This window comes from Apodemus sylvaticus, chromosome 22 (assembly GCF_947179515.1).
Source record: "Apodemus sylvaticus chromosome 22, mApoSyl1.1, whole genome shotgun sequence".
Classification (NCBI taxonomy): domain Eukaryota; kingdom Metazoa; phylum Chordata; class Mammalia; order Rodentia; family Muridae; genus Apodemus; species Apodemus sylvaticus.
Window position 1 is genome coordinate 34,223,669 of NC_067493.1, and position 69,883 is coordinate 34,293,551.

General features: G+C 51.7%; 2 protein-coding genes and 1 non-coding gene across 11 annotated transcripts; 1 reads left to right on the forward strand and 2 right to left on the reverse strand.

Moving 5' to 3' along the window:
* Positions 1–2,263: 2,263 nt before the first annotated feature.
* Positions 2,264–52,324, reverse strand: Mlxipl (MLX interacting protein like). 9 transcript variants are annotated; one of them, XM_052168441.1, is made up of 18 exons: positions 52,215–52,324; positions 51,621–51,917; positions 35,606–35,859; positions 28,685–28,791; positions 20,312–20,394; positions 20,041–20,130; positions 19,706–19,750; positions 18,342–18,543; positions 18,159–18,239; positions 12,905–13,089; positions 8,160–8,706; positions 7,865–7,932; positions 7,633–7,789; positions 7,382–7,497; positions 6,912–7,279; positions 6,429–6,552; positions 5,599–5,728; positions 2,264–4,807 (listed from the first exon to the last, which is right to left on the reverse strand). In XM_052168441.1, exons 3-18 carry the CDS (start codon positions 35,740–35,742, stop codon positions 4,689–4,691), a joined length of 2,559 nt encoding a protein of 852 aa, XP_052024401.1. In that variant the 5' UTR covers positions 35,743–35,859; positions 51,621–51,917; positions 52,215–52,324; the 3' UTR covers positions 2,264–4,688. The 9 variants fall into 9 exon arrangements, with proteins under 9 accessions (XP_052024401.1, XP_052024402.1, XP_052024400.1 ...); XM_052168442.1 differs by lacking the exon at positions 35,606–35,859 and having other exon boundaries at positions 28,696–28,791; XM_052168440.1 differs by lacking the exons at positions 51,621–51,917; positions 52,215–52,324 and having other exon boundaries at positions 6,912–7,039; positions 7,160–7,279; positions 7,633–7,786; positions 35,606–36,477.
* Positions 52,325–60,227: 7,903 nt separating this feature from the next.
* Positions 60,228–60,363, reverse strand: LOC127673448 (small nucleolar RNA SNORA70). Its single transcript, XR_007975178.1, has one exon. It is a non-coding gene; the product is annotated as a small nucleolar RNA SNORA70 (small nucleolar RNA).
* A 3,368-nt stretch (positions 60,364–63,731) lies between these two features.
* Vps37d (VPS37D subunit of ESCRT-I) lies at positions 63,732–69,019 on the forward strand. The gene is made up of 4 exons (XM_052167942.1): positions 63,732–64,361; positions 65,811–65,982; positions 67,965–68,047; positions 68,471–69,019. The coding sequence occupies exons 1-4, from the start codon at positions 64,224–64,226 to the stop codon at positions 68,849–68,851; spliced, it is 774 nt and encodes a 257-aa protein (XP_052023902.1). The 5' UTR covers positions 63,732–64,223; the 3' UTR covers positions 68,852–69,019.
* The last annotated feature ends 864 nt before the right edge of the window (positions 69,020–69,883 follow it).

Here is a 69,883-nt window from a genome sequence, read left to right on the forward strand (position 1 = left end):
AAAGCCTCTCTCAACAAGGGTTCTTCAGATGGAATCACTTTTAAAATTGTTATGTCTAAATATCATCTCTGGGGGCTGGAGAGATGGCTCAGTGGTTAAGAGCACTGACTGCTCTTCTGAAGGTCCTGAGTTCAAATCCCAGCAACTACATGGTGGCTCCCAACCACCTGTAATGAGATCTGACGCCCTCTTTTGGGGTGTCTGAAGACAGCTACAGTGTACTTACGTATAATAATAGATAAATATATCACCTCTGGGATTCTGACTTAAGTGGTCCAGGCTGACTGTTCCGGATGGGGAGATTTTTTTCCTCAACTGCTCTAATTGTGTCTGACATTCACCCAAGCTTGAGAAGCTGCCAGAAGTTGTTATGTGAGGCTAACTCCAAGTTAGGTAAAGGAGATGTTCTATTGACCAGGGGCGGGCTTGGGCAGGTGCAAGATTAGTCGATCAGTTTCAGGGACGGGTGGTTCTGGCAGCTGGGAAAGAGAGGGGACTTAGAGAAATCTAGTTCGTCCAAGTGTCTTGGTGCTGGCTTCTGATCTGGGGATTGTAGGGAAGGAGATCTTTTATCTCAGGATGAAAGATCAAGAAAATAGAAATGGTGAATTCTGTATTGTTACTATCGAGGGAGCTGTGCAGCATCCTGGGGGAGCAGGTGAGGTAGTGCCAGGAGGATACACGCCTGGCTCACTCTGGAAAGAAGGGGAGGCAGGTACAGAGGAGGGACCCCGCAGCAAGCCAGAAACTGGTACCACGGCAAGTGGAGACCTTGGCGGATGAAGACAACTCACGAAAGAGACAGCAGAACAGGGAGGAAGAAGGACAGGGCTGGCCAAGGATGCTGGAACCTCGGGGAGAGCACTTTGAGGACCTAGGGAGAGCAAGACGTGTGCCTGGGAGTACCTGGGTTTTGCAAGGGGAGGGTGTGGTTGCATACAAAGTCAGTAGGCACAGAATGAGTGCAGGGTGCAGTTAGTGAAGGAGCCAGGAAGGAGCTTCGAGTAGGAGGTGGAGGGAGCAGGAGGAGCAGAGGTAGAGAAAGCCACGTTGTACACAGGAGCGGAACCAGCAATGAAGACCCAGGGCCAAGAAGGTCATTTTTGTTTGCTTGCTTTTTCCGTGTGTGTGTGTGTGTGTGTGTGTGTGTGTGTGTGTGTTCTTGTGCGCTGATGAGGCACTGGATTCCCTGGGGCTGGCTGGAGTTATAGGTGGCTGTGAACTCCCTGATCAGGGAGCTGGGAACTGAGCCTGGTCCTTTGAACAAGCATCAAGCACTTTGAGCTGCCAAGCTGCTTCTCCATCCCATGGTTGGCTTGTGGAGATTGGGCCTCATGTAGCCCACGCTGGCATCCAGCTCACTTTTCAGCTAAGGATGATACTGAACTCTCTCGATCCTCCTGCCTCCACCTCCCAAACACCGGACTAACGCATATCAGCGGTCTAGTTGATATGGTCCTGCGAATGGAACTCAGGGCTTCAGCTGTGCCAGGCCAGTCCTCTACCGTCTGAGCTACGTCCTCAACCCCTTGCCTTTTCCTTGTCTTGTTTTTGTTTCTCAAGACAGGGTTTCTCTGTGTAGCTCTGACTGTCCTGGAACGCACTCTGTAGATGAGGCTGGCCATGAACTCACAGAGATCCTCCTTCCTCTGCCTGCCTAGTGCTGGGATTGCAGAGTTGTTTTTATTATGGTATTATTATCATTAGCATTATTATGGCCCTTGTGTCAGGTCCCCAAGGAGACCAGCAGGTGGCATTAGATCCTCTGGAGCGGGTGAAACATTGGATCCTTTGGAAGAGCAGGAAACACACTTAAGCCATCTCTCCAGAACCTTCCTGCCTTTTCCCTCAGGATATCCCAGGGTAGCCTTGAACTCACTATGTATCCCAAGCTGCCTCCAACTCATGTCCTCCTGCTTCAGCCTCCTGCTAGATTACACCTGTGTTTCCATCAAGGCCAGCAAGGGGTTATTTTATGAAGGAGCCTCTGGAAGGAGATGGGTAGGGGAAATCAGGGTGTAAACCAGCATGGCGGTCTATGCCTTTCCTCTCAGCACTCAGGAGGCAGAGGTAAGTGGATCTCTGTGAGTTCGAGGCCAGCCTGGTCTACAGAGAAAGCTCCAAGGCAGTCAATGCTATACATACATAGGGAGATCCTTGGTGGTGGACAACATGCAGACCCAGGCATTACTATTTAATGCTCAGCAGAAAAGAGATGTATTAATTTTTTACTTCTGTGATAAAATGCCACAATCAAAGCAACTTATTTTAAAAAAAAGTTTATTTTGGTTTACATTTCCAGAGAGACGAGTCCATCGAGGCAGGAAGGCATGATTGCAGGGGTAACAACAGGAAGGTGAGAATCACATCCTCAAACACAAGCAGGAAGCAGAGAGAGGGGGCGGGAGAAAACGGTGTTTGATATTTCCTGCACACACTCGTCAGCATTCACCCTTCTTGGACCACTGAGTCAGGCCGTGACATCCTTCTGAGCCTCACGAGGGAATGGCTTTGCGATTCCCATGAGGACATGGCACTGGGGTTCTGAAAAATGTCTCTGGCCATGTCAACCACATATACCTACTCTGCACCTCACTCTAGACACGGTCGAAAGGGGAGGAAGAAAGGAGGAGGAGCTTATGGGGAAGCCTGTCATTCCTGGTGGATCCAGACCTTCCAGTGTGTCTGCTTTAATGCCACCCAAACTCACTCAGTGGTGCCCGAGGCGAACATTGGTGGCACTGAGCTTTAGTTTTGCATTGGAACCTTCTGGCAGGGAGTGTGTTTTCTAGTTTCCACCCTGACCCCCACTCCAGGGTAAAAATTCTTGAAACACCATTTTAAAAAATGTGCTCATTGACTTATTAGCAGCTGTGTGCTGAACCTGGGGCCTCAGTGCCTTTAATCCCAGCTCTAAGGAGGCAGAGGCAGATGGATCGCTGTGAGTTTGAAGCCAGTCTTTTCTACAGAGCGAGTTCCGGGACATCTAGGGCTACACGGTGAAACCCTGTCTTGAGGAGGGAAAAATACATATATAATACATACATCATACATACATACATACATACATCATACATACATACATACATACATACATACATATCTACAAGCATGGGGTTGGGAGATGGTCCAGTCATTAAAGAGCTGACTTACATCCAAACTCTAAAAGCCAGGAGTGGTAACCCCATGGTTGGGGTGGTGAAGACAAGAAGAGCGCAAGGGCTTATTGGCCGGCCAGCCCAGCCAAACTGCTGAGTTCTAGGTTCAATAGCGGAGCCTGTCTGAAGGAATAAGGCAGAGGCTCAGCCAGTAAGGGCACTTGCTGCCAAAGGTGACAATCTGAGTGAATTGATAACCATCACTTACACGGCAGAAGGAGAGAACGGTTTCCTAAAAAGTCATCCTCTGACCGCCACATGTATGACATTTGCATCTGTGCATACACATATAAATAAGTGCAATTTTAAATATTTTTAACAGAGGCAGGAGGATCTGGTTGTTTAAAACAAACCTGGTCTACATAGCAAGTTCTAGGACAGCCAAGACTACAGAGACTCTGCCCCCAACTATAATATATATAAGTGTGTGTGTGTGTGTGTGTGTAGACTGGGTATTACTATATGCAGAACTCTATATGCAGAACTCTATTTGCAGAACAGGCTGGTCTCACTCATAAAGACCTGCCTCTGCCTCCCAAGTACTGGGATTAAAGGTGCGCATCACCATGCCCAGTCCTATATTCTGAAATATATTCTGAAGCATTTTAAAATTAAGGCAGGGGCTGGGCAGTGGTGGCGCACACCTGTAATCCCAGCACTTGGGAGGCAGAATCAGACAGATTTCTGAGTTCGAGGTCAGCCTGGTCTACAGAGTGAGTTCCAGGACAGCCAGGGCTATACAGAGAAACCCTGTCTCGAAAAAAAAAATTAAGGCAGGGAGCAGCGAGGAGGTACCCTGTCAGTCACCAACCTCCACATAATCACGGGCGAGCTTAACTGCACACAAGCAAATTGAAAAGGTAATTTGTGACCCACAGGGTCCTCTATCACGTCACCTTTCACTGCTGCCAGCTCTGAGTCCCACAGTGAAACACACTGCCAGTCACACCAACCCCAACCCTTGCAGACAGATTTGCTTTTATTGATCAAGAACTTTTTTTTTTTTTTTTTTTTATAAAATCCACATACGCGCGCTCGCGCACACACACATCTACATTCATGCAAGATGCCTGCCGTGCTCTGGCTATGCCTTGCCCTGACCTCTCCTGGCAGCAGACCTCAGTGGCATTACCCAGGAAGCCACCCCATGTCACTAGTGCAGGGGCAAAGAGAGGAGATCTCCTGCTCTGTCTCCCTGCTCAGGAACTAAGGGTGGCACCCTTTATCCAAAGCAGGAAGTCTTGAGGAAACAGACTGACATCTCTCATCATAGCTCCTGCTTAGGTCCCCAGTGCTGCCGCTGCTAATGCATTTGGGGTCCTCTGTAATTAAAGGGAGATCCAAAGACGGGGTGTGAGTCACCAGGGATCACAGTATTAGCAAAGTGAAGGATGGAGCCAGGTTCGTCTCCACCCCCAAGGAGGTGGAGCGGAACACTGGGAACCTGCCAGATCTGCAGGGAGCCGGCGGCCAGGATCCAGAGAGGCGTGGCCACAAGTTGTTCCTGGAGCTTGGAAACCTTCACCAGGGCTACAAAGGTCTGCCCAGGGTACCCTCTGTGACTGCCCGTGTGGCTTGCTCAGGCACGAGGCTCGGGTCGGTCAGGATGCTGGTGGAAGTGCTGAGCTGGCGAAGGGAATTCAGGACAGCTGGGAAGAGAGCAAGACACTGTGGTGGTTTGAATACGCTTGGCCCAGGGAGTGGCGCTGGACGCTGCCATGCTTCCTGCCTCGATAAAGGACTGAACTCTGAGCCTGTAAGCTAGCCCCAGTTAAATGTCCTTGTAAGACTTAACTTGGTCGCGGTGCCTGCTCACAGCAGTCGGAATCCTAACTAAAGATGTTTATGGTGAGGGAGGAAGTCAAGAACACAGAGTAAATACTAGGTAGCTAAATGGGTGGCCCTTCCCTGGGACCCTTTCCTTTAGGTGATTTAGAGTCTAAAAGACTGGATGGAACGTGGTAGAATAACCTCAAATCCTAAGCTGTATTCAAGACAGACTAAACTTGGAGACCAAACACGCTGGGTTTGAACTCTCTGTTCAGGAAACCCACAAGTATGTGTGCATGCACATGTGTACATGTGTATCACCAGAGATTGAACTCAGGGTCTTATATATGATGTAAATACTCTTCTGATAAGCCACGCCCCCAGCCCCTCCCTGAGGGATTCTAGGCAGGAGCTCTGCCACTGAGCCAAGCCCCCAGCCCCTCCCTGGGGGATTCTAGGCAGGGGATCTACCACTGAGCTACACCCCCAGCTCCTCACTGAGGGATTCTAGGCAGGGGCTCTACCACTGAGCCACGCCCCCAGCCCCTCTCTGGGGGATTCTAGGCAGGGGCTCTACCACTGAGTTACACCCCCAGCTCCTCACTGAGGGATTCTGGGCAGGGGCTCTACAAAGCCTCACAATTTAGCGGTAGGAAGGCGTCTCACATACTTGGCCGGAGAGCAGGCAGGGAACAGTACTGTTCCAGCCAGGCCAGTGAGGTCTGGCGGAGGCTGTGCAAGCTTGCGGTAGACACCATCCCATTGAAGGACTCAAATAAAGGTCGGATGAGGATGCTGAACTGGATTTGTTGTCAAGGAGCACAGCAGTGGTCCAGACAGCATCCCACCACTTCACACAGAACTACAACACCTGACCCAAGCCAGGGCCAAGAAATGCCTGTGGCTGTCGAACCATCCGCCCTGCGGGGAGCCGCTCCACCTCTCGGTCCCACCAAGGGCATTCACTCATCGGTCTCTCAGCCCCTCCTCGAGTCTCTCCAGGGCCCTCATTCTGTATTAGTGGGTCCCGAATCTCTAGGCTCAATCAAGGACTTGAATACTGGTCAGATGGCACAGGCCTGTAATCCCAGCCATCAAGAGGCCGAGGCAGAAGGATCATGAGTTCAAGGCTAGCCAGGACAACTTAGTGAGAATTTGTCTCAAAATAAAAAGTTAAAATTGGACTGGGACAGAGGTTACGTTCCATCTCTAGTATGGGAAAACAAATACAACTTGACCCTGAATCGAGGGAAGAGAAGATGCCCTGCCTTCTCTAGGCCTCAAAGGACTTAGCCATTAGATCCTTCCAGACTGCCTTCAGGGTCATCCCCAACCTCCTCCCCCTACTCTTGCTCCTGCTCAGCTCCTAGTCCCAGTTGCAATCCCGGGGCCTGGCAGTAGAGGGCAGAACCAAAACCCATTCCCTGGGGCTCTACAGCTCAGCATGGGGTCTGAGACCCAGCCCGACTGTCCTCAGGCCATCGGTCCAAAGAAGGATACTACCCAGAACTTCCAGTTGTGCAGCGTGCGGGTCCGGACATAGTCATCAAACATGTCCCGCATCTGGTCAAAGCGCTGGTGTGTGATGGGCACCCCGGTGGCCGGTAGCTGCTGCTGGCACAAGCTAGAAACGCGAAGAGTCGCCGTTTAGGGAACGCAGACACATCTCCTTTATCCCAGCCCCTGAGTGCTTTTGCTGTTGTTTGGCTTTCTTTTAAGGTACTGGGGATGAAATCCAGTTCTTGCATATGCTATGTAAGCACCCTGGGACAGATCACATCTGGAGCTCCTCAGTGGAGGATCTGGGGCAGTCTCCCTCTCTGAGCCACGCCCCCAAGCCCTTACCAGCCTATTTAGGAAAGCACTCCCTGGCTGAGCCACGCCCCCAGGCCGGCACCGACAGGCAGGTGTGGGCCCTCGGAGCCACACCTCTAAGCCCTCGCTCGCTACTGGTTTTCTAGGCTGGGCTTCACCCCAGCTTACTTGATAGCAGCATTGAGCTCCTCTATTTCATCCCGCAGCTGCTGCGCCTCCTCTTGCATGGCCGCGCGCTCCTGCTGCAGCATCAGGATGTACTCCGCCGTCTTCTGAAGCGTGGTCGCTTTGCTCACCTGCGAGCGCCACCAATGTGGGCCTCTGTGCTGGCAGGCCCTGGGATCTGGTGTTGGGTGTTGGTCCAAGGAGGGGCTCCACGACTCTAAGGGAGTGTGCATTTCTGGCCGGGGGCTCACCTTGAGGCTGGGCTGGGCACTGAGCGTGCTGACGAGTCCGTGCAGGGTGTCGAATCCTAGCTTAATATTGAAACGCCTCTTCTGCTCCGCGGAGATGTGTGTGATGCGTCGGTTCTCCATCTTAGAAAGCAGAAAGTGGGGTGAGTCTAAGTAGGAGGGCGGGGGCGGGGGGGGGAGGACTGGGAGCCAGTTGCATCTTGGGGGTCAGGGGACTACACGTACCTTGTTGTTGTCTACACGACCCCGGCTTAGGATAGTTTGAGGGGGAGACAGGTGGACACTCAGTGGCCCCGGGGGTTGTATGGAGTTGAGATCCCCTGATAGTCGCCGCTCACTGCCTGTGGCAGGGACAGACCCACAGACAGACGGACACACAAGGGAGAAAGTCCCCTTGCCTTGACCCCACTCACAGCCCCCTTCATCCTTCCCCCCACTCCATCCCTAAGCCCACAATCCCTCTAGCCCCTATTTACCGCTGGATGCTGGAGGTGAGAGTCGCTCTGCTTTGGGGACAACCAGGGACCTGGGAGGAGCCAAGGTAGCTGGACCTGGAGGTGGCCGGGGTGGTGTAGGGACCGGGATTGGGGGGAAAAAGGCACGGGCACGGGGCAGTTCAGAGACTGTGTCCTGCTGGAATGGAGACAGGCAGAGAGCTGGAGTAAAGACACTAGACTGACCCCTACCTCCCAGTGCCCATCATCTTACCGGGGACTCCGGAGGCCGGAGGAGGGTGCTGGCCACGGCAGGAGGCTCCAGTGCTTGCTCAGGCTTGGCTGGGTACAGGCAGGACTGTAAGGGCCACTAGACTGGCCCAGTCAAGTCCATCACCAACTAAAACCCCATCTTGTTCCCAGCAGCCCACACGCCTCTATCAGACATAGCTCACATCCCTAATATCACTCCACCTTCTCTGTCCCCCAAGACGCCCCGCCCCTGAAGACCCAGCCCTCCGCCCCTCAGGCCTCCCCCCTCTTTCCAGAGTCGCCCCCTCCCATCTCACCTGCCCTGAGCAGCTGTGTAAGGCATGGGTTGTTGTCTCTGGCAGTGGCAGTGGCAGAGGGGCTGGTGGTGGCAGAGGCCAAGGTGGGTGGGCTGGCTTTTCGTCCCCCAAGGGATGGGGACGAGGGCTTGCCTCTGCGCTGCATACCCTGAGGCGCGGTGAAGTGAGGCCCAAAGGCGGGTTCCAGGTACCCATGGGGCAGATGGTCTACGGGGAAAGGGCCAGGGCCAGGGCCAGGATGTGGGGTGGGGTCAAAGGTTGTGGGTGCAGGAAGTGTAGACACTCCTGGAGCAGGAGGGACTGAGGTGAAGGGGAATCTGGCAGAGAAGAGAGGCTCTTCTGGCAACAAAGGGGGAGGTGGAGCCATTGTGGGGAAGGGGGAGGGGGTGCAGGGCTCTAAGCCATGCACCTTGACAGGGGTGGGGTAGGGAAGGAGGGGCGTCGGCACCGGGGCAGGTGGGATCTTGGTCTTAGGGTCTTCGGGAAGAAGGAACTCAGAGCTCAGAAAGGTACTGGGATCCAAGGGTCCAGAGCAGCTGTTCCGAGCCTAGGGGAGGGACAGGGGATATAGGATGATACTCAGGAAGCGGTGTGTGAGAGTGTGTGTGTGTGTGTGTGTGTGTGTGTGTGTGTGTGCGCGTGCGCGCACCTCCTTGCAACCACCAGGAAGCCTCTATCCTGGCTATGTATGGGGCTTGGTATGGAGGAGAACTGATCCATATACACGCACACACACGCACACACATGCATACACATATGCATACACGCACATACATGCATACACATATGCATACATGCACACATTAAAAGTTACAACCTCGATGTACAGCTATAGCCAACATAATCCTTATGCACAAGTTAGGCACAGCACAAAGCAGCAGATTTACAGATGGTCAGGGATCCACCCACACACCAAATAATCTGTCCAATACAGCTACTAATATAGTCTTCATTTATCTATCCATCTATCCATCCATCAATCTATCCACTAATTATCCACCATCTATCCTTCCACTTATGTATTCTTCATCCATCAAAATACTAACTCATTCACCAATCCTACCATTCATTCATTCTTTATCCATCCACCCATCCAACTGTCCATCCATCTGTCCATCCATCAATTCATCTGTCTCTCCATCCATCCATCCATCCATCCATCCACTCACCCACCCACCTTACCCATTAACCTATGTTATCCATCCATCCATTCATCTATCCATCCATCTGTCCGTCTGTCCATCATTCTGTCCATCCAGCCATCCAGCCATCTACCCACCCACCCATCCATCTATCCACCCATCCATCCACCTGTCCATCCATTCATCTACCCATCCATCCACTCACCCACCCACCTTACCCATTAACCTATGTATTATCTATCCATCCATCCATCCATCCATCCATCTACCCACCCACCCAGCCACCCATCCATCCATCCATCCACCCACCCATCCACCCACCCAGCCACCCACCCACCCATCCACCCACCCACCCACCCACCCAGCCACCCACCCACCCACCCAGCCAGCCAGCCAGCCACCCACCCAGCCAGCCACCCATCCATCCATTCATCCGTCCATCCACACCTGTCCATCCAGCCATCCGTCCATCCACACCTGTCCATCCAGCCATCCGTCCATCCACACCTGTCCATCCATCTTTTGCATCCATTTACCAACTTATTCTCTCATCTATGAACTCACCCAACTCTCTACTCCAACTCCAGCTGGGATGGGTAATCAGGACTGTCAACTTGATAAGACCTGTCTAGGAGCTGGGTGAAATACACTGGTGTTTCTTTGAGGGCATTTCCAGAGGGGATAGACTAAGAGGGTGGAGCATGCTGGTTAAATTCCACTGTCCAAGTGATTCAGTTAAGAAATGGGAAGGGCAGCCGGGCGATGGTGGCGCACGCCTGTAATCCCAGCACTCTGGGAGGCAGAGGCAGGCAGATTTCCGAGTTCAAGGCCAGCCTGGTCTACAGAGTGAGTTCCAGGACAGCCAGGGCTATACAGAGAAACCCTGTCTCAGGAAAAAAAAAAAAAAAACCCAAAAAACAAAAAACAAAACAAAACAAAAAAAGAAATGGGAAGGGCATTAGTGAGACACACCTCTTGGGTGTGTCCCTGGTGATGTTTCCAGAGAGGGTTAATTGGGAAGACTCACCCTGGGTGTGGGCAGAACTATTCCATGGGGGTGGGACCCCACACTGAATAAAAAGTGGGCCACCATGATGGCTCAGAAACTTAAAGCTCTTGACGCCAAGCTTGATGGATTAAGTTTGATCACAGGAACTCACATGGGGGGAAGGAGAGAAGCACGTCCTAAAGGTTATTCTCCAACCTCCACATGGGTGTGCCCCCCACGTGAATACACACAAAATAATTTTTTTAAAAATGTTAAGTATGGGGGCTGGTAAGGTGTCTCAGTGGGTGGAACACTTACACCAAGCCTTGACTTGAGTTCAGTGTCTGGGGCCCACATGGTGTAATGGTGCAAGGACCTCCACACACATGCCATGCCATGTATGCGCCTCTACATCATTCTTGTACATGCACGCGCGCGCGCGCACACACACACACACACACACACACACACACACACTTATTGGTCATAGTCATCATCATCATTATCAAATGAAAATAAGTAAGCCGGGGCAGTGGTGGCACACAGCTGTAATCCCAGCACTCTGGGAGGCAGAGGCAGGCAAATTTCTGAATTCGAGGCCAGCCTGGTCTACAGAGTGAGTTCCAGGACAGCCAGGGCTACACAGAGAAACCCTGTCTCAAAAGAACCAAAATCCAAATAAAAAAACCAAAACCAAAACCAAAAACAAAAACAAAAATCAAATGAAAATAAGCAAGCAAGTGAAAATAAGCAAGCAAGCCAGGTGCCAGCAATCTCCCCTCTGCTCCCTGCCTCGTGGTACTGCTCTCGTTCCTTCTCCACTGTATCCCTCAGAGCATCATCCAAAAGAAACCTCTCCATAAGTTGCTTAAGCCAAGCATCTTGTCATAGCAAGGGGAGAAGTAACTAATATGGGGGGGGGCACGCCATGATGGTCAGCTCATAGTCTGGGGGTCCAAATGGAATAATCAAGGGGGGAGGGTGGAAGCCATCTAGTAAAGGCACTCCCCGACCCCCACCCTCTCCATCTTTCCTTCCTAGCTCTGTTACAACTCCTCCCCCAGGACAGACTAGAACCTCTGAAGCCATGAGCAGAGTAACTCCTTCCCTGGGGTTGTTTTATTCTGGGTGTAGCCCAGTGATGAGAGACTGGCTACTGCTCCAGCTGACAGGCCATTTATCAAGCAATCCCACCATCTGAGCTCTCCATTCTCTCATCCACCCATCCACGCTCCATCCGTCTATCTGTCTACCAACATTCAACCAACCACGAATGTGACAAGTTGCTCATCCACCCACAAAACCACGCATCACTGGGCCATCCGCCCACGAGTTCATGCATCAGTTCTAAACAGCCATTCACAAAGCCACGCTCGCCAGGCCATCCACCCGCTAGTTCATCAGTTCTAAACCAGCCCACGCTACTTAACAGTTACCCACAGACGCAAACTACAGTGATCCTTCCATTTACTGCTGCACAAGTCTCTCTGTATTCCCAGTCACTCACGCACTGGGCAACCATTATTGAACGACACTGTGTGCGGAAACAACTAGGAATAGAGTCCATAACGGTGACTAAGACAACCAGTCTTAGAAGCTGTCCAGTGGTGGAGAGAGACGTCTCAAGATCAACAACAAAAGCATAGCAGGAGGGAAAGGCACTGTGGTGGTGAGGTTTACCTGTCACCATGACAACCTAGAACAGAGTTCTCATAGGTCTCAGTGAGGAAGTACTAACACTGGGTTGGCAAATAGGCGTGCCTATTGGGGATTGTCTTAATTGTCAGAAGTCAGGTGATATGGAAAGACACAGCCCACTGTGGGTGGCCCCATTCCCTCGGTAGAGGATGGCTTAAGAGTCGGGACGGGAGCTGAAGGTAAGGGAGCGAGTGGATGAGTAGTCCTCTCTCTCTGCTCCTGACTGTCGATGTGGTGTGGTGACCGCTGAGGCTCCCGCCTTGACTTCCCCACAAAGACAGGCTGTAACCTGGGGTGGCAAGCCAACATAAACCCCTTCCTTTCTCCCCCTAAGTTGCCTTTTCCTCGCGGTATTTTAGTACAACGACAGAAATGAAACTAGAACAGACACTTAACAGGGGCAGGGAAATGACTTCTGAATCAGGCCCAGGAGTTAGTGAAACAAGATGCCAACTCACAGTTGTCTAAACACACACCCATCCTGTCTGCATGCACACACTCCTGTCCCTTCCCATCTGCCTTACCCTTTCCCTAGCTTGCCATTCACTAAGACTCAGAACACTAGGCAGGTACGGGTGGTGTACACCTTTCATGGCTGCACTCAGGAGGCAGAGGCAGGCTGATCTCTGTGAATCCAAGGCCATCCAGGGCCCTGAGATCCTGTCTCAGAAACAAAACAGAACTAAAAAACGTTCCTCTGGATTGTGCCCTATTCTGTGAGTCTTCTGCCATCTGCCACCCCCTAACCTCCTCTCTCATTCGGTTCATGTAATTTTGCTTTGTAGGGTTTTCTTTCTCTGCTACCTCAAATCTCCTGGGTTTGCCCAGTAAACGTCTTTCTACCTCCTGACCCCAGGCAGAGGCAGAGCCGGCTCTCACATGCTCTGGGCAGGCTGGGCAGAGCAGGATAACCTCACCTGTAGGCGTGTATTCCCCGAGAGAGGGGTCATCCCTGACGAGGAGGAAGAGGAGGCTGGAGGCGGCATCTCTGGCGCCAGGATCCCACCGCTGAAGAGCGAGTCAGCCATGGGGCCAAAGCTGGGGGGCTCCAAGAAGTTTGAAGATGTGGGCGTCTGAGGGGGGCGGTAATTAGTGAAGAAATCTGTAATTGGGACACAGAGGGTAGCAAACGACATTAAGAACTCAGAATGGAGGGGGCTCTGGAGAGATGGCTCAGCGGTTCAGAACACTGACTGCTCTCCTGAAGGTCCTGAGTTCAAATCCCAGCAACCACACGGTTGGCTCACAACCATCCTTAATGAGATTTGACGCCCTCTTCCGGAGCGTCTGAAGACAGCTACAGTGTACTTAGATATAGTAATAAATAAATCTTTTCCAGACACAGTCCCCACATGGGAGAGGTCAGATAAGGACCAGGAGAGGTAGAAGGCTTCTACAAGAGACTGTGTGAAACAGTTCCTGTCACACTCAGGGGAAACTGAGGTAGAGAGAGGTGGGATGGACCTGGGGAAATGGTGGGGTCTAGGAGGGAGGGAGGGGGGAGGGAGAGGGGATCCAGGAAGCTGCGGAGCCACAGAGCCCCATCCTCGCTCACTTCCCCTCCCTGGGTCTGCTCCCCTTCCTAGCACTGTTGGCATTCTAGAAAGAAGGGGTCATAGGGAGGTCCTGGGAAGGAAAGAGGTGGGGTACAGGGGAGTTGCCCTAGTGCGTCAGGGATGAATCAAGGGTGAGCAGGTTCATGAGGTCAGTGGGTCAGGGAGAGGTTAGATGTGCTGAAAGATCAGGAAATTGAAGCTATACAGAATAAAGTCCTGTCCTGACATTTGAGGGACACAGAATGGGCTCAGAGCTGGGGTGTGAGTGACAGGGAGCCAGGAACGCTGAACAGTTTATAGAGAGGCAGGCAAGGCAGCCAGATTGTTTAGGGGTGTGAGTTGTGTAAGTTCTGGGCTATTCTGGTTTTGGGAAGCAAGCTGCCCAGGGCCTAACCACATCCCGGGCTGGGGCGACACCCGCCTACCCTCTCCCTTCCGGGCACCTTTCTCTGACCCTAGCCAGCCTGCTCCACACACGGTTTGCTGGGCTGCAGCCACCCCCTCCAGAGCCCCCAGCCAGCAGAGCTGGTCAGACCTTTCCGATATAAACCACCTCTCAGTTAGGGAAGGTCACAGGGTCCGGCTTGCTTGCCTATGTGGTGTGTGTATGTCTATGTGGTGTGTATGTTTATGTATATACGTATGTTGAAAGTATATTACGGGAGTGCAGCAGGTATATCTATGTTATATACAGGAGTATGCTTTACGTATATATGTTATATGCAGGAGTATGTACAGGTTATATACTGTATTTTACACAGTGTGAAAGCATGTACATATATGAAGGCGTGTATATATGTATATGCGTGTATATGATATGTACATGTATGTATACATGTTTGTATACAATACATGGAGGCCTCTGAACATGTGGGTGAGCATATGTAGGGTATATGTATATATGTTGTCATGTGTGTCCATGTGTATATGCATGTGTGTGACCATGTGTGTATGTGTGGACATAAAATGTTTGTGTGTAGCAGTGCATGTGTATGAATATATGCACTATGCGTGGCATGCATGAATGTGTGTGTGTGTGTGTGTGTATTCGTGTGGTGTTTGTCTTAGGTGGTTCTTCCTGGTCAGAAGACTAGACAGGTTCTGATTAGCAGTATACAGTGACACCAAGAAGCTGTCTACCTCTCTGGATGTCTGTCCCTTCGGATGTGACTGAGCACACCTGGCATGCCCACATCTCTCCCAGTATCAGAAGTAGTTTGACACTGTCCTGTGTCCCCTCTTTTTACCAAGAGATCTGGGAGGGACCAGAAGGGGGTCACGAGCATTCCATCCCTCTTGGCCCTTGTCATAAGTCATTCGGAGCCCAGAATTAGAGCGTAGGCCTGTGCCTAACCAGCCCTTCGTGCCAGAGCCTCGGGCACTGTGAGCAGCCTACACCGGTTCCCAGCAGCCTGCAGAGATCCCCTCTGCCTCCCAGCCTCCCGTCAAGCCCCGTCCTTCCCTGACCTGGTCCTCTCACTAACTAGCCACAATCCCTGCCCCTGAACCTGCCCTCCTCCAACCTCCTGCCTCTGTAGAATTTTGTGCCTTCAACGGGGCATCCAGGAAGACTAGAGAATGGACACCCTGGTGGCTCGAGGCTCTCCGGGGCACGCCCAGCTTGAGAGGGCCACTGTAACCACCTGTTCTGGGAGAGCCATGCTGGCCCCCAATCAGCTGCCACCTACGATTGATTGACAACTTACTGCAAACTCCAACCCCTTTTGCCCAGAGCCTGGGTGGGCATGGCTGAGTTCCTACCTGTGGCAGGGGTCTGCGGGCCAAGAGGGAGCTGCTCTCCTGGGGGACAAGTCTGCTTCCAGGGCACTGCCATCAACACTTCTGCCCCTGGCAGACCCCACCCTCCCAGGGCTATGGCCGGGGAGGTGGGGATGGGGGTGGTTCCTCATTCCCCAGTTCCTGCCCTATAGGCCTCACCTCTTGAATGACAGGCCCGGGACCCTGTAGGGAAGAAGCTGGGAGGGGGGCTGTCACTCAAATGAAGCTTCTCCCTTAAAGACTCTTATCTTTTCAGGTTTTGGGTGAGATAACCTGATATCCCTCTGAGCCCCAACATTTAGGGAGCTTTTCAGGCTCCTAAATGGATCCCTGTGAGAAGCAGCAAGAAATACACACAGCACTGAGTGGCGGCAGTGGTGCACGCGCACTTGGGCAGAGGCAGAGAGGCGTTGGATCTCTGCGAGTTCCAGGACAGCCGAGGCTACACAAAGAAATCCTGTCTCAAAACAAACAGACAAACAAAAAACCTAGCCTGACAGTGGTGGCGCACGCCTTTAATCCCAGCACTTGGGAGGCAGAGGCCAGCCTGGTCTATGAAGTGAGTTCCAGGACAGCCAGGGCTACACAGAGAAACCTTGTCTCAAGAAACAAAAACAAACAAACAAAACCCTAAAAACTAAAAAAATTATAAAAATTTGAAAAAAAGAAATAAAGACAGAAAAATGCATGCAGGCAAGACAACAGTGTGGGGAAGGAAGACCCTATGGGAAAACAGGAAGCAAGTTGTGTTATGACTCACACTTGGAATCCAGACAGAAGTGTCCTGAGTTCAAAGCCATTCTGGGCTACATAGTGACTCCATCTCAAGTAAGAAGGGTGTGTGTGTTGGATGGAGGGGAGGGAATGGGAGAGGAGAAGAGAAGGGAGAGAGCACTTTTAGGCATGGTGATACGCAAACGGCTATCTTCTAGTCCCAGTACTCAGGAGGATCCACGTTCTGGGAAGCTTGGCTACACAGCAAGTTCGAAACCAGCCTGGCCTGGTTAAGGCTCATATCCTTGTTACCTAGTTAGCTTTAATTGTGAACTTGACAATTTCCTAGGGTGACCTGAGGGGAGGACGGAACTGAGAGGCTGCTTAGATCAGACAGGTCAGTGGTCGCGTCTGTCGGGGATTATCTTGATCGTTAATTGACGTAGGGGCCGGGCAGTGGTGGCACACGCCTGTAATCCCAGCACTTAGGAGGCAGAGGCAGGAGGATTTCTGAGTTCGAGGCCAGCCTGGTCTACAGAGTGAGTTCCAGGACAACCAGGGCTATATAGAGAAACCCTGTCTCGAGAACCCCCCCCCCCAAAAAAAAACAAAAAAACAAAAACAAATCCAAAAAAAAAAATTGACATAGGGGTTAGCTAAGCGCGCTGGCTCGTTTTATGTGTACTCGATACAAGCCAGAATCTACTGAGAGGATGCTTCCATAAGATCAGGCTGCAGGTAAGCCTGTAAAACATTAGTTGGTGATTGATGGGGGAGGGGGGAGGGCCCAGCCCACTGTGGGTGGTGCCATCCCTAGGCTGGTGGTCCTGCATTCTATTAGAAAGCAGGCTGAGCAAGCCAAGGGAAGCAAGCCAGTAAGCAGCGCCCTTCCACGGCCTCTGCATCAGCTCCTGCCTCAGGTTCCTGTCCTGACTTCCTCCAATGACGGACTGTGATCTGGGAGTATAAGCGGAATTAACCCTTTCCTCCCCAAGTTGCTGCTGTCATGGTGTTTCATCATAGTGAGAGGAGCCCTGACCAGGGCTCTAGTCACGAGTCCTCGAGGGGGCTAGAATGCAGTGTTCTTCATTCCTCCAAGGTTCCTGCCCTGCCTTCCCTCAGTGATGGAGGGAAGATAAGGTGAGATAAACCCTTTCCTTCCTCTGGTCAGAGCATTTGTCACAGAAACAGAAAGAAAAACACCCAATCTCAAAAGAAAAGAGAGACAGAAGAGGGAGGGGGAGAGGACTGTCCTCATGAACTCATACTGACAGGGTCAGGGTATCTGGGAACACCCGGACATACCAGAACCTCAGTAGCCTGAGAAAGCAGAGTCTGAGAAAACCTGCCACTTTGCAAAATGCTTTAAAAAAAAGTCCCTTGATGCTTCTAAGCTGAATGCAGAGGCGCATGCCTTTAATCCCAGCCCTCAGGACACAAAGGAGGGTAAACCTCTGTGAGCTCGAGGCCAGCCTGGTCTACACAGTGAGTTCCAGAACAACTGGAGCTACATAGTGAGACCCTGTTTCAAAAGCAGACAAGAGATTTGACACCTCAACTTCTCTTTTCAGTTATAGTGACTTATGAAGTGCTCAGGATTGAATCCAAGGATTCTCTTATGCTAGGCCATAAAGGATGTGTAATAGAACCCCTGCCTAGAATTCTCCAGTGAGGAGCCGGGGGTGTGGCTCAGTGGTAAAGCCCCTGCCTAAAATCCCCCAGTGAGGGGCTGGAGGCGTGGCTCAGTGGTAGAGCCCCTGCCTAGAATCCCCCAGGGAGGGGCTGGGGGCGTGGCTCAGTGGTAGAGCCCCTGCCTAGAATCTCCCAGTGAGGGGCTGGGGGCGTGGCTCAGTGGTAGAGCCCCTGCCTAGAATCCCCCAGTGAGGGGCTGGGGCGTGGCTCAGTGGTAGAGCCCCTGCCTAAAATCCCCCAGGGAGGGGCTGGGGGCGTGGCTCAGTAGGCACAGCGCCTTGAGTTCCAACTAACACATTCTCCCCTCCCCCCCAAGTTAAAGAACCATTCACCTTCCCACTGGCACAAAGCCTTAAGTCTCCTAGAGTTTTTTCTGAACCTGACCCTTTCCGTCCGTCCGCCATGCCTGGTGGGGAAGGACCCGTCTCACCTGATATCTCCATGAAATCATCCAGGCTGGGCTGCAGCGGCGTCAGGTCCGGCTGGATCATGTCAGCATTGCCCACATAAGCTGGATGGACAAGGGTGAGGTTGGAAGCTGCAGGCTTGGGAAGGCGGCTCAGCTCTCCTCCTTGCCTCCCTAACCTCCCCCCCCCCCCCCGTCAGTCCTCACCGTCCTCTGGGGGCAGCTGCAGGGACGAGGGGCTGGGCTGTGTCATGGTGAAGAGCGTGTCGGAGATGTCGGACAAGAAGCAGTCCAGGTCGAGAAGCTGCCGGCCCCCAGGCTCGTCCTCGGAGCCCCCGAGCAGCACAGGCACCACGCTGGAGAACAGCTGTTCGCACCATCGCTCTGGCGGCGGCCACCCACCTTCCACCTGGCAGGACACAGAGCTCACTGCCCTGGTCGCCTGGGGACGAAGGGGTCCCCACCCCGGCCAGAGCGCCCCTCTAAAGGCCGCAACCTCCCCTTTCCCTGGAGAGCCTGGTTCTCTGTCTTGAAGGCCAAGGTCATCCTACTGGCCTCTAAGGACTCTGTATGAAGCAGCGAAGGACGCCGATAGCCTCTCCTGTTCTCTATGCTATGCTCTCGCTACTTATTTGTTGCTTTTGTTTTTTGTTGCTGTCGGTTTTGTTTTGTTTTGTTTTGTTTCGTTTTTTTTTTTGTTTTGTTTTTTTTGTTTTTTTTTGTTTTTTTTTTTGATAGAGTTTCACTATATAGACTTTGCTGGTCAGGAACTCATTATGTAGACCAGGCTGGCTTCAATTCACAAAGACCCAGCTGCCTTCGCCTTCCAAGTTTTAGGATTAAAAACTTGCACCAGCCCTGGCGATGATGGTGGTGGGGGCGGCGGCGGTGCCAGCGGCGTCTGTGCATTCACATCTTTAATCCCAGCACCGGCAGATCTCTGAGTTTGAGGCTAGCAAAAGCACCATCACATCTTGCTGGCTTTAATTTTTTGATGTAGGGTTTCATGTTGGCCAGGCTGGCCCGGACTGTGCATCCTACTACCTCTCCTCTCCCTCCTTAGTGGTAGCACTACTAATGCGCACCATCAAGCCAAGGGAGCTGTTTTAGTTCTTTTTGTTTTGTTTTGGTTTTTGGATTTTGTTTTTTTCGAGACAGGGTTTCTCTGTGTAGCCCTGGCTGTCCTGGAACTCACTCTGTAGACCAGGCTGGCCTCGAACTCAGAAATCCACCTGCCTCTGCCTCCCAGAGTGCTGGGATCACAGGAGTGCGCCACCACCGCCCAGCACTAGGAGGTCTCTGCAGCCCACATTGGCGTTGGAGTCATTATTCAATGCAGGCTGGCCTGGAACTCACTGCCCTCCTCCTGCCTCACAACTAGATCTTTTCCGAAAGAGAAAGTTGCACGGATCACCCACACCCAACCTAAAGACCACTCCCATTTTTCTCACACCGCAGTCACCTCCTCCGGACCCTGCCCTCGCCTCGGTCAGCCAGGCAGACATTTTCCGACTCCTCAGTTTCCACCTTCCTAGGTGCCCTTTCCTGCCGGACTTACTGAACACACTCACCTGCTTGGGAGCCAGGAAATCCCCTTCCCTGCTGGATTTACGGAGCTAAGGAGACACACAAAGTTACACACTGGATCCTCTGTCCCCAGAGTCAGCGGCCCCCCTCGCCCCAACATCCATTGGCTCTTCTATTTCCCCCCCTCCCCGCCCCCTTTCCACGACCCGGGGAGAGCAGGGGCGGGGCGGGGACTGGCGGGCAGGGTGGGGGGGGGGACGGTTGGGCAAACACTGTGGAGCTAGCTAGCTACTAGGCTCGGACTAATGGTGGTGGGTATGGGTTAGGGTGGGGTCCTGCGATCCCAAGGTGACACTCTGCCGGTGCCAGTCCCACTGACCCGCTTCTTGTAGTAGATTCTCCACTTGTGGTATTCGCGCATCACCACCTCGATGCGCCGCTTCCAGTAATTACCCTCCAGGACGACAGCCTGGGGAAGGGCAGGTGCCGGGGCTCAGTGCGAAGGGTGACATCCCAGATGGTCCACGTCCCCAAAGTCCATCTCACGCCCGATCCCCACCGCGGTAGGGAGGGAACACAGGCCTGCGCCACCACCGCCCTCTGGGTGGATAAGCGGATGCATAGGCATGGGCAGCCCAGTCTCCAGGTACCTGAGGTTTCCGGTGCTCATCTGCCTCAGACCCCTGCAGAGGGGTCACGAAGCCACACACTGGGCTCTTCCTCCGCTGCACATCTGAGGGAAGAAGGCCAGGTTAGAGGCCACCCAGCGACTGGAAGTCGGTGCCACACTTTCTAAGCCTGCCTGACCGTTAGCTTTTGTTCAGACATCCGTCCTTTGCTGGTCTCAAACTCATTAGGTAGCTAAAGATGACCTCGAGCCAGTGATTTTTCTACCACGAGCTCCCAAGAGCACCGCCATGTCCCTTTTAAGCAGTGATGGTGAAGGAACCCAGGGCTTCCTGCATGCTAGAAACACTACCCACTGAACCACTCCAAGCCTCCCGCCTTGCTTTAGCTCCGGACTCTTTTTCTGATCCCCACCATTCTCCTCTTCCTTTTGTTACTCTAAGAAACGGACATCTTGGGCTGGAGAGATGGCTCAGCGGTTAAGAGCAATTAATGACTGCTCTTCCGAAGGTCCTGAGTTCAAATTCAAATCCCAGCAACCACATGATGGCTCACAGCTATCGGTAATGAGATCTGACGCCCTCTTCTGGTGTGTCTGGAGACAGCTACAGTGAACTCATATACATAAAATAAACAGACAGCTTATTCTTCTCACGCTAAGGCCCTACAGGAATCCCGTGTGTCCTCCCCTCCCACCCCATCTTCAGCGCTGGAAACTCAGTATCTCTGCAGAAGGCCCAGCTCCATCCCTCTACCGCCATGTCAATTCAACAGGGCCCGAGACAGTTCATCCATGTCCCCTCCTCCCCATCCTTTCTCTCGCATCCCCAGCTGAGCCATTCCTTGCTTGGACCTCCCTGACTCGAGTCTGAACACACGCAGTGTTCATCATTTCTGCTGCCGCCGCTCTAAAACACTCCATAGCTCCCTGCAGCCTCCGGGGTCGGGAGCACACCCCTCAGACTCCATTGGGTTTCCAGATTCCTCCTGATCTGGCTGCCCAGCGTCCTGTCTCCATCATGGGTTTCACCCTGAAGCCATAGCCTACCTACACTCTCTTATCTGTTTGAACTCATGATCCTCCTGCCTTAGCTTCTTGAATGCTATTCTACGCATGAGCCGTGCCACTCGACTCATCTCAAGAAGACAGCAACGCCTTGTATAGAAAATACCTTCCTCCAGTTCGTACTGTGATTTCCCCCCATGCTACACACTGTCAGTTATTTCTCTTCAGGGTTTATTGATTCAACAGGCCTTCATCACAGGCAGTGCTGAGTGCTATGTAGTTCAGTGGTGGAGCCCCTGCCTAGAATTCCCCAGGGAGGGGATGGGGGCGTGGCTCAGTGGTAGAGCCCCTGCCTAAAATCCCCCAGGGAGGGGCTGGGGGCGTGGCTCAGTGGTAGAGCCCCTGCCTAGAATCCCCCAGGGAGGGGCTGGGAGCGTGGCTCAGTGGTAGAGCCCCTGCCTAGAATCCCCCAGTGAAGGGCTGGGGGCGTGGCTCAGTGGTAGAGCCTCTGCCTAGAATCCCCCAGGGAGGGGCTGGGGGGCGTGGCTCAGTGGTAGAGCCTCTGCCTAGAATCCCCCAGGGAGGGGCTGGGGGCGTGGCTCAGTGGTAGAGCCCCTGCCTAGAATCCCCCAGTGAGGGACTGGGGGCGTGGCTCAGTACAGAGTATGGCTAGTGTATATATGAGGCTCTGGGTTCCAGCCTCAGAATCACAAAGAGAGATAAGAAGGGAGGAAGAAAAGAGAAGAGATGGAGGAAGGGGGAGGGAGGGAAAGAGGGAGGGGGAGGACTAGAAACTCCATGCCAACGAGACGGTTCATGCCTACACTTTTAGCACTTGGGGGGAATGGATGCAGGAAGGTGAAAATGTGACACTAAGTTTAAGTTAGTTTGGGTTACATAAGAACCAACAAAGAAGAAAGGGAGGTGGCGGGGAAGAAGAGAAGACAACGGGGTGGACCCTTGTGCGTGCAGGTCAGCAGGGTCCTAGAGCAGGGAAGGTTCAGAGCATCTCCCTCCTGACTTCTCAAATGAGGACTTGAACACCAGGAAAGATAAACGTATCCAGGAACGACTGAGCCCTGCCTGGCTCCTCCCCCGCTCAGGGACCCTGTGCTCTGCACAGACGGCTGTGACAGGTTTTATTTAACACCGATCATATCCTCTGTGCATTTGCTCTGCCACGGCCCTCCCTGGGGGGATTCCAGGCTGGTGATCTTCCTCCACTGGCCGCCACTCACTACACAACCCTCGAACCGTTGCACGGGCCAATGCCAGGATGAGAGGCTGGGGGATAAATCGGGGCTGCTAGGGGTAGGGGAGATAAGGAAAACAAACATGGGGTAGATAAAGCCAAGTGGAAAGTCCCTCCTGCCCAGGGAGAGGTGCAAAGTGCCTTGGCAGCTCTGAGGAGAAAGCAGGAGGCTTCGGGAGTGTGGGAGAGGAGTGGCGCGGACATGAAGGACAGGGCTTGCCAGGATGAACTTAGGGAACTGCCGCAGGGTAGTAGCGCCCCCTGCTGGGTGAGATGAGGATGACACTTTCTGCCAGGCTTTCTCCAACTAGGCATTGAACCTAGAGCTACCACTGAGCTACACCCACAGCTTACCATTGTTATGATGAGTTATATTTTTTATGACCATTATTTATTCTGTGTGTGAGGGAAGAGGAGCACATGTGTGCCGCGGTGCACATATGGAGCTCAGAAAAGAACTTTCTAGAGTTTGTTCTCTCCCTCCATCGTCATATCAGTCCAGTGAACCAAATTCAGGTTGTCAGTCTCAGTGGAAGACATCTTTATCCACCAAGCCATCTTGCCTGCCATCTTATGTATGTATGTATGTGTGTATGTATGTGTGTATCTATACATACATATATGCATATATATATATGTAATATTGCCTTTCTGTGTAGTCCCCACTGAACTCCCTTAGCCTCTACAGTACCTACAGATATGTATTTATTTATTTACCTACAAATACAATTACAGTACCTGCAAATGTATTTATTTATTTACAGGCCTACACCATCATAATTATTATTATTATTATTTTTGTTTTTTGTTTTTTCAATCAGGATTTCTCTGTGTAGCTCTGGCTATCACGGAACTCACTGTGTAGACCAGGCAGGCCTCAGACTTGAAGATCCGCCCACCTCTGCATCCTGAGTGCTGGGAGTAAAAGTGTGCACCACCCCTGCTGGGGCCCATAATCACCTTTTTAAATATTTAGAATATTTTAAAGGTGTATTTATTTGAGTGTTTTGTGTGTGTGTGTGTGTGTGTGTGCCTGGTACCTGTGGACATCAGAAGAGGGCATCGGGTCCTTTGAAAACAGAGTGGTAGATGGTTGAGAGCTACTGTGTGGGTACTGGGACAAACCCAGGTCCTATACAAAAGCAACACAAGCAACATGTGTCCTTAGCCACCGAGGTGTCTCTCCAGCCCCAGAAACTCAAAGTGGGGGAAAGCCATGGCCACCTGGCTTTCTAGCTTCCAATTTTCCAAATGTATTTATTTATTTACTGACTGAATTATTAATTGGTTATTGTGCTTAATATTGAACCTGGGTCCTCCTGCATGCTTTGCAAATGTGATACTGCTAAATCATGCTAAGCCACACCTCTAAACCCTCCCTGGGGATTCTAGGCTGGTCCTCTACCAGTGAGCTACATTTCTTGCTCACATTATACTTTTTATTTTAAGATATAGTCTCAGTAGGTTACACAGGCTGGCTTTGAACTTGAGACCCTTCTTCAGCCTGAGGAGGCTGGGGTCTAGACCATCACACCAGGCTTTGCTCTAAGATAAGAACGATGAGCAGTCCCAGCCTCCCCCTTTCCCCAGATCCATGGAGCCGTGTAAGCGATACGTGCACAGACACGCCCAAGAACTAAGGATCACCTTGGCTCCTCCCAGGGCAGTGGTGGCGCACACCTTTAATCCCAGCACTCTGGGAGGCAGAGGCAGGCGGTCTACAGAGTGAGTTCCAGGATAGCCAGGGATACACAAAGAAACCCTGTCTCGAAAAACCAAAATCAAAAAAAAAAAAAAAAAAAAAAAAGAACTAAGGATCAAAAGAAAAACTTAGAACTTAGAAAAGCCTGACACTGTGGTGCACGCCTTTAACGCCAGCACTTGGGAAGAAAGGCAGGCCCACCTCTGTGAGTTTGGGGCCAGCCTGGTCTACATAGTAAGTTTCAGGGCAGTTAAGGATACATAGTGAGACCTGTCTCAAAAGACGAGGAGGAGAAAAAGCTAAGCTCACAGAAGGCCGTGCATGGTGGTGATGGTGGTGATGGTGGTGATGGCCTCACTGTATGCTGTCACTCGGGAGGTAGAGAAAGATCAGGAGTTCAAAGTCACCCTTGGTTACATACTGAACTCAGGTCTTACCTGGGCTATATGAACCCTGTTTTAGGGCTGGAGAGATGGCTCAGGAGTTAAGAGCACTGACTGCTCTTCGGAAGGTCCTGAGTTCAAATCCCAGCAACCACATGGTGGCTCACAACCATCTGTGATGGGATCTGATGCCCTCTTCTGGTGTGTCTGAGGACAGCTACAGTGTACTTATATGTGATAAATAAATGAATCTTAGAGAGAGAGAGAGAGAGAGAGAGAGAGAGAGAGAGAATGAAACCCTGTTTTGAAAGAAAGGGAGGAAGGAAGAGCGGGAGGAGCCGGGGAGATGGCGCCATCAGCACGGTCTCTGGAAGCATCAGGACCTTACACTCAATTCCCACAATTTATGTTTAAAATAAAGCTGGGCGCATGTTTGGCACCCCAGGAAATCCCCGAGAGTCACGTCCCTGGCTGGCAAGCCTAACTTACTTAGTTCTGGGGTAACTAAGGAGACAAAATAAGAGCCAGGGTTGACGTTTTTCCTTTATGTATCCATATACACCTGCATGCATATACGCAGAAAGAAATGGGGGTGGGAGAGAGGGATAAAGGGGGCTCAGAGGGGTGGGAAGGGAACCAAGGAAAGGAAAAGAAAGATAACATCTGCAGAGCCAGAAGTCTATGTGTGACCCTCTAGCTTCAGGATGAAAAGATACCTTCAAGGTCCGGGGGAGAAGCCACCCCACCCCACCCCACCCATCCCACCCCACCCATCCCACCCCCACCCCACCCTAGCTTTCCGGTGGAGTGGGCTGGTCCGATGCTGCTTGTATTCTAATGCTGACACTGATTCCTCACAACCTGATTGCCCCACGGATGAGAGTCCGCATAGGCCCAAATGGTGCTGTGAGACCTTCCCCCAAGGGATTTCTGATTGGTGAATAAAGATGCTGACAGCCAATAGCCGGACAGAAGAGACATAGGCTCTTTTATGGTTCCTGGGCCTGGGGTGGGGGAAACAGTCAGAGGAGAACCATGAGGAGAGGAGGGAGAGGGAGAGATTGAAGCCACCGTGGGTGAGACGAGTCACGAAGACATGGCCCTGAGGGCCGGCCAACTGTAGTTCAGAGCAGCCCAGCAGTTGAGTAATAACTCGGGGTTATCAATAGAACAGTAAAGCACTAATAGCACAGAGGGTAGGTAAGTGCCCAGCTCTAGTGCTGAGTACAGCTTATTGTAAATATAAAGGTTGTGTGTGTCCTTTATCCAGAAACTAAATGGCCAAAGGCAGGGTAGAAACCTTGGATTAGGATTAAAAATTTCTACAACATCCCAGCTTCCTAATTTGCCTAGAGCCTGTCAGATAACTTCTCAAAGACCCAGAGAAGCCATGCAAAAGGGCAGGGAGTTCTTGCGTGCCTCCCTGGGGGGCTTCGGGGGCAGGTGCTCTCTGGTTGAGCCACACCCCCACTGGCTGTGCGTCCTTCACTGGGGGATGCTGGGTAAGTGGCATATGCTGTACAGCTGAACAGCAGGATAGTCCAGGCTGGCCCAGAACCTGCTACACAGCAGGAGGGATGAAGGCTGCCACCCTGCCCTGCTTCCCAAGTCTGACGCTGCCCTGTCAGGTGTTGGCAAGCTGCCCTGGCCGCTCCCAAGGCTTCTGTGATCGCCATAGGATCTCACTATGTAGACCTGGCTGGTCGGACACTCACTGACTCAGCTGACAAAGCTAGCCTCAGAGTCACAGAGATCCTCCCGCCTCCACCTGCCTGTAGACTCTGGCATCACACCTAGAATCTTGTCCCATCATTCAGGAAACCTCAGCTTAGTGCTAGGCTAGGCTCTCTGTGGTGGTTTGAATAGATATGGCCGCCACAGAGTGTTTGTGTGCTTGGATGCTTGGCCCATAGGGAGGGGTAATATTAGAGGTGTGGCCTTGCTGGAGGAGGCCTTATTAGAGGAAGTGTGTCACCGTGGGGGCGGGCTTTGAGTCTCCCATGCTCAAGTTGTACCCAGTGTGATCCAGTCTCTTCCTGCTGCCTGTAGATTAAGATGGAGAACTTTTCACCTCTTCCTCCAGCACCATGCCCGCCAGGATGCTGCCATGCCCGCCTGGATGCTGCCGTGCCCACCTGGATGCTGCCGTGCCCGCCTGGATGCTGCCGTGCCCGCCCGGATGCTGCCATGCCTACCTGGATGCTGCCGTGCCTGCCTGGATGCTGCCGTGCCCGCCCGGATGCTGCCATGCCTGCCTGGATGCTGCCATGCCTGCCCGGATGCTGCCGTGCCCGCCCGGATGCTGCCGTGCCCGCCCGGATGCTGCCGTGCCCGCCCGGATGCTGCCGTGCCCGCCCGGATGCTGCCATGCCTGCCTGGATGCTGCCGTGCCTGCCTGGATGCTGCCGTGCCTGCCCGGATGCTGCCGTGCCTGCCTGGATGCTGCTGTGCCCGCCTGGATGCTGCTGTACTTCCCACCACGAGGACAACGGACTAAACCTCTAAAACTGTAAGCCAGCCTCAATGAAATGGTTTTCCTTTATAAGAGCTGCCCTGGGGCTACAGAGATGGCTCAGTGGTTAAGGGCATTAGCTGCTCTTCCAGAGGATTCAGGTTCAATTCCCAGCACCCACATGGCAGCTCAAAGCTGTTCGTAACGCCAGCTCCACGGGAATCTGACATCCTCATACATATATGAGGGGCAGACACCAAAGCACATACAATAAAAATAATTTAAAAAAGTGCTGCCTTAGTCATGGTGACTTTTCACAGCAATAAAAACCCTAAGATACGCACTTATATCTGTTTTTACCACACCAGCCGTGAGAAGTTAGGAATATAGGCTTCACTGGACAGACAGGGAAGTAGACTCAAAGAGATTGGGCGACTTGCTTGACGTCACACAGCTAGTAAGATGCAGAGACGGGGAGCCCATCTGAGCAACTCTAAGCTGAGCATCTTTTCCAACATGGCTTTCTGGACTTTATCTGCCTAAATCCCAACAGGTCCCTATAGGGTGTTCATTGAAAGACTGATGGTGTTGGGTAGTGGTGGTGCAGGCTTTTAATTCCAGCGCTTGGGAGGCAGAGAGAGGCGGTTCTCTGAGTCCGAGGCCAGCTTGGGCTATGGAGGAGAGCTCTGTATATCCAGGGTTATACAGAGAAAGTCTGATGGTGGACTGGAGAGATGGCTCAGCGGTTAAGAGCACTGACTGCTCTTGTGAAGGTCCTGAGTTCAAATCCCAGCAGCCACATGGTGGCTCACAACCATCTGTAATGGGATCCGATGCCCTCTTCTGGTGTGTCTGAAGGCAGCTACAGTGTACTTACATATAATAATAAATAAGTCTTAAAATAAAATACCCAACAACAACAACAAAAAAGAAAGTCTGATGGCGATCCATGCAGAATTTTCCTCACTTACTAAATGTTGCAATTGGATGAGCATGGTGTGTAAATGCTCCCACACCCTTTCGATGGTACTGGGGTTGGGTCCGAGAGACTTGGATATGCTAGGTAAGTGTGGTATTACTGTTGATCCACGCCCAGCATCTGCCACTCCTTGGGGGATTCTAGGCAGACACTTTTCCACTGGATGATCTCCCCCGGCCCCGACTCTGGGACTCCAGACAGGTGCTCTCCTACTGAGTAACGCCCAGCCCCATACTTGGGGACTCTGGGCAGGTGTTCTACCCCTGAGCCACATTTCTGGCCCGAACTGACTTCTTTTTTCCCAGAGCATTCCAAGCAGATGACTCAATGGAAAAACTGCTGAAGGATTCTTGACCCGGCACCCATGGCACGGCCTTCAAGAGCTTTCAAGGTACCCTCCGTAGCATCTCTTGCCTCGCAGTGGATGGTGACCTTTGGCACAGACTCCTCAAGACCCTCTGAGGCCAGAAGCTGTTCGAGGGTCCTTGAATAGCTTGCTCTCCCCATCCCCCACGAGGCTGGCACTGTGCGCTCTGCAGACGCCGGCTCTGGGTTCCACGGGTGCCACCCTCTGGCTAGAAAGAGCCCTCCCGAACCCAAGGGACCCACGGCACCCACTCACACTGAATGTACCAGGCTCTCCAGATGGCGTTGTTCAGCCGGATTTTGTCCCGGCATAGCAACTTGAGGCCTTTGAAGTTCTTCCACTTGGGAGACACCAGCTTGCCGCTGTTAGAACAGGAGAGGAAAGACTATCAGGATGGGGCAGGAAAAGAGGAGGCAGGAGGATTTCGGCCATAGCCTGCCATGAGGGCCGCAATTTCTCTGGAGTCCTCAAATCCTGTCTAATTATCTAACATGCCTGAAATCCCCACCCTGAAGCCAAACCTTATAAATAGTCATCTGCACCACACCCTATGTTCATGGGCTGTCTCCTCCCATCCAAAGGCAGGTACTTGTTATCAACTGTTCAGATTAACACTGTCTATTGGCCTTAAAGGTAAGAGAGTTTACATCCAGTATGTTGTATGTGTGTGTGTGTGTGTGTGTGTGTATAGAAGAGGAAAGAATTTCTCTCATTTTTTTAAGATGTATTTATTTTTGTGTGCACTGCTATCTTTGCCTGTCTGTGTATCTGTGTGTCCGATCCCCTGGAACTGGAGTTCCGGACAGTTATGAGCCGCCATGTGGGTGCTGGGAACTCTCAGCCAGTGTCCTTCCTTCCGCTGAGCCATCTGCCAAGCCCGAGAGTTTCTATAGGTAGCCCAGGATGGCCTGGACTTAGAAATCATATCATCTCGTGGTCAGAGAGACTCTAGAGACCCTACTCCATCCTCTGAGCAGGGAGTGGGTGCAGGGGGAGGGTGAGATGGGTTCCTCAGTGCTGTAGACACTGATAAAGCTCCTGAACAACCTCTCAGCCATGAACCCACAGCAACTCTACACTCACTGGATAACAACTACAAAAGCAAGCACGAGGGCCAGCTAGAGGGCTTAGCAGGTAAGGGTGCTTGCTGCCAAGCCTAATGACCTGAGTTTGATCGCCAGGACCCACATGGTTGAAGGCTATAGAGCCCACCAATTGTTCTCTGGCCACCACACCAGGGCATGGACTGCAACCCTGCACATGCACTCAACACATGCACACACACACATGCACACAACACACATCACACACACACTCACAATAAATAAATGTTGTTTTAAAATGTAAGACATTTTAAAGTGGTGGTGGTACATGCCTTTAATCCCAGCACTCAGGAGGCAGAAGCAGGCAGATCTCTTGAATTTGAGACCGGCCTGGTCTACAGCATGAGTTCCAGGACAGCCAGGTCTATACAAAGACTGCCCTCACCCTAAGTAAGACATGAATGTAACAGAGAATTATGAAGAGAAAGAGATGAGCTTGTGTGGGAGAAGACAAGAGTGTAATCTACATGCATAAAAATGCTATAATGAAACACAATCTTGTATAATTAACATACGCTAATAAAAAGACTTTGAAATATCCGAGAAATCCTTCTGCCTGATCATTTTCTATTCTTCAGTTACAGAAGGTGTTTATCACCACGCAGGGCCCTCACATCTTTTTTCTTTTGTCTTTGAGAGAGAATTTTCTTTAATTTTTTAAAATGTTTATTTTATGTATATGAGTGCTCTGTCTGCATGTACACCTATGTGCCAGAAGAGGGCATCAGGTCCCATCACAGATGGTCGTGAGCCACCTTGTGGTTGCTGGGAATTGAACTCAGGACCTCTGGAGGAACAGCCAGTGTTCTTAACCACTGAGCCATCTCTCTATCCCAACAGAGCGTTTTTATGTCGTCTTAAGAATGAGTCTTCAGTGTGCAATCTTGGGCTCAATATGTAGCCAAGGCTGGCCTTGAGCCTCCCCCATCCTCCTGCCTCTGCCTCCAGAATGCTGAGATTAGAGGTGTGCACTACCACTACTACCACGCCCAGTTTCTCACACCCAACACTTACACCTTTTAAATTTTATTTGTTTGTTTGCTTGTTTGAGTCAGGGTTTCTTTTGCCCTGTCCTGGAACTCACTCTGGAGACCAAGCTGGCTCTTACACCTTTTTTTTGTTTTTGTTTTTAAATAAAAGGTTTTGTTTATTTTTATTTTATGTTCATGAGTGCCTGTCTGAGCCACATGAATGCCTGGTGACCACAAGCAACAAAAGCATTGGATCCCCTGGAACCGAAGTTACTGATCACTGCGACCCACCATGTGGGTTGGGAACCAAACCTGGGTCCTCTGCAAGAGCAGTGAGTGCTCTTAATCAACCCAAACCACGTCTCTAGCTCCAAACATTCATTTCTTAAAGGTAGGATGAAGTGATCTATCTCCCTGAGGGCACAGAGCGAAAGAGATACTTCCAAAAGGGACACGGTAAGACTTAGAGCATCTTGCTGTATATCTCTGGCTGTTTTGGCACTCATTATGTAGACCAGGCTGGCCTTGAACTCAACTCTGTAGACCAGGCTGGCCTTGAACTCAGAGATCTGTCTGCCTCTGCTTCCTGAGTGCTGAGATTAAAGACCTGTGCCATTGCCTCCTGGCTATAAATAGAATCTTACCCTTCACCTTAACCCAGGGGTCCACCAAGTCAGGGGTTATGCAGAAGCAATGGCTTCAACTCTCTAAGTTGCTCTGAAAACAGACCAAGTTATCACTCCTTGGAAGTTGGCCCAAGAGGCCAAGATGAAGATGATCAAGGTCTTGGACACCTTCCTGTCTCCTCTGTAGTCCTTCTGATCTTCCTTCCTCATGGTCTATAAACCAATCTTGCCTCCAAATCACTCTGACCTATCTTTCCTCTCCTCGCACCAGCAGAGACCTTCAAAGGTTTAGCCGTTCAGAAAGCCAGGCTGGGGTTGGGAGTGTGCCTCTGCCAACAGAGCACTTTGTAGAGTCCCCCAGGGAGGGGGTTGGGGGCGTGGCTCAGTGGTACTGCCTAGAATCCCCAATGAGGGGCTGGGGGCGTGGCTCAGTGGTACTGCCTAGAATCCTCCAATGAGGGGCTGGGGGCGTGGCTCAGCGGTACTGCCTAGAATCCCCCAATGAGGGGCTGGGGGCGTGGCTCAGTGGTACTGCCTAGAATCCCCCAATGAGGGGCTGGGGGCATGGCTCAGTGGTAGAGCCCCTACCTGGAATCCCCCAGGGAGGGGCTGTGGGTGTGGCTTAGCCTTAGAGCCCCTACCTAGAATCCCCCAGTGAGGGGGCTGGGGGCGTGGCTCAGTGATAAAGCCCCTGCCTAGAGTCCTGCAGAGAGGGGCTGGGGGCGTGGCTCAGCGGTAGAGCCCCTGCCTAGAATCCCCCAGGGAGGGGCTGGGGGCGTGGCTCAGTGGCAGCTTTCCCAGGAATTGGACAAGACCAGATTCCATCCTCAGCACTGTATATAGACACACACACACACACACACACACACACACAGGAAGGTCTGCTCTCCTGGTAGCGTGAGGGGTGCGTAGGTGAGCATCAGACCCCTCCTCTTCCTGGACTACCTCGAGTGCATGGCTCATTGGCTCTCCTCTCCTTTCTGGTCTCCAAGCTCCAGTATTTGCTTTGAGCTAATGGTGGCTGCCAGGGTGTGGGACGTGGGGTTGGGCAGGGGCTGCCACCTCAGGAGACAACAGGCTTCATTACCCAAATAGGCCACCCTAACCCTGATGGCTGGCCCCCTACCTCATAGCTAGATAAATACCATCTGTCCAAGAAGGAAACACGATTGGGTGGGGACAGTAATCCTTCCTGGGACAGCTCTGTTTTGTGGTATAGGGTGAATGGGCGTCACTCCTAAGCTGTGACCCCTGTCGGTATCCCAGCAACCCTTAGGTTCTGTTCCCCCGGGGTCCTACCCCAGCCTTCTGCCTCCTCCAGCCCCCTCAGAGGGTTGGTAGCCTAGGAGAGGGGAAGCGAGCCAGGGACAACATCACGTCAAGAGGAAAAGATCCGGTTGAATGCATGTGACGGCAAGAGTCTGCTTTGGTGCAAAAAGTCTAAGACCAAGGTTCAAACGCTGTGTGCAATGGGGTAAACCAGAAAACTTCAGCAGTGGAAGAGAGGGAGGATGGGAGAGGCTTACGCTTGTCCAGACCAGAGGACAAGCTCAAATATGGTTCTTCAGACGGCATCTGCCTTGGTTTTTGAGACAGAGTCTCTCATTGGCCTGAAACTCACCAACCCAGTAAGCTAAGCTGGGTAGCGGGCGGGCTACAGGCAGCCTTTGCCAGCTTGTTTGTTTTAATGTGGGGGTGGGAGGGGCTAGCTCTGTAGCCCAGGCTGGTCTGGATCCTCATCCTCCTGCCTCAGCCTACAGACTGCTGGCACGACCGGCCTGTGCCACCACTCCCTAGACAAGTGTCTTTCTTCTTGGACGGTTTACAGCTGTCCGCCCTGGGGCTTCCACCCACAGAGCCAGGGAACACGGTGTGCCAGGAGAGCTCCTTGGCAGGGGTGAGGCGCCCAGGCGTCTGCAGGCTGTCTGCAAGCTGTCCTTCTCCCTGCCTAACTGACCAGTTCCGCCCACCACCAGACCCCCTGCCTGGCCCCCCCACCCCCACCTTTCTAGCTGCTCCCTCTGAAATCCCCTTTGCTTCCGGGAAGCCCTATTCACAGAGGTCCTAGGGACGTCGTCTTCTAGTCTGAGCTTGGATTCGTTCGTTTATTTATTTGAGGCAGGATCCCATATCATCTCAGGCTGGCTTCAAACCTTAAATTTTGCCGCAATGGAGGATAACCTTGACCCTCCTGACCCTCCGTCCTCAGCCTGAGTTCTGGGATTTCAGGCAGGTTCAACCCCACAGGGTTTGTGAGCCTGGGAGTGGGGTGTTTGCTTTTGTTTTTATTTTCCTATATCACTGGGAGGGATGCTCGTGCGCAGCACGTGGAGGTCAGAGTTCAGACCACTCTGTGGACTCAATTCTCTGCAGCTACTTTGATGTGGGTTCTGGGATTCGAACTCAGGTCACCAGTCCAGGCACTAAGCACTCTCACTGGCACAACCTCTCCCAGCCCACGTAGTAGGTTTTTTCCTTCACCAAGGGGTGCAAAACCAAACACTCCTGTGTACTAGGCTATACTCATCCTTGGGTATCTTCAGAAACCCACTCAAGAGAATTTAATAGCCGGGCGGTGGTGGCGCATGCCTGTAATCCCAGCATTCTTGGAACAGGGGCAGGAGGATTTCTGAGTTCGAGGCCAGCCTGGTCTGCAGGGTGAGTTCCAGGACAGCCAGGGCTATACAGAGAAACCCTGTCTCGAAAAAAGCCAACCCCCCCCCCAAAAAAAAAAACGAGAGAGAGAGAGAGAGAGAGAGAGAGAGAGAGAGAGAGAGAGAGAGAGAGAGAGAGAGAGAGAGTTTAATAGTCTGGCTCTTTGGCGGGTGGGGCACACAGAGCTAGCTTGAGTTAGCTCCTAGCTGGAGATCCTAGTCTCAGAAGGGAGCAGCCGCGTAGGGACTGCCCTCTGTCCCTCCACGTGCTCTTCCCCTGAAACCTGAGTGGGAGTGGTCAGGAAGTGGGAGCCCCTTTGGGGGGACATGGGAACCCTAGCCTTCTTGTGGCTCCTGCCTGTAATTCCAGCACTTGGGAGGCCAGAGCAGAATTCCAGGCTAGCTTAGACTCCAGTGCGAGACTCACTGAGAGAGAGTGAGGGCTATCCCCCTCTCCTCTGTGTAACCCCAGTCATCGGAAGTCTTTGATAACTGAAGCACTGCCCCAGTGGGAGCGGCTTCGGCTGTTCTGAGACCTTAGATGGCCCCTTCCCAGGCGGTCTCATGATGTCCAAGGGCGGGGGAGGGGGAGCGGGACAGGGAATTTGAACTTTCCACATCGGTCTCAGCGCCCTCAACTATCAGGTTGCAACATGACCTGGGCTTGAGGCCAGAACTTGTGGGCCAAGGTTACTCTGCCTCCAGCCAATGGGGTCGCGTGGCTCTGCCGCCACGAGGTGGACCACGCTCTTCCGCAATTCCCACCCCAGCTCCAGGTCCCCTGTGGGGCTGCAGGTGCGGGTCTACAGCCAGCGGTTCTACGAAAGGGAGGAGGAGGCTCGCTGAAGAAGCGTGGTATTTACAGAGAGGAAAGATCAAGGCCTGCCGATCCCCCTTTCCTCTCCTACTGTTTTCGGTTGATAATTTATCCTCCTTCCTCAGCTCCCGGGAACTTTGCTCCAGGGCACTGGGCCAAGACCCCAGTTCGCGCCCTCCCCTGGGACACGTAGGTGGGGCTGGAGCTGGAGCTGGGTGCGGCCCCCGAGTTCTCAGCCTGTAGCTGCGGGGTTCCTGGCTGCGATTCAGACTCTTAAGAGATACCGGGTTGGGGAGACCAGGCTTTCCCTGCCCGACCCAGGGTGGACTGCAGCACCCCCTGCTGGCTCTGGGCAGCTGCTGGGCGCCGTCTTCCCGCCAACCCTGACATAGCGTTCTAAATCAGGCATGGTGGCTCATGCCTGTAATCCCGGTATTTGGGAGGCTGAGAAGGCTGAGATAGGAGACCAGCCTGGGCTACCTAGCTCCATGCCAGCCTGAACGTTAGAGCGAGACTCTGGCTCACCAAACTAAATCAAACCAAATAAGTGGTGTCCGGACAATCGGGAAGCGAGCAAGATATTGTTTCCATGTAAGTTGTCACTGGCTATGAGGGCGACCACGGGACAACTGCAGTGTGCAGGGAAACCAGTGGGACTTTGCAGGGACTGCTGGGGATGAACGAAACAGTCCAGGCAACACACGGATGGAGTGGGGGAGTGAACGGGGTGGTTTATAGTCTGAGGAGTGTGAAAACCATCCGGCATCTAAGGGCAAAAGCAGAGGCCAACTGTACGAGGCTCTGCAGAGGTGGAGGGACAGGACAGTGGCGACACATGCAATGATGGGACATAAATGATTCATGAGGGTCCGTGGGCCGGCTCAGGACCCGGCGAGGGAGATAATGCCTACTAAGTTGTATCCAGAGTCCCCATAGCAGTTTGGGACCCAGTGCGCGGTCCCACCACGGAAAAGCTGGGACTCAGGCTCCCCGGTCCGCCCTCACCTGTAAGCCAGGCTCAAGCACTCGAAGAGGCGGGTGAGTGTCGGATCGATGCTGCGCGGCCCGAAGTCGGCGAGCCCCACGGGCCCCTCCTGGTCGCGTCGCCGGGTCAGCGAGTCGCTGTGCGGCGAGGACACCATGAAGTGTCCGCTGTGGATGACCTGTGATCGATGCAGGCCACCCGCGCTGCGCCGGGGACTCGGATCCTCCAAGTCCGTATCCGAGTCCGAATCCGGGCTGGGGACGACCCGGGGGACCTGCAAGTTCACGGATAGATCCGCCAGCGCGCGCGCCATGGCCACTTTCGTCGCCAACTCCCGGGCACTCTGGAGAGCAGTTTGAGAACCGAACCTCGCCAGCTGAGCCTCATTACCATGGCCACACCCCTGCCCTCCTGATAGGCCCTTGTGGTGGGCGTGGTCTTAATTGCAAGGTGCTGTTTAAATTAGCATAATCAGTGAGCGTGGTGTGAAACCACTGGTCCTGGAGCTTTGGCTGTGCTTCCCCTTTCTATCTGTTGCGAGCACTTTTTAGTCTCTCCTTTTCAGGTTTCAGAAAGTCTGGCTGGGGCTGAGGCTGCCACTCAGTTGGTGCAGTGTTTGCTTAGCATGCACGAAGCCTTGGGGTCGATCCTCCGTACCACAGAAACTTAGCTTGGGGGCGATTCTGTAAGTGCAACCCTCAGGAGGTGGAGACAAAAATGATCAGACAAGATGGCTAGCTAGTAAAAAGTGTTTGCCGCCAGGCTCGAGGACACGAGTTTGAGCCCCAGGATTCACATATTGGAAGAAAATACTTGATTTTTAAAACTTGACCTCTGAGCTCCATATGTATTCCTAAACACATAAACACTAGACAGACAGTGTTTAGACAGATATAGACAGACAGACAGACAGACAGATAGATAATCAAAAATTCAGGGTCACTCTCTGCTTCATAGTGAGTTCAGTAAATCGCTCACCTGCCCTCTTCACTTTCCCAGGGTCCTGTGCAGTTGACCCCCAATGCTAGCTTGCACCCAGGTGCTCTTATGATTGTCCCATTCCTGTTCAGCAAAGTTCAGAACGGGACACTGAGAGGTCACCCTCTCTAGATCACCTCCCCTGTCCCCTCTCCTAACCTTAACCCAACTTCTTTCTGTTCCTGCTTTTCTTTCTTTCTTCCTATCTTCCTTCCTTCCTTTCTTCCTTTCTTCCTTCCTTCCTTCCTTCCTTTCTTTCTTTCTTTCTTTCTTTCTTTCTTTCTTTCTTTCTTTCTTTCTTTCTTTCCTTTCTTTCTTCCTTCCTTCCTTCCTTCCTTCCTCTTTCTTTCTTTCTTTCTTTCTTTCTTTCTTTCTTTCTTTCTTTCTTTCGTTGTTTTCCTAGATAGGGTTTCTCTGTGTGCTCCAGGCTGTCCTTGAACTCACTCTGTAGACCAGGCTGGCTCCCAACTCAGAGATCTGTCTGCATCTGACTCCTGAGTCTGGAAATAAATCCACGTCCCCCCACCCCCACCCCAGCCCCTGCACCTTGCAGCTTCCTGCGTTTGAAAAGCCAGACACTAGGCTGGGCAGTCACACCAGACACCCAACTGAACAGGTAGAAGTCCTTTCTGAGGCCCCAGCTAAGGATGGCTCAGTGGTAGAATGTTTATTTAACCTCAGCAAAGTCCCGGGTTCAATCCCCAGCAGTGTACAAACAAACAAACAAACTTTTGTCTAAGACACACAACACCAGAATGACAATATAGCCAGCTATCTAAAAGTCTGATTTGGATGTGGGTTGAAAAATTGCTTTGAGGGCCCCCTGGCTTCCCCAGCAGTGCCCCCCAAGTGTCTTGTCCCCAGTGGAAAGGTTAGCTATGTCTGAGTCGGGTGGAAGGAGCGTGGGCAACTTTACATCATCACACCCCGCAATGTTGCTCTTCAAGCAGGCAACTTGAATGCATCTCCATTCTGTTTCCCAAGCCCTGAGAAACCCTCTGATGACCTCAGCAATATCTAGAAAGATAAGCTTGTCTATAAAACTCCCAGCACTATGGAAGCAGAGACAAAAAGACCATAAAATTTAAATTCTAGTCTCCATGGAAAGTTCCATATCTCTGGGTGGCGGTGGTGGTGCATGCCTTTAATCTCAGTGCTCCAGAGGCAGGGGCAGGCAGATCTCTGAGTTCGAGGCCAGCCTGGTCTACAGTGTGAGTTCCAAGACAGCCGAGGCTATGCAAAGAGAAACCCTGTCTTGTAAAACAAACAAAGGAACACACACACACACACACACAAACTAAACCAAACCAACCAAAAAAAAAAAAATCACCACCACTAACATCCCACCCCACCACCACCACCAAAAGGAAGTAGTTTCCAGCCTCAGGCTTGGTCCGTAGTTTAGTTGGTAGAGAATGTGCCCAGCCATTGGAAAGTCGTGGGTTCCATCCCCAGCACTGCATATACCAGGTGTGGCATGGTATGTCTGTAATCTCAGCAGTGGAAAGATAGGGACAGAGGATCAGAGTCCAAAGTCATGTTTGACTACATAGCAAGTTTGAGGCTAGCCTGGGCTACATAGTGAGACACGCCCCTCCACCTCATCTCTCCAAAATAAAATAATGGCCTGTGAGATGGCTCAGTGGGTAAAGGTGCCTACTGCCAAGCCTGATGACCAGTCCTTGGAACCCACATGGTGGAGGAAAAGAGCCTACTCTCACAAGTTGTTGCCCGACCTTCACCCACGCACACTGTTGGCACATGTTCTCTCTCTCTCTCTCTCTCTCTCTCTCTCTCTCTTTCTCTCTTGCTCCCTCTCTTTCTCTTTCTCACACAAAGGAATGAATAAAAAAAAGTGTAAAACAAAGTCAAAATAAAAACCTCAAAATAAAACAAACGAGAGCTTACAGATGCAAGAATGCCCCAATCTTTTGATTCTGTCCTCGGTGGCAATGCGGGACATGACATGATGCCCCTTCCAGGTGGCATGGTGTCAGCAGCCTGGTTTACCTCCCATTCCCTTTCTGGCTTGCCCTCTAGTACCCGATGCCCAGAGTTCATGGCCTCTTAAATAAATAAATAGGGTTCAGGATCCACAGAGATTGCACGATGAGATCTCTACTGGGCATGGAGACCAACTTTTCCCCTGGGATCCTTCCTGACACCCCTTTCTGGGTGCCTCTCGAGGTTCCTCACTGAAATGCTATCCCCTTCTAGTTCTGGAGTTCTGATCACGGTCGGATTTTCTTCAGTCTGAAACTCACAGAGGGTGCAAGGCCTCTATCGCCCACTAGATGGCACACTCCTAGGCAGAACGATGAATCTGTGCTGCTCTACAGTCCAACTTCCTCTCAATGTGGCCAGTGGCCAGATGTGGTGATTCGCACCCTCAATCCCAGCACTGGGGAAGGCAGAGGCAGGAGGATCTCTGCAAGTTCAAGGCCAGCCTGATCTACACAGTGAGCTCCAGCAGGACAGCCAGGACTACATAGTAAGAACCTGTTTCTAAACCAAACCAACCAACCAAACAACCAAACAAATACAACCAAGCCAATGTATATTTGCTGAATAGATGAGTTTATATCAAATTTATCTGCTAGCTATGCGGGTCCAGCCATTCACCTACTGTTCACCTATCTATCCACCCACCCATCCACCCATCCATTCATACACCTATCTATCTACCCACCCATCCACGCATCCATCCACCCATCTTTCCATCCATCTATCCACCCACCCACCCACCCATCTACCCATCCACCCACCCATCCATCCATCCATCCATCCATCTATGCATCCATCCACCCATTTATCCATCCATCCATCCATTTATCCACCCACCCACCCATCCATCCATCCATTCATCCACCCATCCATCCACCCATCCATCTATCCATCCATCCACCTACCCATCCATCCATTCACCCATTCATCCTTCCATCCATCTATCCACCCACCCATCCATCTATCCACCCACCACCCATCCATCATCTACCCACCCATCCACCCATCCATCATCTACCCACCCACCCATCCATCCATCCATCCACCCATGCAGCCACCCATCCACCCATCCATTCATCCATCCACCCATGTAGCCACCCATCCACCCATCCATCCATCCACCCATCCATCCATCCATCCACCACCCATCCACCCATCCATCCATCCACCCATCCATCCACCACCCATCCACCCATCCATCCATCCACCACTCATCCATCCACCCATCCATCCATCCATCCATCCACCCATGCAGCCACCCATCCATCCACCCATGCAGCCACCCATCCATCCATCCACCCATCCATCCATCCATCCACCACCCATCCACCCATCCATCCATCCATCCATCCACCACCCATCCACCCATCCATCCATCCACCACCCATCCACCCATCCATCCATCCACCACCCATCCATCCACCCATCCATCCACCCACCCACCCACCCATCCACCCATCCACCCATCCATCCATCCCTTCTCTGCCCATCATGTATTTATCTCTCATGGGTACCCATCATCTATCTATCCACCCACCAGTCCATTTATCATCTGTTTATCCAAGTATTCACCCACCGTCCACCCATCTGTCTGTCGCCCATATAGTGTCCATCTATCTGATCTGTTGCCGTTTCAGCTATTCATCTGTTCATCCGAGTATCTACTCATCATCCCATTATCTACCAATCCTTCTATCTATTGGCCCATCTAACTATCTGCAGATGCCTCCATCTACCGGTCTGATCCATCTGCCTACCCCATATATCCATCCACCTATTATTCATCTGTTCCTCAACTGATCAATCTCTCCACCGCCTATGCATCCCATCAACTGTATCTAAGTTACTTTTCCCGTTGCTGTAATAAAATACTCCAGCAAAAGTAAATGAAGGGAGAAAGTGTTTACTCTGGCGCACAGTTCAAAGGCACCTTGGGTCATGGAGGAGAGGTCACAGCGGCAGCAGCGTGAAGCATCTGGTCACACACTCCATCAGGAAGCAGGAAACGTGGAAGCTGCTGCCTCTCAGCAACCTTCCTCCTTCTACACAGCCTAGGATCCCGGCTAGGGAATGGAGCCGCCCACAGTGGAGGGTCTTCCTACCTCAGTGAACAAAATCAAAAGAATCCCATTCTGGACATGTCCACAGTCTCATCTCAAAACAAAAGCCCCCCCCCTCTCCTTTTGAGGCTGGGTCTTACTGTGTGGTTGTGACTGACCTGGAACTCACTATACAGACCATCTTGGTCTCGAACTCACAGAGCTCTGCCCGCCTCTGCCTCCTGAGTGTTGGGATTAAAGGCGCACACCACCCCTGGCCTCATCCCCCCAATTCTTATCTTATCCCACGGTTCTGTCATCCAACCATCTGTCTATAAATACATCGACCTATCTGTCATCTTTCTACCTATCAGTCTACAATCATGGAGGGAGAGAATGAAATACATTTTATTGCAGCCGTCTCAGTGCTAAGAATCCACGTTTGGAGTGTGCCTAAACATGCTGACTGACCACTGTCAAGCAGCAACTCTAAAAAGTACCAGAGATGGAGATGCATGTCTGCAGTCCAGGGCACTGAAACAAGAGGATCAGAAGTCCTAGGCCAGCCTGGACTACAGGATCAGACCCTGTCTCGATCAACAACAACAAAAAATTCAGGAAAAATAATTATCTAGCACATTGTTGTACAATAATTATCTAGCACATTGTTGTACACAAGCCATAGAATTTTTAAAAATTTTTTAATTAATTAATTAATTAATTTTTGATATAGGGTTTCTCTGTATAGCCCTAGATGTCCTGGAACTCACTATGTAGATCAGGCTGGCTTTGAACTCAAAACTCTACCTGCCTCTGCCTCCCAAGTCTGGGATTAAAGATGTGTGCCACCACTGCCCAGCCATAGAATTTGAAACTAAATTAACAACAGACAACAAGATGGCTCAGTAGGCAAAAGCTCTTGCTGTCAAGCCTAAAGATCAGAGTTCGAGCCCTGAGCCCCACAGGGAGGAAGGAGCTAGGTGACGTCTATAGTTGTCCTCTGACCTCCCCACGTGCCAAGCCACTCCCGTGCCCACACACTTACCCAAAATAAATAAATGAAAATGTAATTTGAAAGGGTACTAACTGGGGCTGGAGGGACAGCTCAGCAGTTATCGCTGCATTTTCAATATCTAGCGCCCACATGGTGGCTTACTGCCACCTGCCACTCTAGTTCTGAGGACTCTAATGCCCCTTCCCCAGGCACACACACGTCACATATACATACATGCAGGCAAAACACTCATAAGATTAAAAACAAACCTAACAGGGCTGTGGTGGCACATGCCTTCAATCCCAGCACTCAGGAGGCAGAGGCAGGCAGATCTCTGAGTGCCAGGACAGCCAGGGCCACACAGAGAAACCATGTCTTGAAAAATAAACAAACAAGCGGAAATGATCATTTCCAGGGGGCAGGAGTGGGGACTCAGAAGCTGACAGGAAATAGTGGGGATTTTCTGATCTTTGTTTCTTTTCTGGGAGGCAGGAGTTTTGTTGTTTGTTTGGATTTTTATTTTACTTTAGATAGGATCTCTTGTAGACCAGGGTGCACAATGTAACCGTGGGTGACTTTGAACTTCTGATCCCCCCAGCCTCCCACCTCTTGAATGCTGAAGATCGCAGTAAGTCTCTGCCACAGGTGGCAGACTTCACAGATGTGCATTTCCTTTGCAGTGATGAAACTGGTTGAATTTTGATAGCAGAAAGGGTTGCTCAACTCTGAATACACCAAGAACCATTGAAAAATGGGTTAAGTATTTAAAAATTAAAAAGGGGAATGGGCTAGCAAGATGGCTCAGTGGGTAAGATCTGAGTTTGATACCCAGAACACACACACAGTGGAAGGAGAGAACAAATTCCTAAAAGTTGTCCTCTGAATGCTACGTGTGCCTTGGTATGCATACACACACACACACACACACACACACACACACACACACAAATACATATAATTTAAAGTTTTATCAAAAAGAAAATGGATGATTTTTTTCCTTCCTTCCTTCCTTCCTTCCTTCCTTCCTTCCTTCCTTCCTTCCTTCCTTCCTTCCTTCCTTTCTTTCTTTCTTTCTTTCTTTCTTTCTTTCTTTCTTTCTTTCTTTCTTTCTTTCTTTTCTTTCTTTCTTTCTTTCTTTCTTTCTTTCTTTCTTTCTTTCAGTTTTTTTCCAGACAGGGTTTCTCTGTGTAGCCTTGGCTGTCCTGGAACTCACTCTGTAGACCAGGCTGGCCTCAAACTCAGAAATCCACCTACCTCTGCCTCCCAAGTGCTGGGATTAAGGCGTGTGCCACCACCGCCAGAAGGATGAATTGTATAATACATAAATTATATCTCAATAAAAAAATAGGGACTGGACAGATGGCTCAGAGGTTGGGAGTGACAGCTGCTCTTCTAGAGAACCTAGGTTCAATTCTTAGCACTCAAATGGCAGCTTACAGCTTTCTGTAACTTCAGTTCTAGGGGATCTGACACCCTCTTCTGGCCTCTGGGGATACTAAGGCACACAGTGCACAGGCATGCATGCAGATATAATGCATAGAAAAAGAAAGGACGGAAGGAAGAGAAAGAAAGAGAAAGAAAGAAAGAAAGAAAGAAAGAAAGAAAGAAGAAAGAAAAGAAAGAAAGAAAAGAAAGAAAGAAAGAAAGAAAGAGGGAGGGACTTGTATACATGATTCTGTTTTCTGGTCATCTTCTCAATTGTGAATATGTAGGGTGAGCTAACATTTCCACATCCATTTTACAGAAGGGAAAATCGAGGCTCCTAAGGGTGAAGTTATTCAGAGGGGTGCTGTGAGGTGCTGTGAGGACTGGTTATAAAGAGCTGATGTTCATGGATGGACTGTTCATTACCTAACTGATGGTTGTTGCCTTTGCAACCTCCTGACTTTATACCCATTTTGCAGACAGGAATGGAAGCGTTGTTGAAGATCATAGGAGTGTTGAAAAGGTTTGCTTTAGGCTTCTTTTTCTATTTGTTTAGTTTTTAAAGACATTCTCTCTCTCTCCTTCCCTCCCTTCCTCTCTCTCTCTCTCCCTCCCTCCTTCCTTCCCTCCGTCCCTCCCTCCCACCCCCCACCCCCCCCACCCCCCGTGTGTGTATGTATGTGTTTTCAAGACAGGGTTTCTCTGTGTAGCCCTGGCTGTCCTGGAACTCCCTCTGTAGACCAGGCTGGCCTCAAACTCAGAGATCCACCTGCCTCTGCCTCCTGAGTCCTGGGATTAAAGGTGTGCACCACCACTACCTGTTGAAAAACACATAGCTAGGAAGACTACAGGCATAACAGCTCTTGCTTCTAATCTCAGCCCTTGGGAGGCCGAAGCAGGAGGATTGCTGAGAGTTGGGGGCATTCTAAGGTACATAGCGAGTCCCAAGGCATCTGGGACTAAGGATGAAAGTCTGTAGAGAGAGACAGAGACAGAGAGACTTAACTGTGTGACTAAGTCATATCAGGAGGGAAGCCATTTCCTTGTCTAGGCGTGAGCATTGAGCCTCTGCACACTGAGTCTGAATGTCACTGGTAAATGTAGGTCAGTGGGGTGGCTCAGCAGGTTAGAGATGCTTGCTGCAAACGCAGCCAACCTGAGTTCAATTCCCAGGACCCACATGATGGATGGGAGAACTGACTTTAATAAGTGTAAATATGTCAAAGAAAGAAAGATTGGGTTAATTTTCATAATAAATATCGAATCATTCCTATCAAACTATGAGAAGCCGGGTTTAAAGGAGAAATTCCAGCACAAGAGAGGCAAAGGCAGGTGCGATCCTGGCCATCCTGGCTGGGCGTTGGTGGCACACGTCTTTAATCCCAGCACTTGGGAGGCAGAGGCAAGCAGATTTCTGAGTTCAAGGCCAGCCTGGTCTACAGAGTGAGTTCCAGGTCACACATTTTATACTACGGCTGTCCACATAAACTGCCTTCTGTCCATGCCTGCTCTCTGAGCTGGTGAGAAGGCTAAGGAGGCAAGGGAGGAAGAGGAGGCCTCCCTTCTGTTCTGTCATCCTTTGGGGGATAGCTCAGAAATAAGAGGATTTACCATGTAGAATGCCTATGCCCAACATCACACACACACACACACACACACACACACGCACACTAGATAGATAGATAGATAGATAGATAGATAGATAGATAGATAGATAGATGGATGGATAAATGGGTGGATGGATGGATGATAGATAGACAGATTTTTTTTTTAAAAGAAAGACAGGTGTATGTATGTACAGGTCACTATATAGCCCAGGCTGGTCTTAAACTCAGAGGTCCACCTCCTCTGCCTCCTGAGTGCTGGGGCCTATCTGGATGTTGCTCTTTTATTCTTTCTTTCTTTCTTTCTTTCTTTCTTTCTTTCTTTCTTTCTTTCTTTCTTTCTTTCTTTCTTTCTTAGACAGAACATCATATAGCTCAGGCTGGAACTCTGGATCTTTTTCTCTCCTCTTCCCCAGTGCTGGGATCATAGAACTGGCACCACCATACCCAGTTTGTGCAGTGTTGGTGATGGAAGGAAGGGCTTCATGTATACTACACAAGTATTTCATGCACTGAGGACCTCCTGGATAGTTAGTTGGTGGTTTTTGTTTCTGTTGTAGGTGCTGGTTGTTTGTAGCTTTTCAAGATAGAATTTCTCTTTGTAGCCCTGGCTGTCCTGGAGCTCACTCTGTAGACCAGGCTGGCCTCGAACTCAAAGATCCACTGCCTCTGCCTCCCAGATGCTGGGATTAAAGGCTTTGCACCACCTCTGCCTGGCTCGAACAGTGGTTTTGACAGAGGCTGTATTATACAGCTGTGGTCGACTAAGTCTTTGATGACGGCTGGGCTTGAATATGATTGATTTATTTCCCTGAATTACAGTTTTTAATCACCATAGTGACACACCAAATAATATGAAGAGGGTGGAAAATTTTCCCTTTTCATTGGCAGCAAGGTTGGTCAGCTGGCGAGGGTTGCCTTGCAAACTTGGAAATTCGAGTTCGGTTCCCAGAACCCACGTAAAGGCAGAAGAGAAGAACTCCATCAAAGTTGTACTCTGACCTCCAAGTGTGCACCCCCTCCCCGTTGTGTTCAACTGTGTGTATGTCTGTGTGTGCATGTGTGCACACAGACACACACATATATCCTACATACGGGCGAAGGAAGAAGGAAGGCATGCAGAGAAAGAAAGAAAGAAAGAAAGAAAGAAAGAAAGAAAGAAAGAAAGAAAGAAAGAAAGAAAGAAAGAAAGAAAGAAAGAAAGAAAGAAAGAAAGAAAGAAAGAAGGAAGGAAGGAAGGAAGGAAGGAAGGAAGGAAGGAAGGAAGGAAGGAAGGAAGGAAGACAGACAGAAAGACAGACAGACAGACAGACAGACAAAATAAGACCCCAGAATGTTATTTTTGTCCCAGGTAGTCTGAACATGGAACTCAGTATATAGCCCAGGCTAGTCTCAAACCCATGAGGGTCTTCTTCCTTCTGTCTCTTGAGGACCAGGACTGTAAGTATGCACCACAATCATGGCTTTAGACGGTGCTGGGAATGGGACTCTTAGCTTTGTGCACATTAGGCAAGCACTCAACCAACTGACCCACATTTTTAGCCCATACCTTTTTTCTCTATAATGTTAGAGGTCCTGCTATTTTGTTACAGTAACGAAAAACTGTCAGATATAGGGATTGAACTCAACCTCCAGTTCTTTTTCCCTCTCTAGAAGTCAGTGGGAGAGTTGTTCAAAATTTAACCATTTTAGCCAGGCATAATGGCACACGCCTTTGGTTTCAATACTTGGGAGGCAGAAGCAGGCAGATCTCTGTGTGTTTGAGGCCAGCCTGGTCTACAGAGAGAGTTCCAGGACAGCCAGAGCTACACAGTGAAGCCTTGTTTCAAATGATAGGGAGGGAGGGAAAGAGAGAAGAAGAAGAAAGAAAAGAAAAGGTAACTCTTTGCCTGAGTTTCTGCTACCTAGCACACATGTTTAAACTCTCTAGGGTCACCAGCAACCTTAAAAAACAAAAGCATGCTCCTCCTTACAACAGCGTCAAACATGGCAGCTGCCTGCAGACCTGTCAATCAGTCTAATTAAACCACCGGACCACAACCTCAGTCATCTAAACCATCCAAGTTCAGACCAAGCCTGGCGTGCTGACATACGGTTGCAATCCCAGCACTGAGAAAACCAAGATAGGGAGACCATCCATTCCAGGCCAGCCTAGGCTACATAGTGAGTTTCCACGCACTAACCTGGACAACTTAAGATCCTGTCTGGACATTTCTTAGAAAATGGGAAACTGAACATGTTATCGTATACCTGTGGCAAGAGGGTTGGGAGTTCAAGACTAGCTTCAGCTACACAGTGAGTTTGAGGCCAGGGCCTCAAAACAAAACAAAACACAGAAAGAACAACAACCACAACAAAAAAAAAAATCCCAACACAAATAGATAAGTAACTAAGTAACCCTGTAGCTCACTCAGTGCTAGAGTTTAGTCACCAGGACCAAGAAGAAGAAGAAGAAAAAAAAAAAAGACAAAAGATAAAACCACACACCAATGAAGGCTGGAGAGATGGCTCAGTGGTTAGGACCTTGTACAGAGGACCTGAGTTCTCTCAGTTCTTCACACCTGGCTCAAACACCCTCTTCTGACCTCCGAGGGCACCTGCACATTCATATACACACCTAACACATAAATAGATCTGTGTGCCTCTGCTTCCCGAGTACCGGGATTTAAGGTACCCAGCAAGAATAAATCTTCAAACAACAATTTGCTGAGCATGGTTGCAAATGCCTTTAATGCCAGCACTTTGAGCTATGAGTTCGAAGCCAGCCAGAACTACACAGAGAAACCCTGTAAACCACTGGTTTGCGACCTTCCGAATGCTTCGATCCTTTAATACAGTTCCTCATGTTGTGGAGACCCCCCCAACCACAGCCCTAAAATTATTTTCGTTGCTACTCCATAACTGTAATTTGGCTACTGTTATGAATAGTAATGTAAATATCTATGTTTCCCTATGGTCCTAGGTGACCCCTGTGAAAGGGCCATTTAATAACTAAAGGGGTCTCAACCCACTTGTTAAGAACGGCTGCTTACAATGTAAACAGTGAAAACAACAGTGACCCTGCCTTCCCTTGCTGGGAAGCCTGGCCGGGCTCTGGAGGGAGGGGCGGGGCGGGGGGGGGGGGAGGAAATGGAAGGATCAGGGCTCAGCCCCTGTTGGCAGGTTGGACCAGCAGAAGACTCAAAAGCAGGCAAGGGATGGAAGCCAGCCTCAGTCCCTCACAGCAGCTGCTCCCCAGGGAACAAGCAAAGCCTCCCGGCCCTGGGCCTTGCATCGTTGGAGGGAAGCCAGAAAGAAAAAGACAGAGAGGCGAGAGAGATGAATGAAAAAAAGAAATTGGGAAGGAACAGAAAGACCAAGAGAGACAGAGGGGAGGAGGAAGAGACAGATGCAAAGGCAGAGACGCAAAGAGGAGAGAGGCGAATAAAAAGAAAATAAAACAATAAAACAATTTTTAAAAAAAAGGACCTGCTAGTGGGTCAGTGGGGGACAAACAACTTTAATCTCAGCACTCTTGGGAGATTCTGAGTCTGAGGCCAGCCTGGTCTACAGAATGAGTTCCAGGACAGCCAGGGTTACACAGAGACACCCTGTCTCAAAGAGAGAGAGGAAGAAAGAGAAAGACAGAGACAGACAGAGAAGGAAAGTGATAGAGAAGGAAAAAGAGAGTAAAGACAGATAGACACAAAAACAGAGAGAGAGAGAGGGAGAGACAGAGACAGAGAGACAGAGATAAAGATAAAATTAGAGAGGCAGAGACAGACAGACAGACAGACAGATAGACAGACAGAAGAAGTAAAGAGGCAGGAGACAGAGGGAAATGAAGACAGAAAATGGAGAAACGGAGGCAAAGAGGAAGAGAGGAACTAAGATCCAGAAGGCTCAGGGCAGAAACTATGGTTATCTGGCCATTTCCAGGTAGAAGGGTTGAGGCCACTCAGCGGGTAGATTCTGCAGTGCAGCCTCTGCCTTTGGACACTACCGGAAGACTTTTTCTCCAGCCTCCCTCTCTGTGCCTGGGTAAGTTCTGTGCACGTTGCTGAGATGAAAATGGAGAACCTTGGGGCATAGGGTGACAGTCAAAGTTGTCCTGTCCCCAGTCACCATCTACTTGGGGAAGAGCAGAGTCAGACCCAGCCGTCGAGGAGATATGTGTCTATAAGGTTCAGGGCTCCCCGGTACAGAGCTGCGGGGTGCGGGCACAACTGAGACATTTCCCACTGCAAGGTTGTGGGCTCCACTGTGCAAGAAGGGACCCTCCACAGGAGCAGCTCAGTGGCTTGGGAGGCAGGGGCTGCCTGCTTGGTGGTAAAGCGGAAGACGCCATGTGCCATTTACTTTATAGTGTTGTTGCGAAATGTTAAATAGGGCCAGAGAGGCACCTCAGCAGGTAAAGGCACCTGCGGCCAAGCCTGAGGACCCGAGTTCAATCCCTGGGCCCGTATGGTGGAGAGAAACTCCGGAGAGTTATTCTCTGAGCACCAGATGCATGTGCCCATACATGCACACGCATTACACTCCAATAAATTAAAATGTGAATAATGATAATAATAATGATAATGATGATGATAATAATAATAATAAAGACATGATAGAACTTGGAAATAAGGACCTAGAAGATGGACAGCCTGACAGATTTCTCAAAGGTACTTAGGGACGGAAAAGATCTCCAAAGCCAGCGGGGACAGGCCACAGCTTTTCCTTTGCCTAGAGTGTCAGACCTGTCCCCTCTGGGATCAGTGCTTCCCAACAGTTATGTGAAAACATCAGGCCACTGGGCCAAGAGAGGAAATGGGTCTCTGGGACAAATCTCTCATCCAGGATCACACACCCAGCAGGGCCGATTGTGAGATAGAAGTTGAGGCGGCCCCCAGAGCCATCCAGTAGTCAGTGAGTCTGGGATTGTAAACTTGAGCATCTGTCCTGGGCTCTCCAAGGAGCCGCATCCATATTTATCAGTGTCACAACTAGCTCTGGGGAATGTTCTGTTCAGAGTCTTGGTGGGTGGGGGACCCTCTCCACTAATGTCAGTATCACCAGCTTCAAAGAGGGGAGGCAGGCGTGAGTCACCTTGTTGGAGTCTCAGGCTTAAGACGGATGAGGAGAGCGGAGGTGAGAGAGAAGGGCCGGGTGTGTGGTTTCTGGACACTTAGAACCTGACCCGGGACAGGGTCGCAGCCTGCCAAGGCCGAGTGGACTCTTACTTGCCTTAGGTGTATCTAGCCCCGGGCACAGCTGGGCGGAACGAAGCCAGGAGGTGACAACAGAGAAAACAGCACCGTGATCAGGCTACCCAGGGTTCGTATCCCGGGTCTGCTGCTTCCAGGCTGTGTAAACCGCAGCCACTGCCTTGACTTCTCTTGACTGCATCTTCTTCCTCAACTACAAAGTGTAGGTAACATCCCTGTGTGTCGGGCGGTCACTAAGGAGGAATAGGGCCAAGGAAGGCCCCACATGGTGCCTGTTTTGCAGTAAATGTAGACTAATTTTCCATCCTCTGGCCCAAGACAGTCCTTAGTTTTTACATTTTTTGGTTGTCTTGGTGGTGGTGGTGGCGGCAATGGTGTGTATGTGTGTGATTGTGTGTGTGTGTGTGTTGCTGCTGCTGTTCTTTTGAGATAGGGTCTCACTACGTAACCCTGGCTGGCTTAGAACCTGCTGTGGATCCAGGCCAGCCTTGCGCTTACAGAGAGTACTTGAATTAAAGGTGTACGTCACCATGCATGGCCTTTGGATGTCATCCTTTGTTGTTCTGCCTTGAGACAGGGTCCCGTGCATCCGGTGCATCTCAGGCAGGCCTCAGGCTTGCTGTGAAGCCGGGGATGATCTTGACCTCCCGCCTCTACCCCCACAATGCTAGAATTCCAGGCCCCACAAGCACCACACCTGGCGTACGCGCGCAGTGCTGGGTATGGAAGTCAGAGCTTTGTGCGTGCTAGGCACGCACTCTGCCCTGGAACTATAGCCCCAGCCCTTGTTTGTTTGTTTGTTTTGAGACAGTATTTCACCTTGCAGTTTGGCTGGTCTCAAACTCATCCATCCTCCTGCCTCATCCTCTTGAGCACTGGGATTATAGGCAGGTACCACTCCTCTGCCTTAGGCCCATTTGAGCCTTCCTTTGGATAAGGGAGGGGGGGATTAGGGCAAGAGTAGAGATAGGCCAGTGGCTGGGAATAACCGAGCTCTTGGGTAAGGTGGCAGATCTCCACCCCAGCTGATGTGTAAAAACCCCTGTGAAGACACAGAGGGACCTTGATTGGAGCCGCCTGCCCTTTCCTCCCAAGGCATCTTGGTGTCCCATTTTATTCTGTCCCTGTCTCCATACAGGTGGCCCTGGAGGAAGTTTCCAGCGTCACAGAGGAAGAACCAGGCCCAGAAAAGGGCCAAGGTCACAAAGGCAGGAATCTAAAGACGGGAACACCCAGACCTGGGCCACATGGTCCCCTCTCCCACCATGGTGTCCTCAAGAACCACAGGCTTGAGGGCAGAGGGGCCAAGGGCCAACATGAAGCTCTGACTCTTCCAGGCTATGCCCCGTGGGTAGGCCTTTAACTAGGTCCGTAGCCCCTGCCTGCTGCCAGGCTGGGTGACCGGAAATCCACAGGCCCCACCCTGGCATCTGTCCCCTCCCTCCTGCCTCCCAGTATCCAGTCAGGCTCCCCTTCAACAGATCACCACTCGATCTCAGCTCAACATGGGGGACCCAGGAGGAGACAGGAGCCTGTGGTCCTAAGGGGTCAAACAAGATAGACTAGCATTCCTGATGCCCAGTCCTTTCTGGCGTCTGAGCCCGCTTCCTTCCCCTCTGACTCTGAGAATGAGCAAGTGGGGGCCTGGGGGGGGCACGGAGAGTGGGAGCACCCCATTCCAGTCGTGACTTAGGACCGCCCCTTTTCATTGCACACTGTGGAAACTGAGGTCTGGCCGATCTCTGAGTCTTCCTGTGCAAGGCATCTATGTCCCTCTGATAACTGAAATCTTCCCTGCTCACCTGAGCTCCACGCGATGTGCAGATGGCGTCGGGCTGGGCTCGGATCCTGGGACCTCGGGTCTCCGCGGGGCTGCAGATGCTCAGGCCGCTGCGGCCTCACCCCGCGCCTTCCCCGCGCAGGCGGCAGAGGGCTCCGTGCGCTGCGCCCGCACGAAGCCCGGCTTTTAGACTGGGGTGTGGACGGCAGGGCGCTGCAGGTTCCCCCGCCCTCCCGCTCCGAGGTGTCCTTTGCCCCTTGGTCCGGTGCCTCCTTCTCTCCTTAGCACGTGGATGGCAGCCGCTCCTCCGGCTGGTGGCCTGTGGAGCGGCGGTGGCGCGCGCCGTGGGCTCAGGAGCCTGCCAATCACCTTCTGCCGCCCCGCTCGTGCCCCGCTCACCTTTAACCCCCCTCTCCCCGGGGACTTGATGCCTAGGTCCCAAACTGTAGACTGGGTGCGAGGAGGGAGGAGCCTCAGATTTGGGGACCGAGAGAGTAGGAGTCTCAGATCCAGCCCCAGCCCCAGCCCCAGCCCCAGCCCCAGCCCCAGCCCCAGCCCCAGCCCCAGCCCCAGCCCCAGCTCCCAGCCCCAGCCCCAGGCCCTATCTGAAACTCACTCGGGGTTGTGGCCTCTCTTGTCTGCAGCTTCCATGAACTCACTGGTCTCCATCCACCTCCCAGGGAGTCCGTTCCACCCTGAGTCCTCCGCTGAGGAGGCCCCTTGTTCCCTAAGCTCTCTTCCTCTTCCCCCAGTGCCACATCTCCCTAGCCATATCCCTCCCGGGGTATCCTCCCTCCAACCACCACAACCCTGCTCCTCCCTCCTGATTCGTGTGTGTGTGTGTGTGTGTGTGTGTGTGTGTGTGTGTGTGTGATAGTGTGAGCGTGGTGTATGTTGAGTTCAGGTGTCCTGAAGGGACTCAGATACCTTGGAGCTGCATGGGAACTGGCAGTGGGCCCTCGGTAAGAGCAGCAGCAAGCACTCTTTTTTTTCCCTTTTTTTTTTTTTTTTTTTTTGATGGTGCACACCTTTAATCAAAGCAGTTGGGAAGAAGAGACAGGCAGATCTCTGAGTTCAAGGCCAGCTTTGCCTACAGAGTGAGCTCCAGGCCAGCCAGAACTACATTGTGAGACCCTGTCTTGGGGAGAAAAAAAATCCTTCATCCTATCCCCAAATTAAACATCTTCATCCTCAAATTTATCCACCATATTTCAAATAGTCATCAGCAATATATGGCCAGTGGCTATCTCTCAGAAAAATACAGAATGTCAAAGTTCCATTGCTGCAGGGACGGCGTGCTGGAGAGTTCTTTAGTCTGTAGAGGTCTAGCTGGGACTTCTCAGTCTAGGCTTTCCTGGCATGTCAGGGCTGGATGGGTCTTAGCTGTACTGTGGGAGGTGCCTACTGTGTGCCTGAGGACGGGAGGGGGAGGGATTACTGGGACTTGGGAACTGTAGACCTACTGTGCTGTGCCTATACTTGAAGAGCAAGGACTGGGGACACACATATTCCTTCAAAAGCCTCCTAGGCTGGTGTGGTAGTGAAGGACTATAATGCCAGCTACTGGGGGGGTGGTGGAGACAGGGGGAGCAGCAAGCGCTCTTAACCACCAAGCCATCTGTCTCTGTCTCTTCAGCCCTAAATCCTCCTTTTCAGAAACAGGATCTCCAGCCCAGGCTGGTTTGGAACTCTCTCAGTATAGCTGAGGATTGACTGTCTAAGTACTGGTGTTGCAGGGGTGGGCCATCACATCTAGCAACAAAGATTTCTGCTTTGTAATATCCGCCTCCTTTCTCTCTCCCTCCCTCCTTCCCTCCCTCCCTCCCTCCCTCCCTCCCTCCCTCCCTCCCTCCATCCCTTCTACCCTGCCTCTCTCTCTCTCTCTCTCTCTCTCTCTCCTCTCTCTCTCTCTGTGTGTGTGTGTGTGTGTGTCTCTGTCTGTGTCTGTCTCTCTCTCTCTCTTTTCCTCCCTCCCTCCCACCCTCCTCTCTCTCTGTCTCTTTCTTTCTGTGTCTCTGTCTCTCTTTCCCTGTTTTCCCAGACAGGGTTTCTCTGTGTAGCCCTGGATGTCCAGGAACTCACTCTGTAGACCAGGCTGGCCTTGAACTTACAGAGATCTACCTGCCTCTGTGTCTGGATTGCTGGGAATAAAGGCATGGGCATCACTGCCTGGCTAAGGAGTTCTCTTTTAAAAAGTTATTACAGGGGGGCAGGCCGGGCAGTGGTGGCGCACGCCTGTAATCCCAGCACTCTGGGAGGCAGAGGCAGGTGGATTTCTGAGTTCGAGGCCAGCCTGGTCTACAGAGTGAGTTCCAGGACAGCCAGGGCTACACAGAGAAACCCTGTGGGGGCAGAAAAAAAGTGCCGGGTTGTGAGAACTGGTTGCTCTTGAAGAGGACCACAGCTTGAGTCTCAGCACTATCCATAACTCCAGGAAACCCAACGCCTTCCTTCTTCTGACATCTGTGGGCACAACACATGCATACACACATAATGCATGTGAAACATTCTTCTTCTTCTTCTTCTTCTTCTTCTTCTTCTTCTTCTTCTTTTGGATTTGTTCTTTCGAGACAGAGTTTCTCCATGCAGCCCTGGCTGTCCTGGAACTCACTCTGTAGACCAGGCTGGCCTCAAACTCAGAAATCCACCTGCCTCTGCCTCCCAGAATGCTGGAATTACAGGCGTGCACCACCACCGCCTGGCACAAAACATTCTCATATAAAATAAATATAAAAATCTAATAGTAAACAAACAAAGAAAAACTATACATTTTGCTCATGTATTGTGTGTGCACATGTGTGTTTCTGTGCCTGGGCACATGCCTGCCAAGGCACCCGTGTGGAAGTCTGAAGCTAGCCTGTGAGAGTCAGCTCTACTTCCACCAAGTGGGTCCTGGGTATCAGACTCAGGTCCTGGGGCTTAGAAGCAAGCACACTAACTAGCTAAGCAATCTGACTGGCCAGAGTTCTCTTGTGTTATCTGGAGGTAAGCTGTGGATAATCAAATATTACTGATACCATTTCTCAAAAATTCATATTTCAGCCAGGTAGAGGGATACACACCGGCAGTCCCAGCACTCAGAAAGCAGACATAGGATACATTCCAACCTAACCAGAACTATATAGCAGTCAATGGTGGCCACGCCTTTTATCCCAGAGCTCTGGAGGCAGAGGCAGGTGGATCTTTGAGTTCAAGGCCAGCATGGTCTACGGAGTAAGTTCCAGGACAGCCAGGGCTACACACAGAAACTCTAGCTTGAAAAACCAACCAAAGAAACAAACAAACAAAACCAAAAAAAAACCCCCCAAACCTCAGATTTACCTGGGTTGGCCCTACCCATTCATAAAATGGTGGAAGCAGGAATTTGGGCAAAATACTGTCACCCAGGTCCTGTCCTGGCTCTAGCTATGTGCTGAGGACAATCGCAGGTGGATCTGGAAGGCCACGGCTGTGTTCACATCTATCTCAGGCAAAGCAACAGGAGGACAGGGCAAGGTGGGGACAGGAAGTAGGGAGAATTGTAGTCGTGGACTCTGTCAGAGAGACGAGGTGGAGATGGGTGGAAACTTCGAGAACATGTCTGGTCCTGGAAGGAGATGGAACACGGAGCCTGGTGTGTGCTTGGCGAGTGTTACTTTGAGTGGGATTCCCAGGGCCTCGCTGGGGGGTTCCAGTCCAGCGCTCTAGTGCCGAGCTGACCACAAGCCTTAGAAGGTAGTTAGAGGTCCTTGGATGCTGAGGAAGATGGAGGACAGGTTAGATGCTTCCTTGTGGACTGCTCTGCCTTGCTCAATCGATGTGGGACGTCCTTGTGTAAGGAAGACCCCAGAAGAGCAACAGAAACCATCTTCGAAAGAGCCTTTTTGTTTTTGTTTGAGAGCCGATTTTGTTTTGTAGTACAGGACAGCCTCAAACTCCCAGTCTTCTGGATTTCATAGCTGCGCGATCGCGCTCTATGAAATCCTCTCACTTCCTGCCGACTTCCTAGTACTCAGTGCTTGCTAGGGTCCCTCCCTGATCTTCTCAGATCTTTGTGTGGATAGACTCACCCCATCCATTAACAATCAGAGGAGGTGGGTGACTAGGTGGGTGACTGCTTCCTGTTTTATTAGTAAGAAAAGGGAGGGCGTGGCCACGGAGCCTCTGTTAAGAGTGTGTGCCTGGCACACCGGAAGCCCAGGATCCCAGCACCAACACCGCACAAACCAGGCATGGCGCTGCATGTCTGTAATCCCAGCATCCAGGAAGCTGAGGGCAGAAGTCTGTAAGTTCAGTGAAAGCCTGGGCAACGTAGTGAGTTTAAAGCCAAGTGAGTTTAAAGGAGGCAGAGGCAGGCGAATCTCTGTGAGTTCGAGGCCAGCCTGGTCTACAGAGCTAATTCCAGGACAGCCAGGGCTGCATAGAGAAACTCTGTCTCGAAAAACCAAAGAAGGGGGAGGAGGAGGAAGAGGAGGATGGATGGATAGAAGGAAGGAAGAGAAAAAGGAGCACAGAGCACAAGGATGCTCCGTAATTTGTCCCAGCTCCTGCATGCAGGAGGCAAAGCTGGGCTTTGTCCCGCGACGGTGCATCTCTGCCTGTGTGGTGGAAGAAGTGATCAGGGGCCAAGACGGGAGAGACGTGAACACCACCTCTTCTTCCATGGACTGTGCAAATCTTTTTTTTTGGGGGGGGGGTTCAAGACAGGGTTTCTCTGTATAGTCCTGGCTGTCCTGGAACTCACTCTGTAGACCAGGCTAGCCTCGAACTCAGAAATCCACCTGCCTCTGCCTCCCGAGTGCTGGGATTACAGGCGTGTGCCACCATGCCCGGCAGACTGTGCAAATCTTAAATGACTGCAGTACAGCTCCTGAGAGGCCAGAAAGGACGCCTCAGACCTTTAGTCACTTCAGCTTTAGGGTAAAGGGCTCAAAGAGGGGAGAGCTTTGGGTCCAAGGATGCTCTGAGCAACAGCGGGAGAGGCAGTGGAAAGGAAGCCCAAGAAGGTTGCTCAGTGGGGTCAGTGTTTGCTTCAGAAGCCCAAGGACCTCAGCTGAATCCATAACACTAACAGAAAGTCTGAGCGGAGGATGTACACACCTTTTATCTCGGCACCAAGGAGGCAGAGAGATCACAGTGAGTTCCAGGCCAGCCTGATCTACAGAGCAAGTTCCAGGAGAGCCGGGGCTACACAGAGAAACCCTGGCTTGAAAAACAACAACAAAATAAAATAATTTTAAAAAAGTCAGATGCACGACACATGTCTTCACTCCAGGGCTGGAGATGCTGAGACAGGCCCATCCCTAGACATTACACAGGCACCTAGCTGGCTTCATCAGCCTAAGGCTCACACAGAGAGAGAGACCTTAGCTCAAAAACTAAGGTGGAGGGCTGGCAAGATGGTTTAGATGTTAAAGGTGTTTGCTGCCAAACCTGACTACTGGAGCTCAATCCCGGGACCCACACTGTGGAAAGAAAAAACTGACTCCCAGAAATTGTCCTCTGACTTCTCCCTTTCCCTCTCCCTCTCCCTCCCTGCCCCCCTCACTCACACGCGCGCGCACACATACACATACACACACACACACACACACACACACACACATCTACACATAATTAAAAGTCATAAAAAATGTTTGAAAGATGCTTAATGAATGTTCTGCTGTCAAGTGGATAACAATGCACACAATTCAGAAAGAAGCCACGTGAGAAAAAACCCACAGCCGCGTTCTCATAAGCAACCCCAGTTAAACTCTCTGAGTCTCCAGAAAGGAGAGGAAGAGAAAGAGAAAGTGAATGGGGGAATGGTTGGGAAGAGGAAATGGGCAGGGAAGGGGGAGGGGAGGGAGAGAGATATAGACATTGTATGAACCCATGAAAACAACATAATGAAACCCGTTATTACACATAATCAATACAAGCATTAAAAATAGAATACAAGCGAGGCAGCGGTGGTTCACGCCTTTAATTCCACTCCCAGGAGGCAGAGGCAGGTGGATCTCTATGAGTTTGAGGCCAGCCTGGTCTACAGAGCAAGTTCCGGGACAGCCAGCGCTATACAGACCCGTGACTTCAAAACAAACAAATAAACAAACAAACAAACAAAACAAAATGAATACAGTATGAATCTAACTCTATAAAATCCTAGAAAATGCAGAGTAGCTGGAAGCAGCAGAAGAGAGCAGGTGCAGAGGGCATAGAATCAAAGGCTGGGAGAGAGAGAGAGAGAGAGAGAGAGAGAGAGAGAGAGAGAGGAGGAGGAGGAAGACTCGGTGCTACACAGAAGGCTTTGGAAGATGAAGCTGGAGAGACAGCTCCGTGGTTAAAGCACTGGCTGCTAGGTTCAGTCCTTAGCGCACACATGGTGGCCACAGCGTCTGTAACTCGAGTACCAGAGGGCCTGACTCCGCCTTGGGATCTACATAGGCACTGGGCACACATGTGGTGTCCAGACGGACGTCTAGGCAAACACCCATACACATAAGAACATAAAAATAAAATAGATTGTTCTTCTCCTTCTTTCCTCTTCCCTCTCCCCGCTTCTCCTTCTCCTTCTCCTCCCTCTCCTCCTCTTCCCTCTCCTTCCTCTCCTCCTTCTCTTCCCTCTCCTCCCTTTCCTCCCTCTCTTCCCTCTCCTCCTCCTCCTATATTCCATGTTGTCACACAGGCTCTGGGAATTGAACCTGGGACCTCTCTTAACCACTCAGGCACTAGGTGATGACTTCTTTGTTGTCTTGGTGGTTTCCCAGAAGAACTGCTCCTAAAAGCCTGCACTCCTTGAACATGCATGACTGACTGACAGAAGCTGTGAGCCCAAAACAACTTCGAGCCCGACCCTTCTTTGATGCCATCTTACCTCAGATGCTTTAGAGTGACGTAACAGACAGCAAGCTGGTCCACTGTCAAGTGCTGTCCAAGCCACCAAGAAGCCGGCTCTGGGAATGTCTTTGCCCCACCCCCATTTCAGACCCAAGAATATTGTTGATGTCAAGTGTCCTCCAAGGTCTGGGGATGGGTTGGGTCCTCCTAACTTTATGAGAGGGGGGGAAGAGATCAGCCAAACAGCTCAGGAGTGTCCTTGAGGACAGCTGGAAGGTGACCCATTTCCAGCAGAGGTCACCAGTGTTCAGCCCATGGAATAAACGTGCTAGCCAGGCATAGCGACCAAGCCTATTATCCCAGCACTCGGGAGGTGGAGGCAGGCAGATATCTGCGAGTTCAAGGCCAACCTGGTTTACATAGTAAGTTTCAGGCCAGTCAGAGGTATATAGTGTGTCTCAGTCAGCGTTTCTATTCCTGTACAAAACATCATGACCAAGAAGCAAGTTGAGGAGGAAAGGGTTTATTCAGCTTACACTTCCACATTGCAGTTTATCACCAACAAGGAAGTCAGGACAGGAACTCGCACAGGGCAGGAACCTGGAGGCAGGAGCTGATGCAGAAGCTATGGGGGGTGCTGCTTATTGGCTTTCTCAGCCTGCTTTCTTAGAGAACCTGGGACTACCAGCCCAGGGATGGCACCACCCTCCCCACCCCCCCGCCTTGATCACTAATTGAGAAAATGCCTTACAGCTGGATCTCATGGAGGCATTTCCTCAAGGGAGGCTCCTTTCTCTTTGAAAACTTGAGTTTGTCTCCGGGAGGCAGAGGCAGGTGGATTTCTGAGTTCGAGGCCAGCCTGGTCTACCAAGTGAGTTCCAGGACAGCCAGGGCTATACAGAGAAACCCTGTCTTGAAAAAAACAAACAAAACAAAACAAAACAAAAAAACCCAAAAAACCCAAAAACTTGAGTTTGTGTTAAGTTGACACACAAAACCAGCCAGTACATAGTGACAGTGACACCCCGTTTCGGGAGGTGGGGGGGGGTGCCTTCAATTGGAGATAGAATCTAGAGGCTCAGCCATTGGGGCGGGGAGCTTAACGGGAACCCCCAGAGGAGTGATTGATTGGCTTGTCCTTTCTCGATAGTCTTTAAATTGACTAATAATTGTGTGTACACACATGTGCGTGCGTGCTGCAGAGCTTCCAAGGAGATCACATGACAGCTTGTGGGCGTCGGTTCTCTCCTAGCTCGTGGGTCCCAGGGACCAAACTCAGATTGTCAGGCACGGAGACAAGCTCCTTCCCCATGCATAGGCACCTTACTGGTGCTATGGGAGTGGTATTGTGTCTGCATGTTTTCACATACTACAGCATGCATGTGGAGGTGAGAGGGCAGGGGTCAGTTCTCCTCCATCTTTATGTGGGTCCCGGGGATGGAACTTAGGTTGTCAGAACTGCACGTGAAAGCCACCTTACAGGTCCCGTTTCTTTTTCTTTTCTTTTCTTTTTTTATTAAATTTTATTAACTGGAAGGAAACAGAAAATAACAAAAAACTCAGCAAGGAGGAACCAGAGCAAGAAAACAGAAGAACTTAAAGACCACCACCACCTACCTTCTGGAGGCCAGGGGACTTGAACTGGGCTCTGTGCAGAGCCTTGATCACATGTTCCTTATTCTGTAACTTGGTGCGGATGGACATGATGACCTGGCCAATGTGAACCCTGGCCACTGTGCCCTGGGGCTTCTCAAATGCACCATGCATACCTGTCTGGAGCCTAGATCAGGGACAGCATTGTGATCAAAGACTTGATTATCAACTGACAGAAAATTGTCTCCAAGGTCCCTTGAGGCAACCCATGTAGACAGTAGGCTGCATACACCACCAAGGAGGTTGCTGTTTGCAATCATTGCACACCAAAGTCCCCATGGGGAAAGGGTCCCCTGTTTCTTTTTAGTCTTAATCAGAGGAGATAATCAGTATATAGAAAGTATCAAAGAAAATAGCTAGAGTGAAGTTGATATGGGCATCTTTGGGCTTTTTAATTTGTTTCTTTACAGCTTCATGATTTTTTTCCTTTGTGTTTGTTTTGTTTTGTTTTGTTTTGTTTTGTTTTGTTTTGTTTTGTTTTGAGACAGGCACTCCCTATTGTGTAGCTCTAGCTGGCCTGGAACTCACTCTGTAGACCAGGCTGGCCTCAACTCACAGAGATCTACCTGTCTGTCTTTGCTTCCCAGGGGCTAAGATGGAAGGCAGGTGCCACCACACCCGCCCCACCCTGTGACGGAGTGGGGGTCTGCTCGGCTGGGCTTGGGAAAAGAAACACAGTTGTCGAGGAATCAAAAGACCACAATGTGCCTTGAACAACACTCTACCCTTTCCTCCAGCCCTTAGAAACCTGTCTGTCCATCTGTCCATCCATCCATCCATCCATCCATCCATCCATCCATCCATCCATCCATCCATCTGTGTGTGTGTGTGTGTGTGTGATGAAATCCTGTATAGAAAATAAAACAAAAAAACTAAAACTGAGAAATCTAACACAGTGGTAGAGCCCCTGCCTAGAATCCCCCAGTAAGGGACTGTGGGCGTGGCTCAGTAATATAGCCCCTGCCTAGAATCCCCCGGGGAGGGGCTGGGGCGTGGCTCCGTGGTAGAGCACTTGCTTTGTATGGGTATGTCCTCTGTTTCTATTCCAACCACCTCAAGCATATTTTTAAAAACTAGAGGTAGGGTGGTGATGAAAGGGAGTCAGTTAAAGCAGAAACTAAGATGAACAAGACAGAGGTCATCAGGAACAGACTAAGGGACTAGCCAGTCACCTCAGAAGTGAGAGCTGAGGTGATCCTCAGATCCAGGCAGTCTCTGTCTGTGTTGACTTCTGAATGAAGAGAGGTCATTCTTCCTGGAGGACAGAGGGCATCGGGACAAAGGGCTGGTGCAAAGGTCATCCTGAGAAATGGGGTGGGGGGAGAGGGAGGGGCAGGGGGAGGGGAGGGGCAGGGGAGACAGAGGCAACTTTCTAGGACAGACAGTGGAGCTCTGGAGAGAGGCATGGAAGGACCAGTGGTTTAAAAAAAAAAGAAAGAAAGAAAAAAGAAAAAGAAAAAAAAAGACATATTTATTGCCAGAGAGGGTGGTGCATGCCTTTAATCTCAGCATTCAGAAGACAGAGGCAGGCAGATCTCTGTGAGATCTAAGCCAGCCTGGTCTACAGAGTGAATTCCAGGCCAGCCATGGTTACACAGTGAAATTGTCTCAAAACAACAACAAAGGCTTATCGTGTGTGTGTGTGTGTGTGTGTGTGTGTGTGTGTGTGTGTGTGTGACATGTGTGCAAGTGTCAGGGGAAGCTAGGAGAGGGCATGAGATCCCCTGGCACTGGAATTGCAGGCAGCTGTGGGCACCATGTGGATTCTGGGACCCAAACCCTGGTCCTCTGCAAGAGTAGCAAATGCTCGTAACAGCCGAGCCATCTCTTCAGTCTAGGACTTGAGGAAAGGGACAGGGACGGGGAAGGGTTGTCTTACAGAGAGCAGTTATGTGAGGCTTGGGGGCTGAATAAACAGACAGAGAAGCAGGAACCTCCCTGCCATCTCCCTCACGGCTAAGGAGTAGGAGGGGCCAAGAGAGAGCCAGACAGGAATTCCTTCCAAAGCTCCCAGAAATAGCCAGCTTGGGAGAAGCAGATCAGGGGAGGTCAGCATGGCGTTCAGAGACAGACTGTTGATAATGCTGGGAGCTACAGTTAAGGGAGAACAGAATGGCGAGCTCACGAGAAAAGGCAGGAAACAGGAGCCCGGGCTGGGGAGGTGGAGACGGCTTCCAGAGGTGGTGGCCCTTTCATAGGAGTGGATTTCAGTTATGGCTAAGTTAGATCCAGTGTGGCGGTGCACACCTGTCATCTTAACACTTGGGAGCTGAGGCAGGAGGATGGAGTGGAGTAAGGACAGCCTTCCTGAGCTCCTTTTGTTCCTATGCCTTGGCTTCAGGGCTTCTCTAGAACTCCTATTCAGCCTGTGACACCCTGTTCAGTGGTCACCTCCTCAGATAAATCTTTATGATTGGTTTGAAGCAGTCATGTGCTTTCATAGTGCTGTGTGTGTGTGTGTGTGTGTGTGTGTGTTTACATATAAGTGTACCTGCTTGGGAATATGCACACAGAAAGCAGAGGTCAACGTCCAGCTCTCATGACTGCTTTGGCTTGTTGGTTTGGTTTCAGACCTGGCCCTGACCTCACTGATCAGGCTGGTGGACCACTGAGTCCGGTGAGTCCAAATCCCTCTGCAAAACTGTGATTAGGAACCTGAACAACCATGTCTGTTGTTTGGTTGGTGTTGTTTTGTTTTTCCCAGACAGGGTTTCTCTGTGGAGCCCTGTCTATCCTGGAACTTGGTCTGCAGACCAGACTGGCCTCGTAGCTGGGCAGTGGTGGCACACACCTTTAATCCCAGCACTTGGGAAGCAGAGGCAGGCGAATTTCTGAGTTCGAGGCCAGCCTGGTCTACAGAGTGAGTTCCAGGACAGCCAGGGCTACACAGAGAAACCCTGTCTCGAAAAACAAATCAAAACAAACAAACAAACAAAACAGACTGGCCTCCAAACTCCGCCTGCCTCTACATCTTGCGTGCTGGGATCAAAGGCATGGACGTCCAACTCCCTGCTTTATCTGGCTTCTTACCTGGGTTCTTGGACTTGAACTGAGATCCTCCTTCCTGTTTGACAAGCAGTTCACAGCTAAGCCATCTCCCTTGCTCCTGCCATCGGTATTTTGGGGACAGAGCCTTGCTATTAAGCCCAGACTGGCATCAAAATCTAAATAATCGCCCTGCCTCAGCCATCCTAGCGCTGGGATTACACCAAGTCTGCCTCTGTCGTTCTGTCTTGCTGAGACTGTGCCTTAACCTGCGAGCTCCTTGAAGATGGGGGTAGTCCCCCCCCCCAGGTTGTGACTCAGCCTTGCGCTCTGTGAACCTCGTTACACAAAAGGGAACAAGGATCGTCAATTAGAGTAATATGACTTTAGGAAGGTGATGTCATCTTTGAGATTTTAAAATCTATTTTATTTTGTAAGTTACCTTTTATTAATTTACTTTCTTGGTGGTGTCGGGGATGGACTATAGGGCGTTGCTCAGGCTAGGCAAACGCACACTAGCATTCTGGGACGCCGCCTGCCTCGGTATCTCTAAAGTAACAGAAACTCAGGAAGTTAGTTACATATTCACCTGCCCTGCCCCCAAGGTACTCAGTATTCACTAGCTCTTTGCGCGTGGTGCTTCAACTGCCCCATTTCACAGATGAAAAATACTGAGGCACGGAGGCGATGAATGATGTGTGCAAGTTAGCAGCCAGACAGGGGCTTTGGCGCCCAGACCAACTCGAAAAGCTGTAGGTATCCAAAGGGGAGATGTGAAAGAGCCTTGCAAACTGTCGGCTCCTGGGGTGGGAGGGTCCGCGGTGAAGCGTGGCAGGATGAAGGGGCGAGGTGAGAGGATAATTTAGATTTCAAGACACAGGTGGGAGGAGGGACTTCTGGAGAGAGCCCGCTCTGAGCGACAGGTTTGTTGTGGCTCCGGAGCACCCCGGCGGGAGATCTCCGGGTGCGGCCCGCCCCCTATCTGCCCCACCCCCAGTCTGGCCAGCAGCAGCGGCGGCCCCTTTAAGAGCAGTCAAGGCGCCCCCTGGTGGCGGAACGCGGACAGCGCAGCGCGCGGCCGGAGCTGGAGCCGGAGCCCGGAGCCCGGAGCGGAGCCGGAGCGGAGCCGGGGCGGAGCGGGGCCGATCGGGCCGAGCCAGCAGCCGAGCTGGGGGCGCGGGCGGGCGGTATGTACCGGGCCCGGGCGGCGCGGGCGGGGCCGGAGCCCGGCAGCCCGGGGCGCTTTGGGATCCTCAGCACCGGGCAGCTCCGGGATCTGCTTCAAGATGAGCCTAAGCTGGACCGGATCGTGCGGCTCAGCAGGAAGGTAACGCGGGGGGCGCGGGCAGGAGGAGGGTGTGGGGGGATGGAGAGGTCGGGCTGCGGCCTGCGGGGACCCGGAGACCCAGCCAGCGGAGGCCACCCCCCTGGAGCTGCCAGGCCTCGGGATCATGGGAGCCTGGCACGTCCGAGTGGGCCCCGCGGAGCCGCCCCCGGGGAATGGGGGGCGCCCCGATCCAGCCTGGGGCGAGTGGTGCGGAGGGGGGGCCGCCCGGAGATGCACCCGTGCACCCCGGGATGGCCGCGAGGCGTGCCCTCCCGAGGATGCTCCGGGGAGGTGTGTTCTGGGGGGCGGGAGGTGGAGGGTGAGCTGTGTTGTGGGGGGCCCTGGCTCAGCCAGCACACCCACGTTCTGTAGGGCCAGAAAGGGGAGGCGCCTTGCTCGGGGGAGAATGAAGGCCTGCTTGACACCTGGGGTAGAGAGGATAGCTGGGAAAGGGGGGAGCGGATAATGCATTGGATGGGGAGGGGGCTTTGTGTCTGCCATTGGGTATGGGTCTTGGAATACAGAGGCTTGTATTCCGTAGGCCACCATAAGAGAAAGTTGTATATTTCACGGGAGACATAGGCCCGGACTGGTTGTCTGTTGGGAGGTGGGGGGTACAGAAAGAGAAAGTGTATGTTAGAAGGAGCCAGACCAGGAGGGGCATGTATGGATCAGGGGACAGATGGAGGGGAGCGCATTCTCCAGGGGCGGGGAGCTAGGCTTGGCCCTCCTAGAAACAGGCTCAAAAAGCCTTCTTCAGGGCCCCAGCGCTGCCTTCTGCTAGGTGAACAGCTAGCAGGTGCAGGGGACCACGGAAGCAAAGGGGGTGTGTATTGTGTTCGCAGGGGCGTGTGGGGTTCCAGTCGAGGGCCGACAAAGGGGGTAGAAGAGATGAGAGGGTGACCTGAGTCGGGGTTGCCGGGAAGGTACAGGGTGAAAACATCACTCCCCCAAGAGTCAGAACAGGGGGTGGGGATGCTTCCCACACAAACACCTGAGGAGAGCGCGAGACAAAGGCCTGGTATGAGAGGCAAGCTGTCCAGGCGTAGAAAATGGGACAGAGGAGGGAGGGGGTAGCCCTCCGGGACCTAAGCAGACATATTAATTGAAAAATTAAAAATTAACTAACATTTGTTGAGGCCTTCCTAGTTTGGTTCACTTAAGTCTCACAACAGCTTGGTAAGATAGGCGGGTTTTTTTTGTTGTTTTTTGTTTTGTTTTGTTTATGTTTTGCTTTGCTTTTAAATTGTAGTAGAAACTGGGGGCCCAAAGAAAAGGTGTAAGGCAAATCCTGGTCCCTCCACCTGTTGGTCCCGTCCCTCTTGCAGGCTGGGGGCTCCCGGGTGTCTTTGGCCAGGCCTGTGGTGGCTGTCGTGCCAGGGTGGACTCCAGGTGACCCTGGGCAGTCTGAACCCAGGCTTCGGCCTCTTAGCTCTCCTCCACCGGCAGTTCCAGGGTCTGCAGCTGGAGCGGGACGCCTGCTTGGCCTCTAACTACGCGCTGGCCAAGGAGAACCTGGCCTTGCGGCCCCGCCTGGAGATGGGCCGGACAGCCCTGGCCATCAAGTACCAAGAGCTTCGAGAGGTGGCCGAGAACTGCGCAGACAAACTGCAGAGACTGGGTGAGGGGCGGCCCAGGAGACCTGCGTGGGGCGGGGTTGGCCTTAACCTGTGCCAGGTTCTTAAGGGTGGGACTGGGACACACCGACTCCTGGACAGAGTGTGAAAGGAGTTTTGGTTTTGGCCTCCCGGAAGAGCGAGGTGGTGAGCTGTGGAGTGGCAGGCATGGAAAACTAGGCTGCCTCCCCCCACCCCCCACTGTGTGTAATCCCAGGACTTGGGAGGCAGAGGCAGGAGGATCCCGAAACTCCGACCAGCCCTAGGTTATGTAGTGAGTGCTCGATCAGATTGTTCAGTCTCTTGAGGGGGAGACCCTGCCTCAAAACCAAAACCAAACGGTTGTGTTTGAGACCCAGGGCAGTAGAAAAAAGGAGCCCCAAGCCAGGCGTGGTGACATGCGCATCTAATTCCACCACTTGGGAGGCAGACAGCAGAGGATCATTAGTTCAAGGCCACACTTGGCTAGAGTGAGTTTGAGGCCAGCCTGGGCTAAGACCCTATCCAGAAACAAAAAACAAAAACAACAAACAAACCAAAAACCAATGACAAAAATCTCATCAAGGCTGACGAGATGGTTCTCTGAGTAAGGGCACTGGATGCCAAGCCTGAGTTTGATTCCTAGGGCGGACAAGGATAAATTAACCTTTGACCTCTACAACCCTTCAACGGTATGAGTGTGTCCACCCATATACACACAAGAACACAAAATAAAAATGTAATTTACAACAGTTTAAACAACAACAACAACAGGGGCTGGAGAGCTGGCTCAGCATTTGAAGGCACGGAGGACTGTGTCTCCAGAGGACCCGGGTTCAAAGCCCCGGACCCACATAACTGCCCACAACTGTCTGTAACATCAAGATCTCACACCTGCACACATAGACACACATGCAGGCAAACACCAATGCAAATAAAACCAAAATAAACACATTTAAATAAAGAAAAGCCCAATATCTAAACAGAAACTGAGAAATGGGGCTGGAGAGATGGCTCAAAAGTTAAGAGCACTGGCTACTCTTCCAGAGGACCTGGGTTCAATTCCCAGCACCCACATGGCAGCTCACAATGGCCTATAATTCCAGTTCTTTGAAATCCAATAATATTTCTGATCTCCATGGGTACACATACATATATGAAGGCAAAACATGCATACGCATGAAATAAAAATTTTTTAAAAAATTAAAAAAGGAAGAAAAGAAACTCAAAACTTGGGGTGCCCCAGTGGGCAAAACCACAGTGCTTTATTTTTTTATGCTAGGCTGTAGTACCGCCTTATGTCTGCCCTAACTAATGGGTTGGGAAGTGGTTAGCTTCAACGTGGAAGTGAGGAAGCCATCTGTCCACAGACACTCAAGTAGTACCCATGGTATTGAACATACTGAGCCAGGTATGGTGGTACATGTTTGGAATCCCAGCACTCAGGAGGCTGAGGCAAACCAACCACATTTGGCAGGCTAGTTTGGGCTATACAGCAAGCCCTATCTCAATTAATGATGATGATGATGATGGTGGTGGTGGTGGCGGTGACTATGGCAGCTGGAGAGATGGATCAGCTGTTGGAATGCTGGAAAGGATAGGAGTTTGGTTTCCAGCACCCATGCTGGGCAGTGCACAGACTCCAACTTCACGTTGGGTCTGACAACCTCAGGCCTCTTCAGGAATCTGCACTCAAGTTCTCATGCCCACACACAGACACATACATATAATTAAAACTAAATTCTTTTTGAAAAGAAAAAAAAAAGATTGGATGCATGTTTGCTCATGCGTCCAATCTCAACACTTTGAGGTCTAGAGTCTGGAGGATCAGGAGTTCAAGGGTAGCCTGGGCTACATCGTGAGTTCCAAGTTAGAGGCCCTATGAGGCCGTGCCTCAAAGGAAAACAAAGGGAGCTGAGGATTTGGAGGCCACAGAGATGGGATCTGTAGTGTCACCTGCAGTCAATGGGAGAGTCAGAGTCCCTGTCTGTCCCCCTGTGGTCCTCAGAGAAGACCATGCATCGCTGGAGCCCCCAATGTGCGCTGGGCTGGCTGCAGGCTGAGCTGGAGGAGGCTGAACAGGAGGCTGAGGTGAGGGGTAGAGGTGGCTGGGTCCAGGTGAACAGGGAGGGAAACCAACCTGGTCTCGTTGGGGCCTTCTCCGAGAAGCCCTCCAGGATTGCCTAACAGAACTTTCTGGACTCTGCTCGGGACTGCAGAGTTCGACGTCCTAGGGATGTCTACAGACCTTGGAGGGCAGGGTCGGCGGAACAGTTAGGCCCGTTTCTCTGGGCTGGGCTGGGAGCAGATCCTTAACTAGTGTTGAAGGGTAGGGGACGGCCCTCCCTGTGGAAATCAGGTGGTCACCTGTCCAGTCTGGGTAACCCACCCAGAGGCTGGGCCGGGTCGGAAGCTCAGGGCCTCTGCTGGCTGGTCACCGTGGGGGAGAAGAAGGATCCGGCTCTGACCAGATTGCCTCCCCAACTCTCCCTTTCCCTCCTGGACACCACCCAGGTCCAGATGGAGCAGCTGCTGCTGGGGGAACAGAGCCTGGAGGCCTTCCTGCCCGCCTTCCAGAGGGGCCGTGCCCTGGCCCACCTGAGGCGGACACAGGCAGAGAAACTACAGGAAGTGCTGAGGCGTCGAGAGCGCTCTGCCCAGCCGGCCCCCACCACTGCCGCCGCCGCCACCGCCGTGGAGCCCCCCAAACCCTTCCCAGCTGCTGCCGTGCTGCCCACTGGGGCCGCCCGGGGAGCACCACCAGCAGTACCCCGGAGCCTGCCCCCCTTGGACTCCCGCCCAGTGCCCCCAGCCAAGGGCTCCCCCGGGTGCCCTTTTGGCCCAGCCCCTTTGCTGAGCCCACGACCCTCTCAGCCTGAACCCCCTCATCGGTAGGAGCCAGGGTGCGGCCTCCCAGAGGGGCTCCAGACAAACTTGATTCATGGCTCCTCCTCCTCCCCCACTGCCTGGGTGGGGGGAGGGGCAGGCCCCTCCCCCTAGCCTCAGGCAGGCCCAGGGCCCTGGAGGCTGAGCTGGGGAAGAGGGGCTCCCCGAAGAGGCCCATGGAGGGCTGGGGGGGTGGGGTGGGCAGGGTGCTGGACTTCGGTCACCAAGGACACTCTGCCTTTTTTATTTTATTTTATTATTTCTGTCTCCCCGGCTGGGGCCTCCAGGGTGCCAAGCCAGGTCCTCAAATGAAAAAGAACTTTATGGGGGTCCTGCTTCCTCCGGGGGGGGTCTTGCTTGGGGGGTCTGTCGCACCCTGCCACACTACTGGGATCGAACAAGCGTCAAGGCATACTGGATTGTTCTCATATCCTGAGCTAACCCCTTCCTGCAGTTTGGGGGCCCACCGCCTAGGAGCCGGGTGTTCATGCCCCAGCTGCGGGCCCCCAGACACCCCCAATGGCCTTGCAGCTGGCCCTGGGGCAAGGTAGGACTGAGGCTTCTGACCTGCCCAGGTGAGAGCCTGCCACCCCCAGGAAAGACCATTCTGTATTTTTCTGTCCCTGTCTCCTTAGAATGGAACCTTTTTGAGGGCAGGTCCTTGTCTTTGTATGTTCTGTCCCCAGCCCCGCCTCCTAGGGGCTGTCAATAAATGTGCTGATGGATGACGGTGATGCCGCTCCGCCTCCTCTCTGCCCCTCAGCCAGCCTGCACACCTTCTGCTCTGGTGCTCCCTCCTATGGAGATGCCCTTCTTTTCCCTGCCCATCCAAGGCTCAACTGATCTGCAAGGCCCACCGCAGCCTCCTGCGAGAAGCTACCTGACTTCCCGCTCCTGAGAGCCTCTCCTAAGCCTTCCGTCCCAGCATGGCCGGAAGTGACGCCGCCTACTCCACCTGGCCTCACCTGGCTCTCGCACCTTCTATTCCAGGATTGCTTGGCGCCGGATCAGGATGGTCCGGCCGGCCGTCTGCCTCCACTG

Coding starts and splice junctions, on each gene's coding strand:
- Mlxipl (XM_052168435.1), bottom strand. CDS start 35,898: ATGGCGCGCGCGCTGGCGGATCTATCCGTGAACTTGCAGGTCCCCCGG. Junction 20,131..20,311: donor ATGAGCACCGGAAACCTCAG/GTACCTGGAGAC, acceptor GCCCTTCCCCAG/GCTGTCGTCCTGGAGGGTAA. Junction 4,808..5,598: donor CCTGCCTGCTCTCCGGCCAA/GTATGTGAGACG, acceptor CTCTCTTCCCAG/CTGTCCTGAATTCCCTTCGC.
- Vps37d (XM_052167942.1), top strand. CDS start 64,224: ATGTACCGGGCCCGGGCGGCGCGGGCGGGGCCGGAGCCCGGCAGCCCG. Junction 64,362..65,810: donor TCGTGCGGCTCAGCAGGAAG/GTAACGCGGGGG, acceptor CTCCACCGGCAG/TTCCAGGGTCTGCAGCTGGA. Junction 68,048..68,470: donor AGGCTGAACAGGAGGCTGAG/GTGAGGGGTAGA, acceptor GACACCACCCAG/GTCCAGATGGAGCAGCTGCT.